This window comes from Pristis pectinata, chromosome 20 (genome assembly GCF_009764475.1).
Source record: "Pristis pectinata isolate sPriPec2 chromosome 20, sPriPec2.1.pri, whole genome shotgun sequence".
NCBI classification, from domain to species: Eukaryota; Metazoa; Chordata; class Chondrichthyes; order Rhinopristiformes; family Pristidae; genus Pristis; species Pristis pectinata.
The window spans coordinates 11,681,253-11,753,341 of NC_067424.1; the positions used below are offsets into that span (position 1 = coordinate 11,681,253).

At 38.9% G+C, this 72,089-nt stretch overlaps 1 protein-coding gene across 1 annotated transcript; it reads right to left on the bottom strand.

The window, feature by feature from the left end:
* Window positions 1–4,421: 4,421 nt before the first annotated feature.
* On the bottom strand, window positions 4,422–31,458 carry LOC127580956 (lamina-associated polypeptide 2, isoforms beta/gamma-like). Its single transcript, XM_052034959.1, has 7 exons — window positions 31,193–31,458; window positions 21,349–21,469; window positions 19,576–19,701; window positions 15,885–15,920; window positions 14,707–14,786; window positions 8,761–8,828; window positions 4,422–8,611 (listed from the first exon to the last, which is right to left on the bottom strand). Exons 1-7 carry the CDS (start codon window positions 31,415–31,417, stop codon window positions 8,284–8,286), a joined length of 984 nt encoding a protein of 327 aa, XP_051890919.1. The 5' UTR covers window positions 31,418–31,458; the 3' UTR covers window positions 4,422–8,283.
* Window positions 31,459–72,089: the final 40,631 nt, after the last annotated feature.

Below are 72,089 nucleotides of genomic sequence, written 5' to 3' on the forward strand. Positions count from 1 at the left end.
GATTGGCAGGCAGTGTTTGGAGAGAAGCAGAAATAACAGGGTTATTATAATGGGAGACTTCAACTTCCCAAATATAGACTGGAACCTGCTTAGTGCCAAAGGTTTAGATGGGACAGAATTTGTTAAGTGTGTCCAGGAGGGATTCCTGACGCAGTATGTTGACAGGCCGACGAGAGGGAATGCCACGTTAGATCTAGTTTTAGGAAATGAACCGGGACAGGTGAAGGATCTATTGGTGGGTGAGCATTTGGGGGACAGTGACCATTGCTCCATAACCTTTAAAATTGTCATGGACAGGGACAGGTGCAGAGAGGACAAGAGGTTTTTCAATTGGGGAAGGGCTAACTACGAGGCTATAAGGAGAGAACTTGGGAGTGTAAATTGGGATGTCCTTTTTGAAGGAAAATGTACCATGGGGATGTGGTCAATATTCAGGGATCTTATGCAGGATGTTAGGGATAAATATGTCCCGGTGAGGCAGAGAAGGAATGGCAGGGTGAAGGAACCGTGGGTGACGAGAGAGGTGGAACGACTTGTTAGGGAGAAGAAGGTAGCATACGTGAGGTATAAGCAGCAAGGTTCAGACAGGGCCCGTGAGGAATATAGGGTAGCGAGGAAGGAACTTAAGAAAGGGGACATGAAAGGGCTTTGGCTAGTAGGGTTAAGGAAAATCCCAAGGCCTTTTTCACGTACGTGAAGGGTAGGAGGATGGCTAGGGTGAAGGTAGGTCCGATTAAGGACAAAGGTGGGAGAATTTGCCAGGAGGCGGCAGAAGTGGGAGAAGTTCTCAATGAGTACTTCTCTTCGGTATTCACCAGGGAGAGGGGTCTTGATGATGCGGAAGGGAGTGCTGGTAGGGGTAATGTTCTCGAGGTTGTTGATATCAAGAGATAGGATGTGTTGAAGTTGTTAAATAATATTAAGACAGATAAATCTCCGGGCCCTGACGGGATTTTCCCCAGGCTGCTTCGAGAGGCTAGGGAGGAGATTGCTGAACCGCTGGTAAGGATCTTTGAGTCCTCGTTGTCTACGGGGGTGGTGCCGGAGGATTGGAGGGTTGCGAATGTGGTCCCCTTGTTCAAAAAAGGTAATAGGGATAGGCCAGGGAATTATAGACCGGTGAGTCTCACGTCTGTGGTGGGTAAGCTGTTAGAAAGGATTCTAAGGGATAGGATTTATGAACACCTTGAGAATCATGGACTGATTAGGGACAGCCAGCATGGCTTTGTGAAGGGAAGATCTTGCCTCACAAGCCTGATAGAGTTCTTTGAGGAGGTGACCAGGAAGATTGATGAGGGCAGTGTGGTGGATGTGGTTTACATGGATTTTAGTAAGGCGTTTGATAAGGTTCCTCATGGTAGGCTTCTTCAGAAGGTCAGAGGCCAAGGGATCCAAGGAAGCTTGGCTGTGTGGATTAGGAATTGGCTTGCATGTAGAAAGCAGAGCGTTGTGGTGGAAGGAGTGCCCTCGGATTGGAAGGCAGTGACTAGTGGTGTCCTGCAGGGATCGGTTTTGGGACCTCTACTTTTTGTGATATTTATAGATGACTTAGATGAGGGGGTGGAGGGCTGGGTTAGTAAGTTTGCGGACGACACTAAGATAGGCGGTGTTGTGGATAGTGTGGAGGGCTGTCGGAGCTTACAGAGGGATATTGATAGGATGCAGATCTGGGCTGACAAGTGGCAGATGGAGTTCAATCCGGAGAAGTGTGAGGTGGTACACTTTGGAAGGACAAACTCCAGGGCAGAGTACAGGGTAAACGGCAAGGTACTTGGCAGTGTGGAGGAGCAGAGGGATCTGGGGGTTCATATTCACAGTTCATTGAAAGTTGCCTCACAGGTGGAAAGCGCAGTTAAGAAGGCCAATGGGATGTTGGCTTTCATAAGTCACGGGATTGAGTTTAAGAGCCGCGAGGTTATGATGCAGCTTTACAAAACTCTAGTTAGGCCACACTTAGAGTACTGTGTTCAGTTCTGGTCGCCTCATTATAGGAAGGATGTGGAGGCATTGGAGAGGGTGCAGAGGAGATTTACCAGGATGCTGCCTGGATTGGAGAGTATTGAATATGAAGAGAGGCTTAAGGTGCTAGGGCTTTATTCACTGGAAAGGAGGAGGATGAGAGGAGACATGATAGAGGTATATAAAATATTGAGAGGAATAGACAGTCAGCGCCTCCTTCCCAGGGCACCAATGCTCAAGACGAGAGGTCATGGCTTTAAGGTTATGGGTGGGAGGTTCAGGGGAGATGTCAGGGGGAGGTTTTTCACCCAGAGAGTGGTTGGTGCATGGAATGCACTGCCTGGGGTGGTGGTGGAGGCAGATACATTGAACAGGTTCAAGAGCTTGTTGGATAGGCATATGGAGGAACGTGAGATAGAGGGATATGCGGGAGGAAGGGGTTAGGTAGTGTGAGGGTGGTCTGATGGATGGCACGACACGGTGGGCCGAAGGGCCTGTTTTGTGCTGTATGGTTCTATGGTTCAATGCTGCGCCGCACCACATTTTCTTATTGGATTAAAAGATATTGCCGCACAATTGGTAGACACAGGCCATTGTTAGATAGATATCTGTTACTCATTAGATATTGATCTGTCAAGCATATTTACATATCCATAATACAATGAATACTGGGTGTGCACAGTTTTGGTTTCTATTGCCCCTTGATTCAGTGGATAGTCAGTGTGACTCTTGGATCACAAGAACCAGAAAGTTCTCCAATTTGACCTCCAGACTCCAGGGAGTAGGATAACTTTTGCTTGTTATGGGTGAGAGTATGATAGCTATTTCCCAACAGCAAAGAGGGGGCAGTGGAAAATAAAGGAAGGCGGCAACATTAGTGATCATAATTCCACTTGAGTCGAAAGTATTTACAAGTGCATCTTGTTGTTGAAGGTAACACTATAGTATAAGTTTGGATTGTGCTATCAAATACTCTGCAGTCAAATTCAATGTAAGCTCATACCTTTCTAAAAAAATACTTGGGCAATAAAATAAAATGCCTCTGCTAGGTGTTTCACGTTTCAATCTGGACAAATGAGAGCCAACTTAGAAAAAGGATAATGCCTCTGCAAAAGTTGAAAAAAAAAATCACCAAGGTACAGTGAATGGATCTGCTGCTTGCATGTCTAATATTTTGTAGAAAAAAATGTACAAAATTTGTAAATCCTTGATATACAGCAGAATATTATGACATTGGAAATCTGAAAATAAAATGGAAAATATTAAAGGGTCAACAGATCAGGCTGCAAAATGGAGAGAAAACAAGTTAATATTCCAGGCACATGACCTTTCACCAGAACTAGAAGAATGTTAGAGACAACATTGAGGGTGGTGGTGCTGGGGCAGAAGTGGGATATGGTTAAGGAAGGATCACCAATTTTTAAACTGATGCACCACAGAAGGCATCCTATCCAGATGTATCATAGCTTGGTATGGCAACTTCTCTGCCAGTGACTGCAAGGAACTGCAGAGTTGTGGACACAGCTTAGCACATCACAGAAACCAGCCTCCCCTCCATGGACTTTGTCTACACTTTGCTACCTTGGTAAAGCAGCCAGCATAATCAAAGACCCCACCCACTTCATACATTCTCTTCCCCCGCCCCCCAAAATCGACAGAAGATACGTGCTTTCAGGCTTTTGTACCACCAGGCTCATGGACAGCTTCTATCCTGCTGTTATTATTGAACAGTTCCCTAGTATGTTAAGATGGACTCTTGACCTCACAATCTACTACGTTATGACCTTGCACCTTATTGTCTACCTGCACTGCACACTCTCTATAACCGTAACACTTTATTCTGTGGTCTGTTATCGTTTTATGTTGTACTGCTTCAACACTGTTGTAATGAATTGATCTATATGAATGGTATGCAAGATATTTTTCACTGTACCTCAGTACATGTGACAATAATAAACCAATTTACCAATGCTGGAAAGTTTAACTGATGAAGGATAAATGACAATACCAAAATTTAGTGGCAAGTGGACAAGAAATAAATAAGTCTCAAGTATACCAAGAGCAAAAAAAAATTGCAAATGTAGGGAATCTGAAATAAAAACAAAAATCTCAAATTGTTCAGGGTCCCAAGAGGTAAAAGGACACATGTACAAGTCTGGCAGATGCATAGGGAAGTGCTCTGGGTTGGTTGTGACTGAAGAATGAAGCAAGGTGGCAGAGAGGGAGAAGTCCCTTCAGAATAAGCAACAAAAAAAGTGGGGAGAAAAAAGAATGTATTTGATTCTGGTAATCATATTGGAGGAGTAATATATGGCAGAGTATATCCTATTGAATATGTAGGCTGGTGGGATGGAAGGCAAAAATCAAAAAGGTGGATCCATGTATTTATGCTCTTGGTTGAGGTCAGTAAACCTACCCCTAAGCTAAGAGATCAGACACCCAGCCAGACACAGAATGAAGATGTAGTTTAAATATACAAAATTTTATTTAAATTTGGATAAGAAACTTTAATAAGGCACATTCAAGACAGAGCTGGTGTAGCATTTAAAAAGTTCCCAAACAGAGTACTTTAGAAAGAAATACCACCATATGAAAACAATGCAGAAAATTTTAAAACGTAACCTGCTAGCCAAACAGATGAAACAAGTTGTTATTTTATAGATCCTAATTGTGGGCTGAAGTGTTCAGTAAAACAGACCCAAACCTGATAACAAATACAGCAACTGAGCTCCCCACAAGATTATCCATGGTAGCTGATCACTAGCCACTCAAAATTATTCCAAAACCAGCAACAATTGTAGAAACTAAAATGAACACAGTAAACTTGTGCTTGGTAACATTTTAAACATGGATGAATGCTGCAAGTATCAACATGATGAATTCAATGTGTCCAAAAGGCACATTATGTAGCGAGTTAAATCACAACAAATAATCCCCCCACCCATTGCTAAGTATCTAAATCCCTATTTTCCAAATCTCTGCTGCTCAAATGTCAGAATGCCACTAATACCCTTGCCAAACCTGCAAATTATTGAAAAAAATGTCGGTTCTTGTTCTCTAACAAGACATAGCCCTTTTCAGGATGCACATGCAATTTTTTTTTGAAGTAAAAAATTCTAAGTAATCAATACATAAAAATTTGGAGATTTTGCAGGTCAGTAATGCCATAGCATTGCAGACAAAAGCAGAGCACAGCAAGTCTGTGCCTCAGTTTTGAGAACCATCAGTATACAGATTGTAATAGGTTCTGCCCCAGTGGTTTAATGAATTAAAACTCATGGATGTGAAGTGTCTTAAGACTATGTGCTTGAACTTTGTAGATCACCATTTAAGGATACAAGCAGAAAATAGACTACGCTTATTCTTACTGAGATTTAGTATCGTTGAGGATCCTTAACATTTCTCTCATTTCCCCAAATAAAACATGTAAAATATTATGACAGCTTATCAGAAATTGAAATTGATCTGGATAATTAAAAAAAATCTTCAAAGAACAGTGTTTGCAGCAGTCAACTAGCACTTTTTCTTTCTAGATCAGGTAAAATCTATCTAAATAAGCCACAGTTAATTTTACAATTAAAATTGAGTAGTATTCAATACATAAAAAATGAGTACAAATACACACAAATCACAAAAGGATGAGAAGTAAAGAATAGTGATTTCAGGATTAACAGAAAAGTTGTCACATTCCTAGGATATAAAACTATATCCAAAGTTCACTGTGCATTAGTTATACCATGCATCAATAACGATGCTTTGGGAAATGAGTAACCATTGTTGGTGATACTCATGTCTCAATTTCAGGGGAATTTGAATTTATTTGAAAAATAAAGAAACCTTCTAACATTGCCCATCTAAAAAAAAGCGATTTCCTAAAAATCTAGAGGCAGGCTTTAGTTAACTTTAAAATCAATTTTTAAATAGAACTTGGAATAATAAATTCAAAATGTCAAGTTCTACTGCCTTACTACGATATGGACATGCAGTTACTAATATATTAAACTTATTTTCAAGCTGGAAAATGATCAACTTAACTTGTGAAACACGGCTGTCCATCTATAATAGCAAACAGTTATTAGGAAGGATAAAAATAGGAATTTTAGAAATTAAACCTGGAAGTTCCATGAGTTCTATATCTTAGCTTACAAACATCAAATACAGAGTCTTCAAAAATAAAAATGTCTTGTTCTTAATTTCACATTTTTCACTTTATTGACCAGCAAAGAGCTAGTATGTTGTATTCATGAGGTCATGAAAATTAAAGTATTCATATAAATGGTAAAAAGTACTTGAATATTTTGGAGAGAGACCATCAGCTTTGGTAAACCTTGCATCTCTATGCTGCATGTGAGCTTGTGTATACCACAATTGGAAACACGAAACAAAATTACCCCTTAAACACAGTGCCCCCAACATTCATGGTACTTGGCAATGTGTAACCATTTGGGGAGCGAAAGCTCAAGACATTTCACTGGCCAACGCCTTATCCCCTTCATGTGTTTCAACTTTGGGAGTTACAGGGTCTTATGCTTTGTGGAATATCATTTCACAGGAGGGGAACTCTTACTGGAAAAAAAAGTGGAGCATCACACTGGGACACTGTCATCTCCACAAGATTGTCTAACTTGTGAGATCTACTCTGCACTTTTGATAAAGCTTCAAATTTCAACTGAAAGCAAAGTGCTACAAATATGTCCATAACATGGAACTTGTCTATTTGCAAGGCAACATGACTATGTATACCAATTCTACTCCTTAAAACAAATGGAGTTCCTAAAACCAGTAAAGGATCGAGGTGGTGAATGCTCCTTATTTTTGCCAATGTCTTGGGCACGTTAACTGAAAGTTTAATGGAAACTGGATGGTGAGACATGGCACAATTGGCAGAATGGTCTTGCATTGTGCTGTGAATTTCCATGATTCAGATACCCAAGCACCTACCACTACATAGTCTTCTTTGGAAAGGGGCATAAATAAAGCTTGGGCAATAATTCTTTTCTCAATGATCTGGTACAGTGCTCAAGTTAATAAAGCTACTGTAGTCACATCTCCTATTTCTTATTTTCACTCACTTATCTCAACATTAAGTAATCCCTGTGCTACAAGCATACAAGTAGTTTGTTGTTATTATTATTAGTCCAAAAGGAATTGACCACTGCTTGAAAATGCTTAACTGGACTGATAGCGTATGGGGTAGGCAAGGGAAGAGAGAGATCTACAGCTCAAGGAGGTAGAAACACAATTAATAACAGACAAGAGAGGTGGAAAACCTTTAAAATAAAAGCACATTCTGAGCAGGATTTTTAAGAAGTGCTACAAGTGGATAAACTGCTTTTACTATGATAAATGGTTGATAAATGAAAGGTATGTAAATAAAATATATACACTTGACTGCAAGGAATTTTCAATTAAACCATGCAATAAATTTAACAGTTATGAAGAAGTTAAGAAAATTAAAATTTGCAATAGTTTTGATGTTTATTTATAAATTGTACTGACTGTCAAGGTCTTTCTAAACAAACCTAGCTTTAATATCCCGGTTAAGAGATTTACATGCATAAATTTAACAAAAAACCTTTGAAAGAGCATGAAGTTTTGATAATTTAACCCCCTACATAAAAAGTAAATCAGCTTGCTTTAAAAGCACATAACAAGCCAGTACTGACATTAAGCTACAAATAGAATTGCTACCCCTATGAGTCATGCCAGCAATGAAACACATGCAAAATTCAAAAAGTTTAAAAAACTCTAGCTTCAAGATTTTCCTGTCCCAAAAAAAACACAAAGTGACCAAGACACCAAGTTAAGAATTTATAAGAGTGGATGCACATTAAATGGTAGATTTGATGTTACAATGACAGAGGAATTGTTAAACAATGAAATGGTTAAAGAATGAAATTAATCTATTTAGAGGAGATTACTGACACTAACTTGACCCTTTACCTGGTTACTTTAATAACCTGTAGTGTCATGTAAATTAGATGATCCAGGCAGACACTATACAACCCATATACCTAATTAATCAATCTGTCTTCTTTCTCAAATTCAGTTTGAACAAACGAGACAAATTGTCCTTTTCCACCCATTACAAATTGAACAGTTTTATCATTGTTTAATAAAGGGGAAATGGGTCAGAGGTGGTGACTGAGAACAGGGGGACCAATATTTGAGGCTTTTTGTACAAATGTACTGGCATATCTGGTTAATGTGGTAAAGCCCTCATTTTGTTTTTTTTAAAGTAGGGAAGCTCAAAAGGGCTTAACTACTTTAAATCACCTAATTCAGAGACTGCTGCCTTTTCCACATAGATCTACTCCACAATCTTCATGCATCATGGTTTGGTGTGGATTGAGCATCCCGATGATCCTGCGACACTTGGTTGCTAGCTTGCTCCAGGAAAGATGCAAAAGGATTCTCCTGATTACTTTCCATTGCTTGATAGACCAGAAAGAGGATTAACACAACAACAATGAACAAGAGGATCCGTAGCCACATTGGCACAAGGCGTTGCACTGGCTTGTTCTCCCTTGCACCCGAGAAGTTGCTTTTCTCCTTATAGGTACTTCTCACTGTAGCCCGTGTCATCAAATCATCAAAATTATACTGAATTGGTCGACCTGCTGCTCCTTTAATTGGTCGGCGCCGTGTTGCACTGTGCACAGAAACAAAAGAATAGCTAGCTTCATTACAGGCATTCTTTCCAGCATTCCACTCACTCACCACCCCTGCCCAATCCTCTTCCCAATATCCATCACTTCACAAGTTAATAGGTATTGGGATAATTAGGCTGACGTCTCTTACCTGATTCCTGCTGGAGTGCTCATTTCATCCTGAAACATCTGAGTCAACACATCCCCTGTTTCCTTTGCCTGAAATTAAAAAATAAAATGATTTAAGTATTGATTTAATACTTGTATTTCACTAGCAGCACTTGGATAAAACAGCCTGGGCTGAAACTGCAAAAATATAATCTTCTATATACTGCAAGTTCTATTCTGATGTTTGCAAACCAGAAATACCACTTTACACCAATAAATGCAAGCAAGAATTCTATTTATAAAACTTTCTCCTCCAAAAGGAGGACAACTTTTTTTTAAAAAAGTCAGCACTGCAGAAAGTTTTATTAAAAACCCACAAATGATTCAATTAAACTCACTCAAAATTTATCAATAAAATTAAAACACATTGACTGCATCATGAATGGGACAAAAGAAAACAATTCTACATAGAAAGAGAAAACATTCCAGATGCCCCAACTTGACCAGATACATATGTAAAATTACAGAACAAAGTGAGTTTATCCTGCTGCACACTTCTCTAGCCAAGTTTCTTTTTCTATCATGAAGGTGTAGCCTAGTGTAGAGCCACAAAAGCACTGATAGACAATTCTATGCCCATTCTTCAGGATCAACTGGGTAGCTGGTATGTACAATCTATTCTATCAGGGGAACATAACAACAGCTTTATACACCAAGCTGACATTTATGGATACTGAATGACAACTAGTATTTGGGACTGAAACTAACGGTTTTGAGCCCTTAATTAACCTGAAGACAGAAGCTAACTAGCATTCCAGCTGTAATCAGTTGGCTTGTATTTGTGTCCTCTGATCATATGGTTCAAAAATAAAAATCACAAAAAGGAGTGCATTTACATTTGGTAACTTTTAACAAATTTTGTAATTAATACACATTTATCTGTGTGCTAAATAGATCTGTGCCTGCACATTTATCTAGATCAGGAGTAATAATTACTAGTAATAGGAGTAACAATCTTTAAAAAGTCATTTCTGGAATCCCTCATTGGAAAGGGTGAACAGTTTAGAAAATTTATTTTCTAGACTTCTTTAGCTGAACCTTTATTGGAATTCTGCAATTGTTCTTTGAAATTAATGGGGGAAATTGGAAGTGCTCACTCTAACATGGGAATAGTTCAAGGGACTTTAACATTTCTCATTATTAAGTCTCTATTCTCCTGATCTAAGAAAACATGAGATTAGAAATTTAGGAGGCATATCAACTACAAAGCACATAAGCAATCTCCCCAATTCAATTCTTGCTCATTTTCCTGAGTGTTTCTGAGCAACAATGAACAAGGATCAGTGAAGGTGTTTGGTCATGAGCTCCACTTATCAAAGTGTGTTTCACACAAAAAAAAAACAACCTAGCACAGAATCCATAAAGAAAACAGATGCAACACAAGGATCGGGCTGGTCATACAGTTGCTTTACAAGAAAGACTTGAAAGAAGAACAGTCTAGCTAATCAAGTTTAGGGAAAGCAAGATACTTAAACACAAGGCAAAAATTTGACTACTGAGGAACCAAAGTGCAACACAGGTCAGTAAATATAGGAGTAGTATATAAGCACAGGAGAATTAATGGAGAAATTAGAGAAAAAAAGGACTGGAGTAAACTCAAGATGACAGAAGAAATAAGATCTTTATTAGTCACATGTACATCAAAACACATAGTGAAATGCATCTTTTTGCGTAGTGTGTTCTGGGTGCAGCCCGCAAGTGTCGCCACGCTTCCGGTGCCAACAATAGCATGCCCACAACTTCCTAACCTGCAGGTTTTTGGAACGTGGGAGGAAACCAATATGGGTGCTTACTTTACAGCATTGCATTACTTCAGCTTGGATTTTAACCCAAATATTTGGACAGTATCACTTAAATAATTTGAAATGAAAACTATTGCAAAAGAGAAAATGCAACACACAATACTTCTATTAACTGGTATAAATAGCCACCCTTATCTCAAATGTAGTCATTTAAAGATTGGTAGTTAAATGAACACTAAATATGCTGTTAATTTTAAAGAGAGCACATTGAAAGAATTCTTTCAAATTTATGTAAAGATGAATAATGCAAAGAGAATGTGGGAAGAGCTTAACATTCACTGTGGTGTGGATTGATGGGGAATGAACTATTTATAAACCGCCAGTTACTTGTCCTGTGGATACTGAATATAGCCAAGAACTTCCTTTGCTTGCCAACACAAGGGCCATAACATGTACTAGTGTCTAGCAGTCATTTCCAGAGTACTAAACCAATATTTTGCATGCAGATCCACTCATTACATTATTCAAAACTATCAAGTGACAATACCACATGTGTACTAGCTATATGCAAACTAAGTTACCATACTGGCTAGAGATAAATTTTAATGGAATGCAAAAATATTATAACACTTCAGAAGTACTAAACCACACTGTGATATCACAGGAGCTGCTCTTTTGACCCTAAATTTTCATACAATTAAAATTTAAAAAATTATGATTCTTTTTAACATATATGGTAGTCTTGTTTACTTCAACTGATTAGGTGCACCATGTGATGAATTCCCCCCCCCCCCCCCCCCGTTAGTTCTCATTTTCAGACTGATGGATAAATGATACCATGAATATCTGGGTAAAAGCAGAAGTTGGTATCTAATTTCTTTCATCATCTCAGTACTGAGAGCTCAATTTATATTAAATAGCCAATACTTTTATTTTTAAGCAAATACATACAGCATTATATCAGATCTAATACCTGGGAAGAGGATGGAAAGACAGAAAAAGGGAAAAAAGGTGCCCTTTCACAAAGAACTTTTGCTCAACAGATGCTGAGGCAGTTGAACATAGAACACTACAGCACAGGACAGGCCCTTTGGCCTACAATGTTATGCCGACATTTTATCCTGCTCCAAGACCTATCTAACCCTTCCCTCCCACATAGCTCCCCACTTCTCTATCATTCATGTGTCTATCTAAAAGTTTCTTAAATGTCCCCAATGTATCTCCCCCACAACCTCTGCAGGCAGTGCGTTCCACACACCCACCACTCTGTGTAAATAAAAAACACCCCTGACATCCCCCTTATACCTTCCTCCAATCACCTTAAAATTATGCCCCCTCGTGTTAGCCATTGTCACCCTGGGAAAAAGTCTGATTGCCCACTTGATCTATGCCTCTTATCTTGTATACCTCTATCAAGTCACCTCTCATCCTCCTCCTCTCCAAAGAGAAAAGCCCTATCTCACTCAACCTATCCTCAGAAGACATGCTCTCCAATCCAGGCAACATCCTGGTAAATCTCCTCTGCATCCTCTCTAAAGCTTCCACATCCTTCCTATAACGAGGTGACCAGGACAGAACACAGTTGAGCCAAAAAAACCCCCAGAAAACCCATGTTTTCTGCCAGCTCCTTGAAAATTAAGTTTGGACCAATTAACGACCTTCTTGGATGTTCTACAATGAAAATTTGTTGTGGTTTTTTTTTTGCATTTCTTTTGCTTCAACCTCTTAGCCCTAGAGGAAATTCTTTCAGTTAATAGGTCTGAATATACAGTGTAAAGATATAGCTCTTAGGTTTTGGTTGAAAATGTTTATTTCATATTCATTTTTGTTCCTAGACATTATTTTTCAAGGGCAATAAGTTTTGCCCTTTATAGTGACTAAAAATACTATGGAATAACCTCACCAAATATCTATTTATGCATTTAATACCGATGAGATACATCTAAAGGTAACACAAAGTTAAAGGTTACTAAGGTAGATTAGCGCACATTTTGAAGGATATGGACAATATGATATTCACCACATAACTATGCAAATTCCATTGGCCAACCCTCTGCATCTAATCAGCACATCTTTTCTTTGGATGCTCATTTGATTTCCCCTGAAATGCACCTTCACTATTTCAACTACATTCTATCTACTCCTTGACCACCCACATGGCCACCGAGTTCACCTTGTCAACTTCACAACCTCTCATTCATTTAACCCAATTAACACCAAAATGCTGACCACCTTAGTTTTTCTTTCAACTTGCTTATGGTGTTTGACATGGCTAATAATAGCATTTTTCAGTCTCATTCTTATTTTCCTTGATACCAGTCATCATCAAGGCGAAAACTTATTGCTCAAATTGCCCTTGAGAAATAAATGTGCCAGAGAATCACCTGTAATATCGATGCTGACTTAGTGGCTGCAGGAAAAATATCTGGATTATAAAATTTTCATCTTGTTCAGAATCAGGTTTATTATCACTGACATATGTCGTGAAATTTGATGTCTTTTATTGTTTTAAGAGCCTTCTCTAGCCTTGCCCCTGACCTTTTCTTTTATCTCCAACCTACAGTCCTTGGGAGGTATACACATTCTTGCAATTCTGGCCAACCATTCCAGATTTAAAATTGTCCTCATTCTGACACAAAGTCCACTAACAAGTTCAAGCAAACAAAGAATGTATTCAAGTACATGCAAGGTAGATGATCTCAGCCACCCCGAGGGATCTCTCAAGGTGAGAGTTTGCAGCACATATTAATAGTTCTTATTTTTTTCCTTTCATTAAGATATTTCACTATAGTTGCTAATGCCAACTGAATTATGCAGGACCAGCAGGTGTTCTCCTGTTATCTTAATGCCAGCCTTGGATTAGTTTCCATGGTGACTCAACTGTCCTGTATAGCCTTCAGTTCCCCTTGTCTCCATCCTCTATAGAGCAATGAAGAATCTATTATTGCTAGCTTCTGAGCCACCACAGCCAAAATTGGGTCATGTATCCCATCATGCCTAACCATAGCTACAACACTTACCCATCTTATTTGTCAAAGCTTTTAGTTATCCATCCTAAGATTATTTTGCGGCCAAATATCTGATAATGCTCATATAAATCCCTTCAATGTTTTGCTTCATTAAAAACTCTAAATTCAAGTTAAGAAACTTAGTTGAACTGATTAGTGACTACCATATATTAATAATCTCTAGTCTGGATCCCTGCCTACCACAATCACCAAGTTCACCTCGGATCCTGTGTTGCTTTCAAATCTCTCTTTTCCTCGAGATAAAGCCCAGGCTAGTTAACCAATTCAGCTCTGGCATCTTCCAAGTAAACCTTTAATACACCTTCTCCTACTCCTGTCTTTATATCCTATACAAGATACAGAAATTAGAATGTTCGAAGGTACTGCGAGGTTCAACCACAGCAATGTTTTTTCATAACTTCTCTACTTTTCAATTGTGCAATCAATTCATGTTTTATTTTTCCATTGTCTTAATAACCTTGCATGCTAATTTTATGGATGTACTTGTAATCCAAATAACATAGCTCCATTTAGACTCTCATTTCCAAAGCTGTATGGGGCCTCAATCTTCTTACCAAAATACAGCTTCTTATGTTTATTTCAAATTTTATTTGCCAAGTGCACATCATTTCTGTATTTATTACTATATTTTTTATTCTTACATAATCTTTCTCAGTATTAACTTGCTGCTTGCTTCTTAAGGTGATTCCAATTTCTCAATCCAAATAATTGAAGTAAATTATGAACAGGAGTGATTCCAGCACAAATTTTTGTCAAACATGACTCCTCAACCATGGTTCGGCTGAGTAACTTTTAACTCTTACCCATTTTTGCTTTGTAAACAACTTGCTATCCATTCTGAAATTTGCCCCTTCACTTCATATGATTTGAATCAAAACATGATTATTGTTCAAAACTGAAAGCTTGTGAAAATGTATGGAACATTTAAAATAATATATGCAAGATAATCAAAGCCAAGGTGTATTTGCAACATGGTGGAAAAAGAATACATACACATTTCAGGGGTTTACTAACAAAAATACTTCCTTTCCCTGCTTCCATTTACATACTTTCTTCATACAAATGGTCAGTTTTAGAAACTTACAGAAACTATACTGAGTAGAAAGGATCCATTGATAAGCTGATCACGTTATATTAGTGAACTATGCACATAATTACCTGAATTTTTCTTGATTTGCTTGTACTACTTGCATCTGCAACAGTGACTTTTGATGTACTGTGTCTTTGATACGAAGAATCTAAAAAGAGGTCCATTGATAAGAATTTATGCTTTAGATCTACTTAAAATCTAAATAAAAGCAGAACATAACTGGGAATTTATTGATATTGCCATCAGCTGCACCATTCTGAATTTCAATCCTACTTTTTTTTAAAGAATCAGTAGCTCATGCCATACCTATGAAATCACTCCCAATATATTGTCTCTGAAATCATAACAGAAGTTAAGGAAAAAAGCTGCATTTTGAAATTAAGGATCTAAGAATAATACTTCAGGACATGAAGTGAAAAAAAAGTGTCCTCTTTTAGGTAACCAGAGAAGTTATCTTACATTTTAAAAAGGTTAAATGACTTCAAATAATGAAAAGTAGATTTCAGAAGAATGGAATATTTACATGCTAATATTCTTAGCCATACATTATGGTCAAGTTGACTGAGAGGATGATGTGAACCAGCCACATACGTTGGCAGCAATTAGGAGGTATTGGATATTAAGTGCAACTTGATAGTAGATTACCTAAATTACTTGAAGCAGTGCCAAAGTTACTCTGATTGCAATATTATTTTTTTGAATATTATAATATCTAGGTAAACAAAATAGTAGATAAAAATTACTGGTATTGATCAAAATTAGGGTTTAAATTTGCACCGTTCCTCAGGGAAAGGAGCCAAAGAAATTATTCTCTTAATTTCAACACCTGGACAAAAGGTTTGTCCCATCTGTAGTTTTCTACACCAAACAGTAATAAACATCAATTATTTGCTGTACTGGGGCTCTCCATACCCTATTCTTTCTTTATGGTCTGTACATAGCCTCAAATCAAAGAGCTGTAGTTCAACATACAGGCACCAGAATAGTGCATTTTTATTCATGCCCCCTCCTCCCCCTTTCCAGGCCGCCCAATTTTCCTTTGGGGATGTGGGTGTTGAAACTTGAAGTATACTGTACAGGGTATTTTCCTGGGATCCCACTCAATTGAGTTTGGTAATTGCCACATTTGTTGTTAAATTAGGGAGTAACCTATTGAAATCAGCAGAATAGCTGGGTTTAAGTTGATAATATTCAGGCAATAAAATACGTTTGGCCTGCCCCAACATAATATCTAGGTACAACTTACCAATTTTGCTGTGTGTGGAGCCCTCAGGAAGAAAATCTGCAATAGAAAATTACAGTTTTGTAAAATATTCAAATTTATTTGAAGGTACTGCAAGGCTGAATTGCAGCAATATTTTTCATAACTTCTCTGCTTTTCAATTGTCCTTTTAGCAATCAAATTCATGTTTTTTTCTATTGTCTTAATAACCTTCTGTCCTAATTTTATTGTTATACTTTTAATCCAGATTCCTTTGCTTCATTTAGACTCTCAATTCCAAAGTTGCATGGGGCGTCCTTATTCTTCTTGCCAAAATACAGCTTCTCACGCTTAATTCAAATTTGCTAAGTGCACATCATTTCTATATTTATACTATATTTTGTATTTTGACATAATTTTTCCCAGTATTAACTATACCAACTTGCTATTTTATTTAAGAATGAAACCTTTTAGCACTCAGACTTGACAATAAATATTTTTGAATTGCTATCAGTAGTTCTGGTAGGTATGAATATTTGATTCATTTAATAAGTTATCAAAAATCTGAATATTTCGGAATTAAAACTCATTGATACAACATATAGTACATCAATATGCTAAATTAACATGCGTAATCTCCATGCAAAAACAGTATACAAAAGCATATTATTTGCCATTTTAAACAGTTAATACAAGGAAAATCCTAAACAAGAGTAGAATTTGAAATGACAAGAACTGCAAAAGCTTAAAAATCCACTTGTGTTTTTATTTTAAATTCTGCATACTTTACATTAGTTTACCCAAGGATAACACCATGCTTTTGTTCTTAATTATATCTGGCAGCAACTGATGAATGCTTTTAATAAATTAATAGGCACTGGCAGTTCTAAAACTTTAGGCTGCACAGAGATTATCTGGTACTGCAGATTTATCTTCTGTTCTTTCTAAGTGATACAAGTTCAATTGTACTTTACACTAATGTTACTCTGCACGAACTTTATCCTACTACGCGAGAGTCCATAATGAATATTTGGGTGACAGGATTTGATAAAATGGAAATACAATACAAACTCAAAAAAAGGATGATTTTTTGTTTCCTCTAGGTTGGAATACAAATAAGGTAAACCTGAATTTTACTCTATGGACTTTGATATAGGCAGGTTAATCCACATAAAAACATCATTTTGTTCATTACACCAATTATAATATACATTTCCAAATAAAGCACTTCTTCATATCATTAATATCCATAAATTGTATTTATATAGCACCTTAAACATAATGCTCCCATAAAATGCCTTGGGATGATTTATCAATCAAGATTTAACTCTAAGAGACAAAAGGAAATACTATGACAAGTGGCAGCAGCTTAGTCAGAGACATAGATTTTAAGGAGAATTGTGAAAATTGTGGGGAAAAAAAAAGTGTTCCAGAAAAGAATGCCAAAAGTTAACTCTTGGCAACTGAAAGCAGAGCTCATAATAGTGGAGTAATTAAATTCAGGAACAATCAAGAGTCCATTATTGGACAACTACAGATATCTTAAAGGTGCTGCAAAGCTGGAGGAGATCTTAAGAGGTAGGGAGGGGTGAAGTCATGGAGGTATCAGAAAACAAGAATGAGGATTTTAAAATTGAAGTTTTGTGCAACTAGCAGCCAACATTGTTTAACAAATGAGTTGGGTGAATCAGATTTAACACAAGAAAGATACTGCAGATGCTGGAATCTGGAGCAACAAACAATCTGGAGACAGGGTTTCAACCTGAAACGTTGACAACTCCTTTCTCCATTATAGATGCTGCTCAACCCAATGAGATTTAACACAAGCTGGGGTATAAGGAGCAGTTTCGAATTGCCTCATGTTTATACCAGGGCGGCATTGGAATAGTCAAGTCTAGAGGTAAATGACTGTATACTAGTTTTGAAAGCAATTAAGTAGTGACAGGGACAATTAGGAAATGTTACACAGCTAGATTAGCAATGGCATGAATTTATGATCCTTAGCTCATACTTAGATTTAATATGACAAAGTAATGCAAAGTGCAATTCAGTTCAAATAGTTGCTAGGGAAAGGGTCCAAGTCACTGGCTAGGAAATGACGGTAGCTTTAGTAGATCCAGACCTTAAGCTAGAGTAAATTTTTGTTCCTCTAGTACTGGATGTCAGCAAGTTGTTTAACAATGTAGAGACAGTAAGGAAAAAAAAGTTTAATGAGAAGAATTAAATATTTTCTACTAAATTACCATAAAATCTATGGAAGATGGATACACCTCTTGGAGATGCCTCTTGGATATGTCACTGATTTATTGACTTTTTATTTTAAAAAATGGAGGCAAAACAATAAATTCCAAAATGTGCAGAGGCTACCTCTAATCTCAAAATTTAAATACATAAAAAGAGTTTAGTGTGAGGTTATCATATGTGCTACAAATTCAAGCCTGTTATAGAAACTGGAGTTCAAGTTTGTCGTCAGTGACTTATGTCAGCAATTTTTTTTTCAAATTACTGGAGTTGACCCGCACTGCACTATATTTACTTGCATGACACTGCAATCCAGAGATGTAGTAATAGTATCACTTTGTAATTTAAACTGGGTACTCTAGCCTTTCACAAATGTGCTTCTTCAATTCCTACAGAAGAGAACCAACAAAGAATGCTGTTTGAAACAAAAACTATTCATTTTATGGAATGTGAATTTTTCCAGCAATTCCAGCATTCCTAAACGTTCTTGGAAAGGTAGCAGTACTACAGTTCCACAAGTCCATATACAATCATTATAGCAGCTTTACATCAGTGTAGTCTGTTTATGCAGAATACTCTGGATTTAAATCACCTTATTCAATCCACATTATACAGTAAATCTGAAGCATTTATTGTCAGTGCTGGCTTATTGGGAGGGCTTTTGTCCAGGCCTAAATGTTGTGGGTTCAAGCCACATTTGAGAATCTAAGTTGACACATCAAGGCATTATAGAGGGAGTGCTACATAGCAAAATATTGCTTGCAGCTTAGCCTCCAAGAAAACAGAACTCATTCAGCATAGTAGCAACGAATTACTAGCTGTCTTTTTTTAAAAATGTAGAATATATATTACTTTAAAAAAATATTAAAAGTAACATAACAATTGTAACTCCAAGGAACAACTTCATGATGAAAGAATTATTAATTTACAGACCTCCACACTGCAATTTAACTGAATTACTTGAAAACTGATACTCAGCTTCAGCAGGACTTAGAGTATAGCTTGCCACGATAGGAAATACAAAAGCAGGTAAGACTTCTTTAAAAATATTGAATACGAGGCAAGAGAAAAGGCTTTAGCTCATTTCCACAGACTTCTGCTCCACTTAACAGCGATACTGAAGGGAGGGTAAAATTAGAAAAAAGTTTACCAATCTTTCCATTTTAGATGCTGCCTGATCTGTTGTGCATTGCCAGCTTTTCTACATTTTTTAATCTGTGTTCCAACCATGAGCCCATACAGGAGATCAAAAATGAAATACAAATAGAAAGTGGCAGAAATACATAGCAAGCCAGCAGAATGGAAGCATCCATGGAAAGAGAGAAACATTTAAAATTTCAATTTAAGGACATTTAATCAAAATTTTTTTTTTACAAAAAGCCAACCATACATCCCTCCAGAGATGCTTCAAGACCTGTTAAGTAAAGCAAACAGGAAATGCAGAAACTACTTATTTCCAGTACTTTGCGCTCATTGAAAGTAAAGATGATTTTACCTTCTTCCTCTTCACTGTCTGAGTATTGGTCAACATCGCCAGTTCCATTTTGCTTGGGTGGGGGCACAGCTGGACCCTGTCCCATCGACTTCAGGAGCTTCTTCTCATAAACCATCCTAGTAGTGGCTACATGGAGTTAGAAAAGACAGATCACAAATAAACAGTGAGGAATGACTGTTTAAGAAAAAAGTTGCTTAAGTATCCTTATCTTAGGAAGGATGTACTTATGTTGGAGAGGGTTCAGAAAAGATTTACAAGGATGATTCCCAGAATGAAAGGGCTTACTTATGGTGAGCATTTGTTGGCTCTTGGACTGTACTCATTGGAGTACAGAAAAATGAGAGGGACCACAAAGAAATATTTAGAATGTTGAAAGGACTGGACAGAGTAGATGTGGTTAAGCTGTTTCTCCTGGTGGGTGAGTCCAGGACTAGAGGGCTCAATCTTAGAATTAGAGGGTACCAGTTTAAAACAGAGATGAGGAAAAATTTCTTTAGCCAGAGGGTCGTGAAATTATGGAATTCTTTGCCACCTACAGCTGTGGAGGTCCAATCATTGGGGGCACTTAAGGAGGAGATCGATAGGTATCTAATTAGTCAAGGTACCAAGGGATATGGGGATAAGGCCGGAAATTGGGGCTAGATAGGAATAGTTTTCATTTAGCTCATGGAGTGGACTTGATGGGCCGAATGGCCTACTTCTGCTCCCTTGTCTTGTGATCTTGTATCTGGAAGAATGGTAGCAGTTTAGTGCAAATTCAAAGAAAGTGACAAACTTTAGGTGGTTTTGGACACCTTTTTAGGTGAAATTTCAATGGTCAATGTGGGAAAAATAGGAAGTTAATTAAAGACCAAAGCAGTGCAGAAAAAAATTAACATAAATAGACATACATAATCAAGTTCAACTGCATGACACAAAAGTGATCTTCATCTGACTCTGCCACTGCCAGTAATACACGAGTTCAAAAGATATAAACCTCTATCATTAAATTTTAGTTCTACTGAATTTTGAAATATCTGTTCAGAAAGAGAGCAATAACAATTTGTATTTACATAGCATTTCCAATAAAGTAAAACATTCTAGGAGGTGAGCCACAAAGATGTAATCAAGCAAAAAACTTGACACAAATTCAAAAGAGATTTTGGAACAAGTCACTAATACTTAATCAAGCAGGTTTTAGGCAGGAGTTCTGAATGAGAAGTGAAGAGAAGAGGCTGGTCCAGGTGGTGGTGGGGGGAAATGCTGTAGCCCAGGATGTACACAGCTAAAGGAATTATCGACAATAGTAAAGTAACAAAACTAGAACGGATAAACAAGAATTTAAAGAACATAGATTGTTGTGAATGTGCGTGGTGTGCAGGCAAGAAGGGAGAAGTACAATAAAATTCCAATAATCTGCAGTCTAGTTTATTGGAAACTTTGATGCTTTTGCATATGGCTTATTTTTTCATGCTCCCTTTAAACTCACTGGGCCCTGTTCCTGTGCTCCCTTCAAATTACCAGGGCCCCATACCACACTATTCCTTTAAACTTGTCTAGTTCAGTGGAAAATTTATTATGTTGCTGTCCAACACCTAAAGTAAATTATAGGTGTGCCTGAGTATTAATAGGAGCAATAGTCAATAGTCTGGAAAATCTGCCCGTCTAGCAACACCAAAATCCTGAGCTTGCTATATCATCATAGCTTTACTATACCATGACTGAACTGTGCACGTGTACGGGGGTGGGGGAGATGTGGGTGTTGAGAGGCTAAACTTCCAATTTTATACTTACCCACAATTGGACCAGGTGTAACTCCACGCTTCACAAGCTGTTCTTTCAACTCTTCGTCGCTCAGCTGTGTGACATTCATATTTGTATAATTATCTGCAGTCTCTGTCAGTTTAGGTGGCTCCTGAGTTAAAAGGGAAAGAAAGAAGACCAATAGAAAGTTTCATATTACTTGCAAAGGGTGATATTTTTAAAGCCTTTAAAAATCACCCAGAACAAAAACTTCTTTCCAACATGAAAGTTGATTTGAGATGAGAGCAATCTTGCATATAAAGAAGTTTTAGTTATGCAAATCAGTAGCACAATCACTTTAGTGATAATGACCACTAATGCAAACAAATTATACAAAAATACATATCATTGCATTTACTTGTCCAATTTGTAGGCAGAATCAGCCCAAAATTGTTAAAATTCACACCAAAAGGTTTGAAATATATATAATCTATTCAAGAAAATTTCATAAAATACATTCAATAACTGTATAGTATGTCAAAAAAGCTTTATTTTCCATTGTTAATTGCTGCTTGAGGCTGTGTTTATCTTTCAGTAAATTGCATCAAATATTAAAAATGTCATGTAGCTGAATTATACAGGATTACATTCTATTTAACAAAATCTACAAAATGGACAATGAAAAAAAAGACCCTCAAGGAGGCAAGAATTTTGCAGTGTTAAAATCAGTGGCTAAAAGACTGAAAATTTCCCAGACAGCTGATGAGAATACTTCAGAACGTATTGCATTCCTTACTGACAAAATAACCCACGAGCAGTATAAGGAAGACGTGGAGGAAAACACAAAATGCATTCAAAATATCAAAATGCAATTTTTGACAAATGTTATAAAATTGGTAAATAAGCCCCTACTAGGAAATAATGAGAAATGAAAGCTGTATTACACCAATATTTAATCAGACACTATTCCAAGATCTCTCATTGAAAGAGATTACCAGATGGACAACGGAAAACATTCAAGCATGTACTCAAGGCTTCCTTGAAGAAATTCAACATTCCCACCATTTCCTGGCCCATGACTGCTAAAATGGAGAAAAGCATTTGGGATGGAATTGAGAACACACAGAAATATACAGAAGCCCCGTCATAAGTGGTGCAAGGAGGGAACTGGCCTTACAAACCACCTAGTTGTCTGCCCCACCTGTGGAAGTGTCTGCAGTTCCCACATTTTCCTCATTAGTCACTTCAGAACTCACAACATTGGAACAGAAATACATCAACCTTCATCCTGAGGGACTGCCTCCCAAAACTCACACACATACTCTATTTTTGTCCACACATACTCTATTTTTGTCCACACATAAAACATTGCTATGTTCTGCAAAACCAGCAGATTTGATGGTACCAAATTGTAACTAAACACTTATGTATAATTACCAATTAAGAGTTGGTTACTAAAATAACTTTGCACCCCATGGTTCTGATAGGTAAAATTGACATTGGCTTAAGTGGAAATGGAACTTCAGTTAATCACCATCCAATTGTTGGCACAGAGAGCAAAAATGTAGGAGTTACTAAAGAACAAAAGCCACAAGTCAAAATGTCAACACTGAATTCTACTCAACTTTAAAATATTTTTTAAAAAATTGTGTTTTCACGAGACCATTCTGATGCAAGGAACAGATTCAGGGAGAAAAATAAAATTAATAAGTGGAAATCAGATTAGGTGCAATTTTAGGGCTGAAAAAGGTGATCAACTTGAAGCATGCATCTTATTTACATATCTGTGACCTGCAGCCTTAAATCTAGTCTCAAGATTTAGTGCATCATATTAAAGATGCCCATTTAAGGCTAACAGCTTCAGTGTCAATGGCTATCTGATAAGGCCTGGGAAAAGAGGCAGTGGGTGAAAAGAACTGAAGTGCTAACCAACTGTTGCTGCAGAACCAGAAAAAAGTACCCTGCCACCTACCTCCACCTGGAAGATTCATGAGAAATAAAAACTATCTTTTTGGGCTGCTGCCTCAAGTAGTCTCTCAAACAAATGTGGATGGAAACTTCTATTGAGCGTAACGTAAAGGAGTTTGCCATTTAGCCCCTAGAGCCTTCCTCCAAGGCTGAAAAATCCTTAAGGTGTGGTGCCTAGAACTATTCAATTTTCCAGCTGTAGTCTAACCAAAGCTTCGTGTAGCTGCAACACATTTTTAACCTTTGGTACTTTCAGCCCTTGAGATAATGGCTAGCATTACAATATTTTTAAGTCCTCATTTATTGCTATCAGTTTCTGCTCATGAAGTACATGCATCTTCAGATTCTTTGGGCTTCCATTGCTCTCAGCATTAACATCTAGATAATGCATTTTTTTTTGGTCCAAAGTGAATCATCTTACACACCAAAATTCATTTGTCAAATCTATTAATATCTCTGTAAAATATACTTCTATTTAAATTCTGGTGAGGTACCACTAACTTGAAAATGTGACATTGTAATCCAAAATCATTTATAAATATGATGAGTTGAGGTCCCAAAAGAAATTCTTGCAGGACATAATGCCAGTTTGAGCACTTGCTCATTATCCATTACTGGCATCACCTGTTCCTTCTTTGCCAGTTTCCTGACCAGATCACTAACATGTGCTCAATTCCACATTGAACTTCCGTTAACTGTTTCTTCAAGAGGCCTTTACCAAATGCATTAAATATTACATAATCAACAACATTCAGACATTCCCGTTCTGCACTTCTATCATCTAAGATATCTTTATTAGTCACATGTACATCAAAAAACACAGTGAAATGCATCTTTTGTGTAGAGTGTTCTGGCGGCAGCCCGCAAGTGTTGCCATGCTTCCGGTGCCAACGTAGCATGCCCACAACTTCCTAACCTGTACGTCTTTGGAATGTGGGAGGAAATCTGAGTACCCAGAGGAAACCCACAAAGACACGGGGAGAACGTACAAGCTCCTTACAGACAGTGGCCGGAATTGAACCCAGGTGGCTGGCACTGTAAAGTGTTATGCTAACCACTACACTACCGTGCTGGCTTCAAAGAAAAAGCCAAACAATTGTTTCTTAGACATGACCTTTTTACAATCACTGCAGGTTTTCTCTGATCAACTAAAAAATTTCACTGTATGCTTAATTATAGACCCTAGCAACTTCCCTGTTAGTTTAACTAGTCTGTGATTCCCCAGTGTTCCTCTCTTACCTTTAAATAGGGAAGGTGTGCATTATCCTATCTGAAGGAACCATTAAATTAAGGGAACTTAGGACATGTACAATGCTCTTGCCACCAAGGGAACCAAGACCATCTGGCACTGGGTGCTTGCTACTCATTAGTGTCATATTATTCAATATGTAAATGTTAAGTTTGCTTGTAGGCATTGGTTCAATAATAGTCTCCCCAAGATGCTGCTTCCCTGTTGCAGAGTAATCATTCAACATCCTTCATTTTGCTATTTTTTTAAAAAAAGCACAGCATCACTGTTAATACAGACCAGTACAGCACAGGAACAGGCCCTTCGGCCTTCTGTATCTGCGTCCACAATGATGCCATCTGCACATGGTCCATATCCCTCTATTCCCTGCCTGGTGATGTGTCTGTCTAAATGCCTCTTAATCATTGCTCTCATATCTGCTTGTACCACCTCCCTTGGCAGCACATTCCAGGCACTTGCCACTCTGCTTAAAAATAAAACTTACCTTGTAAATCTCCTTTAAAGTCCCTCCCCCACCCCCCCCCCCCACCTTAAACCTGTACCCTCTAGTATTTGACATCTCCACTTGAGAAAAACAATTTACCCTATCAAATGTCTCTCAGAATTTTGTACACTTCTATCAGGTCACTCCTCAGTCTCTGATGCTCCAGAGAAAAAAATTCAAGTTTGTCCAACCTCTCCTTATGACTAAATACTCTCTAATCCACTCAACGTCCCGGTGAACCTCTTCTGTACCCTTTCCAAAACCTCCACATCCTTCCTGTAGTGTGGCAACCAGTACTGCACAGAATATTCCAAATCTGGCCTAACAAAAAGTTTTATACAACTAAAATACAACTTCCCAACTACTATACTATATGCCCCAACCAATGAAGGCAAGCATGTCATACTGTTACTTAATAAAGGGTTCATGTTGCTTCCACCACCCTTTTCTAAAAGTAATTATGTTCTGCTTTTATATTACTTGCAAGTTTATTTTCGTTTTCACAGCTTCTACTAATAGTATACGCCCTTTTGCCACTTTGCAATGCTCCCCTGTTGCCACTTATTCTTGGTAACCATGACTATTTATTGTTAATGGGCAAGGTCTCTACATGCCAAAAGAATAAATATATCATCCATTACAACATATTCTCATTTTGAACACATCATGCTGCTGCGTTGTTATTTTATCAGTATCAAATGAATGGAACAGATGAAATATTCTGTTCAGTCACAAAAAAAAACTGCAGTAACTCATGAAATAGGTGTTATTGACATATGCAAGGGGCTCAACATTTGGTCTCAGTGGGTACCAATGGTGTACTAGTAGCATCTGGCCCAACACAGTTGTGGAAGTATTTCAGGCATCCGTGGAGTGAAGATAAATCAAGGAAATTTATATTTTGTCCCATTCCATGGTTAGGGAAATATAAAGCAGAGTCCTGTCCAGTTTCTTTCCCCATACACTCAACTGCACATGAAGTTGAATTTTGAAACAATGTAAAAGTTAAGCACTGCATTAAAAAAATTGCAATGCCTACTTCATTTAATTCAAAGTGAAAATAATGGCAAGGCATGTTACAGAATGTTAGAATCAAGCCCAAAATAAATGCTGGAAGTTTGTTTCTTCTGCTGTATTGCAAAGTGAAATGGGTTTGGATTCAGACTTACATCAACTGCTGTTAAGTAGATGAGCTCAAACAAAGACAAAATTTGCTGTAATTGAGACAGTTTTGCAATGATCATAATATGCCTAATCATGTGATACTTAGCACCAAAGAGCTTGATGCTGATACCAATGTTCAACGGGAGATTATATTCTTTCTCAAAAAGACATACTCTGTCTTAAAGACACAACAAAAAAAATTGTGAGTTGGAATATTTAGTCTAGTTTCATATCCCAAGACTATAGATCAAGATCTCAATGGATACCCAGAATCCTAAACCTTGCTCATAGGCCTAACTCTTAAGAGCAGCTGTGATGTTTGCTATGGTCTTATCCCAAACTAGGAGTAAACAATGACAAACTGGAAAGAGCTGTGCAGAGTTGGGCAGGATGAAAAAGGAAAGCAAGCAAAGATGAGGACAGAATAGAAGAGGTCAGGAGGAACAAAAAACACATACTACTCACAGGGTGACTACAATCAGAAAAAAAAGCACTTGTTTCTGAGTTAATACATTGAGAATAGCTAGGCATTCTGCTATTTCCTCCCATCATAAAACTACACAAAAAGAAATAGAAACATTTCACAGTCCAAATCAAATAATTTGGTTGTATCTTTCACAAAATTAAAAGATAGAAAGATTAACCTATCATGAAACAAACTACAACTTCCTGTTTCAGAATGACATGTTAAATTGAGGCTCCTTTTGTCCTCATGGTGGACTCAAAAGATCAAATAACACAAAGAACTGTAGTAAATGTCAGGGATAAATTTTTTTAAAACTCAGAGTGGTGAGTGCATGGAATGGGCTGCCGGCAACGGTGGTGGAGGCAGATACGATAGGGTCTTTTAAGAGACTTTTGGATAGGTACATGGAGCTTAGAAAAATAGAGGGCTATGGGTAAGCCTAGTAATTTCAAAGGCAGGGACACGTTTGGCACAACTTTGTGGGCCGAAGGGCTTGTATGTGCTGTAGGTTTTCTATGTTTCCATATCTACTAGAATCATAATTATGCAAATACTCAAGAATGTTGCCATTATGAATATTCAGCTACATCACCCAACCAAACCATACTATTTCTATCAATGGAAGTTCCTGTTGTTCCTCCTCCGTCTATTTATTCTATGGCAAAATACTGTTTTACTGGCACTGGGTTTCTCAAGTGACCAGTATTCATTTGGGAATTTGGCAGGAATTGCTGAAAAATTAGTGAACCATATTTGATTGTTGACAATCAAATTGTTACATTTCTATAAACTACATATTTGCATGTCCATCAACAATCGCCATTTAGTAAGTTAGGAATGGTCCATGGTTGCGATACAATCAATTCACTACAGGCTAATGTTCGAACCCAAGATCTTCCTGGAACATAGGACTAGAAAAACTTTGTTCTATCATTAATCTACATTCCTAACCCAATTAAAAACACCAAAGGCCAAAAATAATCAACATTTTCATGGACTCTTTGCAAATGGTGATCTGTGCATTAGATTAAAGTACAGATGGCAATTGCGACCTGTAGCACAACTTCACAGACTACAGGGAGCAGACTGAATTCCCAACCTATGCCAAATTAGTCAACACCCCTAGCCTTAATTATTTCCAGCAGGTGTTACAAGAGAGAAGCCAAATTGTGAAAAACAAAAATGAGATAGAAATAAAAAGATAGAAAGATAGAGAAAAAAATTAAGAAATTACCCATTTTAAGTTTGAACATAAACTAATCTGTTATACATGTACCAAAGATGGATTAAAATATTACATTAAACTCATCCATCTGTACGTAGCCCTTGAAACAAATACAAATAAACCAGGCCATTCAGCCTAGCGCAATTCATCCAGCCAGACAGACAGAATTCCATTTCAGTACTGGATTATTTAAACTTAAATTTTAAAATTTTATTTACAGCGTAGTAACAGGCTCTTCTGGCCCAACGAGTCCGCGCCGCCCATTTTAAACCCAATTAACCTACCCGTACGTCTTTGCAATGTGGGAGGAAACTGGAGCACCCGGAGGAAACCCACGCAGACATGGAAGAATGTACAAACTCCTTACAGACAGCGATGGGAATCGAACCCCGATTGCTGGCACTGTAATAGCGTCGCGCTAACCGCTACGCTACTGTGCGCGATTATTTCTTTATAAAGTTCATGCCTAGAATACTCTGAATGTGTATTTCACATGCTCATTGCTTTGTTGAAAAAAATTCCTCACCCATTTGAATTAGCATCTAGACATGGTCAATCAGGATAAGATTTGCAGATTTTGAGCAGCTGTAATGTTTAAAAGGAAGTGGGCAACAGATGTAATTTAACATTTTGATAATGGTGAAAGTGACAAAAGATGAAGGGAAACCAGAGGGGCTAGATTGCAAAAGTGGAACCAAGCCACTTGGAGATGATCAAGTTTAAAACTCAGAACTGTCAAACTGGATAACAGTGCAAATAGTGTGCTTCAGCTTTAGTGCAAGGCCTGAAATCAATGTTGAGGAAGTGAAATTAATAGCACTAGCTGAAGTCATTTTAAATGAATCTTGTGCCATAGAAGTTACCACTCAAACTCCTGAATGTTAACTTACTCCTCATCCATCTCGATTAGATTTTTCAAGAAATCCGACTAAAATCTAACACACTGCATTTTTAAGGGCAGCTTTTAAATGGGAGGGAGGGTGGGGGTGATGTGGTGAGAGAAAGAAGGTATTTTGATTTCATGCAATGCTACTTTTGACCAAGGGGGCAGACAGAGAATATGCTTGTTCCATTGCCACTTGATACCAAGCTACCAGTGTGATCTTAGTGAGAATATCCAAATTTTACACCATGTAGCTATCTTACATAGAGATCTTGAAACCTTAAAAGATCACATCTAGAACTCACATTTCACTTAAATCTAAATAATAAATTTGATATAATTCAAATTGAAAATGCTGAATGTTTTTTGCTGTTCTCATTTACTTATCCACTAATAACGCATCAATACGAAAGCATCCATTTCCAACATCACCACCTCCTCCAATCCAGACCCACAAAATTTGGATAAATCAAGTAGCAAATGAGAAGCGAGAAACCATATGAAAGTTGATTTTAAGCAGCATGATCAGTGATTAAGGGGAAGAACATTGCAGGCGTTGGGATGTCACATTGCAGCTATGCAAAACATTGGCTGGGCTGTACTTGTGTGCAGTTCTGGCTGCCGTGCTACAGGAAGGATGTGGCTGCATTGGAGGGAGTGCATAGGAGATTCACCGAGAGGTTGCTTGGAATGGGTGGCTTTACTCATAGGGAGAGATTATTCTCACTGGAATGTGGGAAGTTGAGGGATGTCATAGAGAGTCAGAGTTATACAGCGTGGAAAAAGGCCCTTCAGTTTAACTCCTCTATGCCAACCAAGATGTCTAGCCAAGCTAGACCCATTTGCCTGTCTGGCCCATATTCCTCCAAACCTTTTCTATCCATATACCTGTCTAAAATGTCTTTTAAACATTGTAATTGTCCAGCACCAGTGGCCCGGGTTCAATTCCGTCTACTGTCTGTAAGGAGTTTGTATGTTCTCCCCATGCCTGAGAGGGTTTCCTCCGGGTGCTCCGGTTTCCTCCCACATTCCAAAGGTATACGGGTTAGGAAGTTGTGAGCATACTATATTGGCACCAGAAGCGTGACGACACTTGCGGGCTGCCGCCAAAATACTACGTAAAAGATGTATTTCCACTGTGTTTTGATGTACATGTGACTAATAATCTTATCCTCTACAGCTTCCTTTGGCAGCTAGTTCCATAGATAAGCATCACAACCAACATGGGGTGAGTTGAGCCGACAAACCCATTTCTGTGCTGTGCAACTTTATGACTCTATAACACATGGCCTTGGGGTTACCGTTTGTAAACATGCTTCTTGTGGAAAAATTAGCTAGCCCAAGAAAAAACCTAGGTATCTGGGGCAGCACGATTAGCATTAAAATTTTATGGTCAGATCATTGACCCAAAACATGAATTCTATTTCTCTCTCCACAGATCCAGCATTTTCCATTTTTAGTTTTGTTTTTTACTTTTCAATTAAAAGTTGATTATTGGGAATAGGGAGGCCACGTTGAGCTTCAGTAACTACTTGTTAATCAGATCATTGTTAAGCATGACAAATGGAAAACAAAAGTCAGAATACGGCCACATTTCAAATATGGATTTACAACAACAATGGGGGGGGGGGGCGATTAATTATCAATACAAATGAAAATGTGCATTTAAAAACCTGCAGATCTTGGAAATATACAAAAACAGAAAATGCTGGATCACTCCGCAAATCAGGCAGCATCTGTGGAAAGAGAAACTGAGATAACGTTAATTCTGATCCTCTTTTCCACAGGTGCTGCCTGGCCTGCTGAGCGTTTCGAGCATTTTCCATTTTTATTAACCTCAAAATACACAAATCTGACCAAATGAGATTAACCCGCCAGCAAAAAAAAGCCTCAAGATTCGTCATCAGCGTTACGTACGTACAGAAAGCAAAACGAATAATGATACGATTATTTGCGGGAAATTGCCGGTGTAATCATACCAGCAAGCAAAAAAAAAAATCCCCCTCTCTCGAATCTGCTCCGCGTAGTAACGGCCATTTTGTAGCTTTAGTGTCAATGAAGCTTTGTCAGTTCAGGACATAATTTATTACTCGATTAACGCTTTCAAATAAAATGCACTGTTTCCCAACATGTGTTCTCTCATATTATAAAAGCCTGACTTTGACGTTAGCATTTATGAATTTAGGTTGTGCGTAGAATTTGAAAACCGGGGTGGCTGAATAGAAATGAACAGATTATGCCGTTGTTGAACTGTACAAAGGACAGAAAATACACCGGAACCAATACACAAACAATATATATCTCTGGTTCAAGAAACTATACACAACCGATAGGAAATACAACTCCAATCTAGAAAAAAAATCAATCCCGTAACCCAACTGAATACTTAAATACTGACAACTATCGTCACACTCAAATACGGAAACATACAGACACACCAATTTCCCTAAACTCACGGTGCTTTTAACTTCTGAAGAATCCTCCTCGTCGCTGGAAAAATCCGCCCTTAATTCTGATTTATTCTTAGAAGTAATGTGTTTTAAATAGAGCTGAACGTAAACCTCTTTCTTCTGCTCCCTTCGTGGTAAAGGTACGTTATGAGCAATTAATTCACTCTTCAGTCTGCCTTTAGTTAAGTGATTCGGATCAAGATTTTCCCAAGTATCTGACATATTCAGCATAGGAGTCAAATCGTTCTTTTATTATTGAATTAAGGTTAGACACTAACCAAAGAAACAGCATTAAAATCCCTCAGCACGCACGCATGTACGAAATACAAACCGTACTTGAAAACAAGTTCAAGACTGATTGGACGCGATTAAAACGGGAAACCTCATTGGGCAAATTCTTATTAACCCCTTCGATGCCAAGAACATAAAAGTCTCAGATCTCATGAACTTTGCACTTTTGTGTTTTACAAAATAACCAGTCTCCCAAAAAGTTCTCAACAATATGTATGCAAGGGTTCAAAGACCAAGTGTATTCAGGTTACGATACAAGCATCGTCATGATTGTTGTATTATAGTCCGGACGAATTATTTCGCCGCAGCTATGATCCCAACATAGAATTATAGAACACAGCACGGAAACAGGCCCTTCGCCCAACTCGTCCATGCAGACCAAGGTGCTCACCACAGCTAGTCCCATTTGCCCGCGTTTAGCCCATGTCCGTTTAAACGTTTCCTATCGATATCCTTATCCAAATTCACAACCTTCACTGTGCATCAACTCAAATACAAAGAGCAACACAAACCACTCTGCATGGTCTTTCTCAATCTGACTTTGATGCTGTCAGTCTAGAGAAACCGTGGAACATTCTCCTCATATTCGACCGCCTGCAGGAGCGTGTCTCCATCTTAAATTTGTTTCATGATAGAATACAGGTAACGATCCTAAAAGAAGATTCCTTAACAGGTCCAATCTCAGTGCAGACTGATGCCAAGCAAAGCAGCATCATCAACCCAACACTCTACCCAACTCTTCTCACTGTAATGTGACCTCCAAGGTGCTTTCTGCTGGATTGGAGCTAATCTACAAAACAATTAGGAATCTGTTGAATTGACGTTACACTCTTGAACCAAGATCAACCCAACCTCAGGAGTCAGGCTGCAGAACACAGATGGTGCATGAGCACATCAAGAGGTTGAACTCAAATTTGTTGTTGAATTGTTCACCAAAGCATATGGGAGAATTGATCTTGCATTTACCATCCACCTCAGTTATAAACCACAGTATTACTAGCAAAAAAGCTACTTGGGGAAAGTGGGTAATATTTAATAAAAACACTAAAACTACTATCTATTTAAGACTGCAGTATGATGTTTTACATCACATTTAAGTAAATTAAAATCTGAAAAAGTTCTTGTTTAAATATTGTGTAATGATTGATTTAGAATGAGGCAAAGAATCTTTTGGGTATGAAAGATGCTTACCAGCTGCAGCTCTAATGAAACCCCATTGAGGTTTATTGTCCTCCTTCGCCATATTCCAAAAATGAAATTAAAAAACAAACTTCTGGAAAGACTCAGCAGGTCAGACAATATTTATGGAAACAGAAACAATGGCAACATTTTAGGTCGTAGGCTTTCTATCAAAACAGGACCCTTCTTCATCACCAGGATTCTCCCAAACATTTTCCAGTTCTGATGAAGGATCGTTGACCTGCAACACTAAGTCTTCCTCCTTCCACAGACACTGCCCAACCTGAGTATTTACAGCATTTATGCTTTTATTTCAGACTTCCAGCATCTACAGCTTTACGATTTTCTAAAATACAAGCCAATATAAATACACTAAATTCTAATTTTATCCAAAATACACTGTGATACAAAACAGCATAACAGTTGTTAAAGCACATTAAAAAGCAAGGAAGCTACAACCTGGATCTTAGCAATTCAAAACACCCTTTGTAGCTCTATGTATGTTAATAGTTTTCCATCAATAGGTACTGCCCATGCAACCAAACAGAAGACTCTCTCAAAATAAAATACTGCAGATGTTGCTAGAAAGTGTTGTAAATATTCAGCAGGTCTGGCAACATCTATTGAGAGTTAGCAATGTTTCAATGGAACAACCAAAATTCAAACAACATTTAGATTTTTTTAAAAACAAAGAAAGCCAACAACTTTCTTTTCAAAATTAAATCTGCAAATATTGTGGTTTGCAAATGAGCAGAACATCACACGACTGCCCAGGATCCTCAACATGGAGAAAGATTTAAAGTAAGGAGAAGAAGATGCAAGAAAGAAAACTTTCTTTAAATGTAGAAACTGGTAATGACCTGGAACTCTGTTTATATGGTCATGTTAATTATAGCTTTCAAAAATGGAATTTGATAGGTGTGCAAGGGAAAAAAATTGTAGGGAAATGGGCAAGGAGCAGATGAATGCGACTGATTCTATTACTTTATAATGAGCCATTGCAGAATAAATGGGCTCAATGGCTTACAGAACGATAACACTTCATCTTTTAACAAACAGAGTGATTGGGTGTAAAATAAATGATTACCATTTTATCTAAGGGAGGGAGGGGGGGGGAGGAAAGAGGGGGGGGGGAGGAAAGAGGGGGGGGGAGGAAAGAGGGGGGGGGAGGAAAGAGGGGGGGGGGAGGAAAGAGGGGGGGGGGAAGAGGGGGGGGGGAAGAGGGGGGGGGAAGAGGGGGGGGGGAAGAGGGGGGGGGGAAGAGGGGGGGGGGAAGAGGGGGGGGGGAAGAGGGGGGGGGGAAGAGGGGGGGGGAAAGAGGGGGGGGGAAGAGGGGGGGGGAAGAGGGGGGGGGGAAGAGGGGGGGGAAGAGGGGGGGGAAGAGGGGGGGGAAGGGAGGGGGAAGGGAGGGGGGAGGGGAGGGGGGAGGGAGGGGGAGGGGAGGGGGGGGGAGGGGAGGGGGGGAGGGGGGGAGGGGGGGAGGGGGGAGGGGGGAGGGGGGGAGGGGGGGAAGGGGGGGGAGGGGGGGAAGGGGGGGAAGGGGGGGAAGGGGGGGAAGAGGGGGGGAAGAGGGGGGGAGAGAGGGGGGGAGAGGAAAGGAATTATCGACGTTTCGGGTCGAAACCCTACATCAGGACTAGTCAACAATTCTTTTCCCTCCGCAGATGCTGCTCGACTCGCTGGTCTCCTCCAGCAGATTGTTTGTTAAACTGAAGTGAATTTCAATACTTTTGAAATACCAATAAATTTGAAGAACTAACGTGGGTCTTACAACCGAAGAAAACCTATGTTTAAAAAAATATTTAGAATAACGACTAACCTGAAAACGGAAGGACTTATCGCTCCACCAACACTTGGAAACTTTATAAACTTTCGCTTGATTTCACCATCTGCCATTTAAAACCGTCATTGACGGACAACCGGCAATACCACTCCGAAATGAGGGAAGCTTCCTCGGCGTGCCACCTTATCAAAGAATTCTCCCACCGCAACATTTGATTCCTTTCCCTATTCCCACCTGTAATTTTAAAACTACAGTTTTTTTGTCATTACTACGAGCGCCAGTTCAAAATGGTTTAAAAACTACTGAGGGATTTATTTCATAGGCATCCCCATCATTTTAAGTGGCGCCGCCTCAGTTTGAGCGCGATTTGAATGTCGACTTCGTGTTGGTGGGGTTTCACTTCATTTAATTACTTGTTGATTTTTGTCTGTGTCATGGGGATTTTAACCAATATATTCGAAAAGGTGGAAGTAAAAATTGTCGATTGCGAGTTGTGTTGAACGTTGAATTTTTGCTGAAGGCCAGATTCCTTTTAAAGATTTATAAATTTGTGTTTTCTATGGGTGGGCAAGTTGGGTTATTAAATATTCTTACTCATGTCGTGTACTCACTATTCTTGCAAATGTATGTTTGTGCGCTGTTATCATCTTAGAATGAGAGTGCAGAGGTAGGTCATTCTGTCCATGGAGCCTCTTCCTGTTTGGTGTTCTTTATAAATAGCCAATTAGTTACTTTTGAAACGTGTTTTACTTCATTATTTCAAAGCCTCCTTAATAAAAAAAATCCTAAAATATATAAATTCTAGTGTTCATAATGAGTAATGTTACTCTATTAACATTAACGCATCATCAGTTATCATTCATTTACAATTTTAAAATAAATAACATGGGTTTTAACACAAATTTTAACTAATTTATACGTAGGAGGGCTCTGAACTCTGGCCCTTCTGCATAGACCCCCTACTGTTTTTATGTTTAAAAAAACTATTTACTTGGAGCAAAACAAAAAACAAACTGCTGGAGGAACTCTACTCTTTTGGTCCAGATGAAAGGTCTTGATCTGAAATGTTGACTGTCCATTTCCCTATATAGATGCTGCCTGACCTATTGAGTTCCTCCAGTAGTTTGTTTTTTGCTCCAGATTCCAGCATCTGCATCTCTTTTGTCTCAACTTTATTTACTTATTTGCAATGCTTACAACAATTTTAAATTATAATGTGATCCTTGTTCAGGGTGCACTCCAACCCCTGTGGTGCCCACTGGAAGGCCTCCAATCATCCTGAGGATACTGCACATTCCCTCCCCAATGATACCCAGTCATGGGTGTTTCCTCAGAAGAGGGGTAGGCAGCTGGCCTGGATGGACTCCTTGGTGGCCTGCTGCTTGGACCTGCGAATGACAACTCCTGGTTGGGCCTGGAGCAGACCAACAAGGAGCTGCTCTGACCAACCCATCTCCTCCCGCCCTTCCTTCTGCACTCGGTGCCCAAAAATCAGGATTGTGGGACTAAGGTGCAAGCAGAACTTAGAAGAGCAGCCCTTTCATATACTCAAACAGGGGCTGGGGGGTTTTGAGCCGAAATGTTGACAATTTCTTCCCTCCCATAGATGCTGCATGACCTGCTGAGTTCCTCCAGCACATTGTTTGTTGCTCCAGATTCCAGCATCTGCAGCCTCTTGTGTCTCCAGGGGCTGCAGTCTCTCGTGTTCCATGTAAACATGGAAGATAGATTCCATTAGGCTATAGATATTGTCACAAACCAGCAACAAAAGAAACACACTGAGCATGATTCAGTGTTAAAAACTATTTTATTAATTACTACTTATGATAATACGTAAAATAAAGTAAAAATGTTAGTATGTTAGAATTCAAAAAATGTTAAACCTCGAACGTTAACCCCAAAACTAAACTCTTCGCGTGTGTGTGACAAAGTCCAAAACTCCCAGTTCCGGAATGGTTCTTAAAGTTCAGTTCCGCAAGCCATAAGGTGAAACATGAGCAAGGGCTTCTTCAACAACCACCGTTGTCTGAAGATAAGACGTAGACGTAGAGAAACATAGAGAGAGAGTACATATGAAATCCAAATGTTCCACGATGGAACCTAAACGACACTCCAGTGTTTACTCGGTAGTGACTTCCTCACCCCGAAAAGCATCCGAACCGTGGTCATCCACACACAAATACCTGTTTCCTTCTACAGGTCAGCAACAAAGTGAACTCCACCGGATTACTTCCAACTTCCATACATGGATTTCAGTGGCAAACACAGTTATTGTTTCTCATCCATCGATAGAGAAAACAAGCAGGCTGGTGTCTCTCTCCCTTCTCTCTCTCTCTCCTTCTGCCTTCTTCAACCACGTCATTACGTCCTTTATCTTCTATTGACGTAAGCACGCCCCACACACACATACACACACACTCTCTATCTTAAAGGGACTTTCACTGAGTCCGTAACAATATGGTAAGTGGCCCAGGAGTCCATGAACCAACTTAAAAATCTGTTGCATGGGACTGCTTTGTTTCTTTATTACACAAACGACAGCTAATTTGCACATGGAAATATCTTACTGACAACATCCGACTAACTGAACAATGCTTTTATTCTGCGACTAAAAACAGAAAGTACTTTTTGGTAAAACTCAGCCACTTGTACAGCATCTGTGTGTTGCCTTTGATAAAGGACATGATAAAATGTGGTCATTATGTTGTGTTGCCAAAAAGCTGGTTTGAATCTAGATTCACAGAGTTATACAGCACAGAAACAAGCCCCTAGACCCAACTTATCCATGACAACAAAGATGCCTGTCTAAACTAATCCTATTTGCCTGTGTTTGGCCCATATCCCTGTAATACCTAAATGTATTATTAATTCTTTGGAAACACAATTTTATTTAAATGCCATAAAACAACAGCCTGTATACTGTGGCTACACACCTGTCCATTTCCCTCCATAGATGCTGTCTGACCTGCTGACTTCCTCCAGCATCTCGTGTGTTACTCCAGATTCCAGCATCAGCAATCTCTTGTGTCTCCACATGCTATAGCTATGGAACTTGAGGATGGCCACTGTACCTCATTGCTTTCCCTTTGGTCCATGTGGAACAATTCACAGCCATGGAAATTTACTCTTTCCATTTTGTTTGTTTAGTGTATGCAATGTGAATGAGACACTTAAAATTTACTTTGCTGATTGGATCATTTGTTTTCCCATGCATCAAATCTGCTGTGCCTGGACATAAGAAATTGGGCCAGGAGTAGGCCATCTGGCCCGTCGAGCCTGCTCCGCCATTCAGTAAGATCATGGCTGATTTGGCTGTGGACTCAGATCCACCTACCTGCCTTTTCCTGAGTAGGAACTATATAGGAAATACTGACTACTTACTCCATTCCACATCTTCAGGCCTAATCTTAGATTCCACTATAGAGTTATGGAACAGGTCCTTTTGATATTAATTAACCTTCTACAATCCTGTTTACCAGCACTTGTCCCATAGCCTTCTATGCCTTGGTAATTCAAGTGCTTGTCCAGATACTTTTTAACTGTTGTGAGAGTATCCACTTTCACCATCCACTCGGACAGTGTGTTATATCATGTTTTCCTTTATTTGATGTTTCTCTAAGGTAATGAGAAAAAGAAATTCAAGCTAATAACAATGGTACTTTAAAATAAAAAGCTCATTGTTAGGACAGCAATTCTTGCTATGATCTTCTCCATAGATTCTGGAAGTTTCCATAATAAACATTGTTGCAACAAGAGAGCAGTTAGTCAACTGATGTATAAAATTTAAACAAGACCAAGGAATTAATTGTAGATGTCAGAAAGGGGAAGTTGGGAGAACACACCCCAGTCCTCATTGAGGGGTCAGTGGTGGAAAGGATGAGCAGCTTCAAATTCTTGGGTGTCAACATCTCAGAGTATTTATCTTGGGCCCAACACATTGATGCAATCAGGAAGAAGGGACTTCGTTAGGAGTTTGAGGAGATAATAGTATGTCACCAAAGACTTAGAAATTTCTATAGATCTGCAGTGGAGAGCATTCTGACTGGTTGCATCACAGCCTGGTATGGAGGCTCCAATGCACAGGATCGCAAGAGGCTGCAGAGGGTTGTAGACTCAGCCAGTGTCTCAAGACGATGGTATCCATCACTAAGGCCCCTCACCATCTGGGACATGCCCTCTTCTCGTTACTACCATCAGGGAGGAGGTACACATGCAACGACCCTGAAGAACCTGGAGGTACACATGCAACGACCCCCAACACCCGAAGACCCACATGCAACGATTTAGAAACAGCTTCTTCCCTTCCACTATCAGATTTCTGAACGGTCCATGAACACTACCTTGTCATTCCTTTCTTTTTGCACTATTTATTTTTGTAATTTATTGCAATTTTTGTAATTTATTGCAATTTTTATGTCTTTGCACTGTACTGCTGCCACAATATAACAAATTTCACATCATATAAGTCAGTGATAATAAACCTGATTCTGATTCTTAGAAGCACATCGTTAAAGGGCAATGATTTCCACAACTAATATTACTTATACATATGTTACACCCTTTCTTTAATAATGAAGGGCAAGCAGATTAAAAATCCCAAAAAGCAGTCCAATCTCAGTGCTTCATTTCAGAGACTTCCAATGCTTGTGAGGATGAAGATTTCTTCTAGATCTGGTTCTAACTGGTTGTGGCTCCTTCTGATCCCGTTGCTGAGCTATGGTGTTCTCTCTGCAGGATAGCTGATGCACCCTCTGTTATCTCGTAATTGCTTCTGTCAAGCAAACATCTTTCTTTTGATCTTCCTGAGATAGTTTCTTTTCCTCTTATTTGTATTGCCCTCTATCAAGACCTCATATGACCTGCTGACACAGGTCTTTGTCAGATGGTTGCAGTAATGTGCCTGTCTTCTTTTAATGGCCTCCAGTCTTAGATTTTTATGCTTTTGGTGCCCACTCGCCTTTCTTTTGCTGGATTTAGAATTCTAGTTTGTTCACTTGTAAGTCTCTGCATAGTTAATGTTATTCCTTTATTTAAGAAGGGAAGTGAGCCTTACATTAGTGGAAGGGAAATTATTAGAGAAAATCCTAAAGGATAGTATTTATGTACGCTTGGAAAGGAAGGGGGCGATCAGGGATAGTTGGCAGGAGAAATCCTGCCTCACTAATTTGATTGAGATGTTTGAGGAGGTAACTAAGGAGATTGATGAGGGCATGTCAGTAGTCATTGTCTATATGGACTTTAGTAAGGCATTTGACAAGGTCCTGCATGATAGGCTAGTCCAGGACATTAAGATGCATGGGATCCAAGGTGAGTTGACTAATTAGATCCAAAATTGGCTTGGTGGTAAGAGGCAGAGGCTAGTGGTGGAAGGATGCTTTTCTAATTGGAAGTCTGTGACCAGTGATGTACGGCAGGGATTGGTGCTGGGACCATTGTTGTTTGTAATACATATTAATGACCTGGATGCGAATAGAGAAGTAAGTTTACCTCTATGCGATTAGTAAGTTTGCAGATAACATGGGAGGAAGGTTATCTCAGGCTACAGCAAGATATAGATCAAATGGAAAGCTGGGTGGAGCGTTGGGAAGTCAAATAGGGGTAGGATATATACTATAAATGGTAGAGCACTAAGAATATTGATGAACAGAGGCATCTTGGGGTTCAAGTCCGCAGTTCTCTGAAAGTGGCAAAACAGGTAGATAGGGTGGTAAAGAAGGCATATGGCATAGAATATAAAAGTTGGGATATTATGTTACAACTTTACAAAACACTGATTAGACTGCACTTGGAGTGTCATGTGCAGTTTTGGTCACTACTTTATAGTAAGGTACTTTATATCAAGATATTGGTGCAAGGATAGTTTTAGGTAATATGTACATCATGAACATCATGACCTCGCCTTGTTTGGCATTATGGGCTGTTTCTTGGTTACAAACACTTGACTTATGGATGCCCCTGCATATGAACGAGCTCCCATAAGATAAGATTAAGATATCTTTATTAGTCACATGTACATCGAAACACACAGTGAAATGCATCTTTGCGTAGAGTGTTCTGGGGGCAGCCCACAAGTGTTGCCACGCTTCCAGCACCAACATAGCGTGCCCACAACTTCCTAACCTATACGTCTTTGGAATGTGGGAGGAAACCGGAGCACCCGGAGGAAACACACAGACACGGGGAGAATGTACAAACTCCTTCCAGACAGTGGCTGGATTTGAACCTGGGTCGCTGGCACTGTAAACTGTTATGCTAACCGCTACAAAAGTCCGACATATGTACATACCTTTGTTCCTACGAACGGCAGAACTAGTTTCTTCTCTTCCTTCACTTTTAGTAGTTGTTCTTTCTTTTCAGTCTTATAGTTTTTGTTGCCACTCATTACAATACTGTGGAAGGATGGTTACCATATGGAGTGATTTTTGTGTATTTTCTGACTAATGGACAAAATCAACTTGTGGACAGTTGTAAAAATGGAACCCATTTGTTACTCGGGGATTGCCTGTAGTTACATCGGTTTGGACTGATTACCCCAAATCTGTTCTAGCAAGACTCATCTCATCTACCATGAACTTTTTTATGTCCTTCTGATCTGCACTGTTTTTAGAAATGATTTTCCAATCCAGATTGCATGTTATACATAGGGCATTTTTTTCCCTCTGCCATTGGTGTTGCTGTCCACAGTAGAACATCTAAGCAACCTGGGCAGTTCTTTCCTTTTACTGTCTTTTGTCTCGCTCTTCACGAGATGTACTTCCTCTGTTGGCCATCCAACATATCTAACCTGGACTTGAATGTCTCTGCAGCTTGGCATATCTGTGTATATTTTTCTTGCAATAGGAGTTTCTGCCTCATATAATAGTTACCCCGCCAGCTAAGCACCTGGATTTCATAATAATTCAATCTCCAATGAACCAGTCCTTCAAATCTGTGAAATTTCATTTATCTCCTTACCTGTTTAAAGTCACTAAGAATGCATCAAGGAATCCTCCCAGCTTCTAGCTGCATGTAAAGAAATGGTAGGATTCAATTGTTTCATTTCTAAGTGGGTTTCAATGTGTTTGTAATGCAACTAATACATTCTTTAGTTTCTCATTTTGCTTTATGGTTTGGTATAATTCTCTCCTCTTCTAATCAATGAGATACAGTATCATTTTTTGTCTGTCCTAGTTAATTCAATGTCTATCTGTAAACTCTTCCTTCTGTTATTCCCTTCATGAAGGCGTGTTCGACCTAAACCATTAACTGTTTTTCTTTCCACTAATGCTGGCTGACCTGCTGAGTGTTTACAGTATTTTAATATCAGGTTTACAGCATCTGCAGTTTTTGACTTTCAACATAGAAAATATAGCATTTCATGGGTAGTTTATTCAAACAAATTTTAAGGCTGAGGCATAATAAAATCTTGATACTTTGAATAAATCTTGATACTTCAGGATCTTGGCAACAGTGGCCAGGCCAGAATTTATTGCCCAGACCTAATTATCCTTGAGAAGATGGTGGTGAATTTCCTTCTTCAACTGCTTCAGTCCTCCTGTGAAGATGGTCCCATAGTGCTATTGAGTAGGGAATTCCAGGATTTAAATCTGACAACTATGAAGAAATGGCAATATATTTCCAAGACAGGAAGGTGTATGACTTGGAGGAACCTCTTAAAGAAGGTGAGGAAGGAGGCCAGGTTTGGGCAGGTGATTCTAGAACCTCAGGACTTAGCTGTTGAAAGGACCCACTGCTAATAAAAGGACAACTTTTCTTGCTAAAAGTTATTGACCAAAATTGATCAAAGTTTCTCTCCCCATAGACCCTTCTCAAGGTTTCCAGCATTTTCTGTTTCATTTCAGATTTAAGGATGTTCAAGGCCAGATTGCAGATACCTTGGAGGGCTACAGGATTGGAGGAGGTTAAGGCAATGAGGATGGGAGGGTTGAGACTGTAGAGGAATTTGAAAGATGAGAATTAGGAATTGAGGCATTGCTTAACTAGAAGAAGATGCAAGAGTGGTGGATGAGCCAAACTTGGATTTAAGATATGGGCAGCATGAGAGTTTTGAATCTCATAGTTCAGTCCAATGTGGGTTCAACTGAAGATTCCAGCAGAGAATGAGATGTGATAAAGCAATGTAGGTGGATGGTATGGATCGGTAAACCAAATCCAGCCTTGGGATCAAATATGATATCCAAGGTTGAGAGCTGTCTTTTTGTTTAAGATGGCTGTTGCAGGGAGAATTGGGAAGTGAAGTTTTTTTTGTGGCAACTGGAGATCAGGGGTTTGGTGTTACCTGAACAGTAGGGAATTTCAGAGAAGACATCTGACAATTCAGAGATAGGGTGAGGAGTTGACCAAGATGTTGATATAGAACCAAGTGTCATCAGTGCCCTCATGGAAACTGATGATATATATTTGTATGATGTTTGCAGGGATAGCACCTTGATGAAAAATAGAAGGGGGATCATGGAGTATGAGTAAGAAGAAGCCATTGCAGATGATTATCTGGCTACAACAGGATAAATAAGAATGGAACCAGGCAGGTGAAATGAAACCCAGCTGGGCCATGTAAAGTGTTGGCAGGGAACATGCTGCTTAATCTTGACTGTTTTACAAAATCTTTTATTGAATTTAAATATTACGCTTTTGGAATGATGTTTATGGAAAAAAATCAAGATATTGATTTCTAAAATATCCGTAATGATAAGTAAGGCCTATTGCTTCTGCATATTTTTATACGTTCTTCTTGCTTTTTAATAATACAATAAACCAACATTTACAATATGGAGAAGTTGAGCAGAAATGAATAAAAAAGACTTGCCACTAGGGGGTGATAGCATCTAATGAATAGCTGATATTTGCGAAGAAGTTGTGAAAATGAACTATATGTTGTGATAGACACTTTGAGATCAGGACTAATTCAATATCCTGCTGGGGGATTGTATGCACTTAGTGTTAGTTAAAATACCCGGGAAGGGACTCGGTCCATAAATCCAGCATACAATGGCTAACTGGAGAGACAAGAGACTGCAGACATTGGAATCTGGAACTCAAAACAATACGCTGGAGGAACTCAGCAGGTTAAGGAGAACCATGGAGGCAAAGGAATGGTTGATGTTTCGGGTTTAGTAGAAGAGAGTCTAATAGGTCTTGTTTTGCTGTTGGAGATTGGGAGTGAATGTTTTAGTTTGAACCAGAGCTTGAATGATATGGCCAATGTTATATTTATATAGCACCAGGTGTCTCTAAGAAATGTCAAAATAATAGTGGTTAGCAAAGCTCACATGACAACCATTTTGTATACAGACTGATCCCAGTGAGAAGATAAACTTGGTGGTTGGAGGTATGTGAGGGAAAGTTATTGGTGCAAAACTGCAAGAGAACTGTTAGTCTAGGTGTTCCATGGAATGTTAAACTTGCATATGCACCCCTCTCTGAACCCTCTTTCAATGTCTAAATCGTCCAGTTTAATGATCCCATCGAAATGATATGGAGCACAACGAGTAGATTCCGGATATTCCTTATGAAGGTAGCAAAGAATACTTCCCAACAAGAGGAGAGAGAATCTCAATAAGAATTGCCAGCAGCTACTATCCAATCGTGGCATTAAAAATCCCACATTTTCATGACAGATTTTGTTTAACTGTCGGTATTTCTTTATCCTAATAAATGCTTGCTTTGGTGGGAGGACATTTGGCTGACTGCCAATAGCATAAATTGACCCCAAGGTGACAAGTCTGTTTTCATTATCTTGTCTATGATTTGGTGACATTTTCATATAACTAACAGAAGGAGATTTCGTATTTTAGAAATTATGGAAGATATCGGTATTGGTATTGGTTTATTATTGTCACTTGTACCGAAGTACAGTGAAAAGCTTGTCTTACAAACCGATCGTACAGGTCAATTCATTACACAATGCAGTTACATTGAGTTAGTACAGAGTGTATCGATGTAGTACAGGTAAAAACGATAACAGTACAGAGTAAAGTGTCACAGCTACAGAGAAAGTGCAGTGCAATAAGGTGCAATGTCACAACAAGATAGATCGTGAGGTCATAGTCCATCTCATGTATAAGGGAACCATTCAATAGTCTTATCACAGTGGGGTAGAAGCTGTCCTTAAGTCTGGTGGTACATGCCCTCAGGCTCCTGTATCTTCTACCCAATGGAAGAAGAGAGAAGAGAGAATGTCCCGGGTGGGTGGGGTCTTTGATTATGCTGGCTGCTACACCAAGACAATGAGAGGTAAAGACAGAGTCCAGGGAGGGGAGGCTGGTGTCCATGATGCGCTGGGCTGTGTCCACAACCCTCTGCAGCTTCTTGCAGTCCTGGGCGGAGCAGTTGTCGTCCGAAGCCGTGATACATCCCGATAGGATGCTTTCTATGGTGCATCGGTAAAAGTGGGTGAGAGTCAAAGGGAACAAACCAAATTTCTTTAGCCTCTTGAGGAAGTAGAGGCACTGGTGAGCTTTCTTGACCATAGCATCTATGTGATTTGACCAGGACAGGCTGTTGGTGATGTTCACTCCCAGGAACTTGAAGCTCTCAACCCTCTCGACCTCAGCACCATTGATGTAGACAGGTGCATGTATACCGCCCCCTTTCCTGAAATCAATGACCAGCTCTTTTGTTTTGTCAACGTTGAGGGAAAGGTTGTTGTCATGACACCATTCCACTAAGGTCTCTATCTCCTTCCTGTACTCTGACTCATCGCTGTTTGAGATACGGCCTGCAACGGTGGTATTATCTGCAATCTTGTAGATGGAGTTAGAGCAGAATCTGGCCACACAGTCATGAGTGTATAGGGAGTAGAGTAGAGGGCTGAGGATGCAGCCTTGTGGGGCACCAGCATTGAGAATAATTTTGTCGGAGGTATTGCTGCCTATCCTCACTGATTGTGGTCTTTTTGTTAGAAGGTCAAGGATCCAGTTACAGAGGGAGATGTTGAGTCCTAGGTCTTGGAGTTTGGTGACAAGCTTGCTTGGAATTATTGTATTGAAGGCAGAGCTGTAGTCAATAAACAATAGTTTAACGTATGTGCCTTTACTGTCCAGATGCTCCAGAGCTGAGTGTAGGGCCAGGGAGATGGCATCCGCTGTAGACCTGTTTCGCAGATAGGTGAATTGCAATGGGTCCAGGTTGTCTGGTAGGCTGGAGTTGATGCGTGACATGACCAACCTCTCAAAGCACTTCATGATGGTGGATGTCAGAGCCACTGGTCAGTAGTCATTGAATATCAGAGAATGGTGACAATGAGCTATGGTATTTGTATATAAAATAATGGGTATTATCTAGTAGTCACAAGTGGGTAAGTTGAGGTGACAGGTGCTGGCAAGAAGGAATGATAATCAGTTTTATAAGTTTAACTTTTAACTTGGAATTTGATTACATTCCTTTATCATTTGTTGTTTCCTGCCAAACAAGGTGTTTAATTTCTTGGCAGTGACTTCCTGGACATTTAGAACATAGAACATAGAACAGCACAGTACAATACAGGCCCTTCGGCCCACAATGTTGTGCCGACCTTTAAACCTCACCTAAGACTATCTAACCCCTTCCTCCCACATATCCCTCTACTTTAAATTCCTCCATATGTTTATCTAGTAATCTCTTGAATTTGACCAATGAACCTGCCTCCACCATCGCCCCAGGCAGTGCATTCCATGCCCCAACCACTCTCTGGGTAAAAAACCTTCCTCTGATATCTCCCTTGAACTTCCCACCCATTACTTTAAAGCCATGCCCTCTTGTATTGAGCATTGGTGCCCTGGGAAAGAGGTGCTGGCTGTCCACTCTATCTATTCCTCTTAATATTTTGTACACTTCTATCATGTCTTCTCTCATCCTCCTTCTCTCCAAAGAGTAAAGCCCTAGCTCCCTTAGTCTGTCCTCATAATGCATACTCTCTAAACCAGGCAGCATCCTGGTAAATCTCCTCTGCACACTTTCCAAGGGAGTGGTGGTCACTGTCCCCCAAATGCTCACCCACTGAGAGATCTGTCACCTGATCCAGTTCATTACCTAATACTAGATTTAATACGGCATTCCCTCTAGTCGGCCTGTCAACATGCTGTGACAGGAATCCATCCTGGACACACTTAACAAACTCTGCCCCATTTAAACCTTTGGTACTAAGCAGGTGCCAATCAATATTTGGGAAGTTGAAGTCTCCCATGATAACAACCCTGTTATTTTTGTACCTTTCAAAAATCTGCCTTCCGATCTGCTCCTCAGTATCCTTGCTGCTACCAGGGTGCCTATAGAATATTCCCAGTAGAGTAACTGCTCCTTTCTTGTTCCTAACTTCCACCCATACTGACTCTAGAGAGGATCCTGCTACATTATCCACCCTTTCTGCAGCTGTAATAGTATTCCTGATCAGTAACGCCACCCCTCCTCCTCTTCCCCCTCCCTCCCTATCCCTTTTAAAACACTGAAATCTGGGAATATTCATTATCCATTCCTGCTCTGGTGACAGCCAAGTCTCTGCAAGAGCCACAATATCATAGTTCCATGTATTTATCCAAGCTCTCAGTTCATCACCCTTATTCCTGATGCTTCTTGCATTTAAGTAAATGCACTTTAGCCCATCCACCTTACTACTTTTATACCCTATACTCTGCTTCTCCTTCCTCAAAGCCTCTCTGTATGTTAGATCTGGCTTTACTCCATGCACTTCTTCCAATGACCTGTCCCTCCAGTTCCCATCCCCCTTGCAAACTAGTTTAAACCCTCCTGAACCACACTAGCAAACCTGCCTGCAAGGATGTTGGTCCCCCTCAAGTTCAGGTGCAACCCATCCAATCTGTACAGGTCCCACCTTCCCCAGAAGAGATCCCAATGATCCAAAAATCTAAAATCTTGCCCCCTGAACCAACTCCTCAGCCACACATTCATAATGCCATCTCCTCCTATTGTTACCTTCACTATCACATGGCACTGGCAGCAACCCTGAGATTGCTACCCTTGAGGTCCTGTTCTTCAGCCTTGTGCCTAGCTCCCTAAACTCACTTTTCAGGACCTCATCCCTCTTTCTACCTATGTCTTTGGTAACAACAAGTACCATGACTTCTACCACGATATTTGAGCCTGAAAATTAATCTGTATGTAGTATGAACCAGACCGATATTCCAAATCACTTTTGGGGGCTCTTAAAAGTGCTATTTTCTAATTTTCTGATAGAAAAAATATTCTGAAAAGATCTCTCTGCTGCCATTGTGTGTGCATTTGCTATTGAACCCCAAAGCTAGAGAACAAACTTCTTGCAGCTTCTCAGCAGTTAATCAGTACAGAAATCAGCTCTCTGAATTTGTAGCAGGTTGGTTTGGGTAATTTACTTTTCTTAATTAGTTGAACTAACAAGTGTGTTTGAACGTAATTGGTTTTCTGGTGTTTTTAAATGTTTAATTTTTAAATCTTCAAAAATTAATGTTTTTTTAATAGTGTGATAAATATAATTTTGAATATATTTGTGGTCCTTCTGGTCTATAGGAAAGTTAGTACTTCTCCTACACTGGCATAGCTTGGGTTGGAATAATGAAAATAAATTTTTGCCCTATTATTCTACATTAGTGTAAGGGCTGTTGCTCATTCCTTTAAATTAAAAAAAAGTACAAATGGATACCTGGAACCAGCAAGATATGGTGGCCTCCAACAGATAGCAAGCATGAGCAATTACTTTTATGATTTGTTTATAGCATAATGGAATCATAATTAACAGACATTTAATCCATCAGTACATAGATTCATTGGACATGCTGCAATATATACCAAATGTGCACTCAACACTGCATAGATTTATCATTCAACTACATGACATAAATAATAATTACATTCAATAGACAGTTGCAATTTGTATGTCCTGTCCTTCATTTTTGAGAACAAAATACAAAAATATTTGTATGCCAAACACAAACATAAAACAAGTTATTCGTCGTCTTCAGATGGTTACAACAGCGTTACATTTTCATTTCAAATTATCACCAGTGACGATTCTGGTGAAATATAACTTGGTTTCTTTTTTGAAGCCAACTTCTTTGTTACAGTTTTTGAAACTGCGTATCAATCAGTGGGCCGTATTTTTCTCACAACATAATGGTAAGATTAATAGTACCTGCTGTTGTCAAAATTACCTGCACGTTTGTTCTTTGACTGATTGCCAATAGCCAAAAGTTGCACAAAAGCATTTTATTTTTTAATTCGTCATTGAAATGCATTTAATGTTGTAGGTGTGCTTTATTTATGCAGTAGATCTGAACTAAATAAGGCCCCAGACTTTTATTTAATCATTATTTCAAGTACCCTTTAAAAGTTGTTTATTTAATATTAGCAATCAGTCCATCTAGCATTGAAAATATAAGCAGAAGAAGCTCGCTACACATTTTAAGAGTGTATTCATTGTGCATTTCCATTGCTTTTAAAAAAAATATTTCATATTTCCCACATTTGCATCTTTTCTCTTGTTAGCTCAGCCATGTTGAAATATAAGAGGTGATTTAAGTCCTATCCCTGACAGAAACAATGGAGTGGCAAAGTTGAAATCAAGGTAGTGTGGAAGCTCTGAAGGTGTTTTAAAATTACCTTTGAACGGTTTATAGAAGTACAAGTTCTATGCTGTAGGCTTCTTCCCTTTGACTCTGCGCTCAGTCGCCAACATAATCTTTTGATCCATTCCCACCTCCTACTACATATCTATCAGCTTGGTTAGCCTGCAAGCTCTTGATATTGTGCCATCCTGCAGCTTGTATGGGACATGCAGTTCAGTAGTAGCATGTTAATGAGGTCTGAGTATCGAAGTAAACATAGCCTCCCAATGGAGGAATCTGCCAACCAGTTAATAGTTAAAGATCTGTCTTACTGTGGTTCGGTTGGGAGCACACCTGCCTCTGAGTCTGAAGGTTTTCCACGCCAGGGACTTGAGACAAATACAACTAACAGCTCTAACAATGATGAGACTAGAAATTCCTAGTGCAGTATTGACAAAGTGCTGCATTATCAATGATGGTGTCATTTGGATGATCTCCCAAACCAAGGCTGTCTAGCGTTTCTGATAGATGTACAGGATGCCATGACATAATAGCAAAGGAGAGGAATGTTCTGACCCAGTCAGCCAAATCGTAATGCTAAGTTACAGCCTGCAACTTATCCCTACTTGTCTCTTATTGATACAGGTGCTTGAATTAGATTGTAGCCTCTTGAATAACCATTTGATTCTGTGTAATTGACCACATGGCGCATTTCAATTCCAGATACCCATTGATGTTTTAATGTAGTGTGACTCATAGAAAATATACAGTATATTATGCCAGAGCCAGAATCTTCTTGGAAGATGTAATGAATTCCACTTTCACTTCTCTCTTCATAGTCCTGAAGTATTCCTTTTTAATATTGCTATTGAATCTGCCATCAGCCTTTTCAGGTTGTGTATTTCAGATCACAGCAGTATGAAACATAAAAGAAATTCCTCATCTTGCCTCTAGTACTTTTAAGAATATTGATTTATGTGATAATTTGAATTACTAGTGTGTGTAATTTTTTAGATTAGTAAGTAATATGACTAACTGTATGTTGAAAATCTGATGTGTCAGTAATTTAAAATTTTAACTGAAAATTCCTTTGCAGAAGTCTTGCATACAGATTCAGATTGTGATGTGCTGGCCTTTAGATATCAGATATGATTTATATTAATCAAAGCTTGTGACCTACCTATCTTTCATTGTATACCTGTTGTTGAGATTCTTGCATTTAATACTGCAATATCTATTCTGAAAAATTGTTATATTATTCAGATACCTTGCTGAACCCCCAATTACATTTATTTCAGGTGATGCTGAAAAGGATGCTGTAATTATCACAAGCCTAATGTTATTGTTGTCTGTGCATTGTTACATATACTGGTGCTAAGATTCTTCAAGCGCACATTGGGTAACATCACTCTCTGCTGACTAAATGTTGCACTCAGCTAAAGGTCAACTCAAATCCAATGGAATTAAGCATCTTCTTTCTTAAAAATAAATGAAACCCAACAGGAAAATATTAGCTCTTTAAACTAAAAGTATGCGTTATTTATTACTCCATCCTGTTGTTGATCCACCTATGTAAATCAAGACTCCTTTCTTGGAATTTATTTAAAAGACATAGCCATCCAGAATGAAACTCAATGAAGGTCTTTGTGGGGGGGGGGGGGGGCGGGGTGAACTGATTCAGCATAATAACTAGTTTGTCAGTTTTACGGGGCTTCAATGCCGCAGCCATCCTGAGAAGTCTGTTATCATACAGTCATGGTACGGAAAGAGGCCTTTTATGCCTGTGTCAAGTTTTGGTTGGAATATGCAAGATGACCTGATCCCTAGGTCTTTCTCCTTTTAAGTCCACTTCAGGTTTTGTCTAATCACTTGAATGTTGCTATTGTATCTATTTGCGGTATCCTTTTAGACATTGCATTCCATTCACATTTTTATAATGTAATCTCAGGCTATTTTGCTAAATACCTGTATCCTCCAGTGACAACTCAACTATGTGACAATGGTGAGCAATGTAGATGAATGTATTGGCAAATTCATAATTTGTGTAAAATGTTACAAAAACCTAACTTGATTCCATTGAATATGTATGCAAATAACCACTGTTGTAAATATAAAATAATATATGAAATTATAATATTGTCTAAATGAGGGTGAGATGCAAGAAATATTATTTGTAGTCTCTCTGCTTAAATATATATAATTTTATTGGTCTTCCTCATCATAGATTTACATTTCGAACAAGGCTGTAAAACTCAGTACAATCAAAACCTTTCATGCACAGTCCTTCAGGTACACCCCTATAGTATGTTGAATTAGTTAGGCATTACCTTCCCTTGGGCAATATTTTCTTACATAAGCAAAAATTACTCCTGGCACTGGACCTTTTTGTATAGGCCAGTTTTTATCCAGGAAACTAGAAAAGTAGATTACTTGCTCATTTTAGTCAAAAGAGAGAATGCCTGAAGTAAACTACTGATTTCAAATTGTTAAGGCAGTAGAAAGAATTTTAAGAAGAGTAAGAGATAAGATATCTTTATTATTCACATGTACATCGAAACACAGTGAAATGCATCTTTTGCGTAGAGTGTTCTGGGGGCAGCCCACAAGTGTCGCCACACTTCCGATGCCAACATAGCATGCCCACAACTTCCTAACCCATACGTCTTTGGAATGTGGGAGGAAACTGGAGCACCCAGAGGAAACCCACGCAGACACGGGGAGAATGTACAAACTCCTTACAGACAACGGCTGGAATTGAACCCGGGTCGCTGGCGCTGTAATAGCGTCACGCTAACTGCTACACTACTGTGCCTGCCACCAGGTAATATTGGGTGCAATAGGTATACACCCAATGGCAGTGGTGGGGTAGTGAAGTTCATCCAGTGCCTTGGTCAATCAGTTTATCTGGTCATTTGACATATTGTTACATGTGGCAGTTCACTATTCATAACTTGGTATTTCATTGTGTTATACATTGATAGTAATTAACTGGCTCTGAATTACTTTGGGGATATGATGAAAGGAATTGTAAACTCATTATCATAATTGTTTTATTACTCTAGTATATCCACTTACTTTAAAATGTAGGAGGCCTCTTACATAAAATATTAAAATATCTCTCTTTACACATGTACACTATCTACTCTCATTATAAGGCTATTTATTGTTAATATACATATTACGTTAGGGCTTCAAATTGTACTACTTTTCTCCAATATGTCCTTCCCTCATGTCTATTTCCTAAGATAACTTTTCAACTTCTGGTTGTAAATACTTTGTGAGATCAAAAGCTGATTGTCCTCCATTTTTATTGCATGCAGGGAAATGAGAGGTTTGTGGGAAATTGTGCAGCTTGAGTCAAGAATTCTTTGTAGCAGACTGAATTTGTAATTCTCCACTTTGGAAAAGACCAAAAATGCAGGAGGATTTTCTCCCAGCCTGAGGAGGGCACTGTCACCACAGTACGTAAGCTGGCTAGGATCTATAGTGGAGAGATTTATCAAAGGAAATTAACAAAGTGCAGTCTATTGACTATATTTGTGCAGAACTCCTGTAAAATTATACAGATTTTTAAAAGAATAAATCAAGCGGTACTTCTCAATAAGGTAGATTTCTGGAATATTTCTATTATGAAGATGAAACTGCTGTAAGGAATTGTAATAATTAACTTTGAAACTTTGTCACTGTTGATATTTTTAAACTAATATCTAATGGCCTTAGCCCAATACAATTCACTGTTGTAAAGATAGCATTCTATGCATATTGTTGGTGAGAATACAATTCCTAATCATATTACTTCTGCTGCAGGAGTAAAATAATAATTTTAGTGAAATAGTAGTTAATGTAGTGTACAACAAATAGGAATGGTAAACTTTGGTATCTAATAGTGTACTAATAAATACATTTGAGGGCAAGTTGGAGCTGGTAAACCTTATGGTTGCAAGAATTGCATTATCTGCTGTGGCTTCTAGATATCACTGGAATACTTTGTATATATAGTGGAAAATAAATTGGATCAGATTAGCAACATTGATATTTTCTATTTCTTGTTATTTGCATTCACCTTTGTTTTTGAATCACTTCCTACTTCCAATTTCTCTCTATGCCATCTAGCATTTGAAATCGTATTGTACATTTTTTTGTCATTACTATGTAATTACGTGAATTCTCTCACCTGTTAATTAACAAAGTAATACCCAATGTGTTCTATCACATTCATCGTGGATTGACTGAGGGTCAGATTTATTTAGACTAGTGGGAACCACTAGTGTGCTTTCATCAAACAAGTTGTTTTAAAATCAGCCCATCTCTATATCAGTGATATTTCACATGACACCTCCACATGTATGTTGAAGGAGGGCATGTATGCAAGTAGAATATTCAAGGGACTGGGATAAATTTCCACGCAAGACATTGAATAGAATAAAAATACTAGAATCATTTAAGAATTGGAAATGGGAACCAACTTTAGGGTTATTTTTAATATGTTGGATGAGTAATCTTAATGTTGTGATATTGTAAAATAAAGTAAGCCTTTCTCTGTTTTTCCCCTGGTTGGATGAAATGTGCTGTAATTTTAGGCATTCTACTGAACTGCCTCAATGTAAATGCAAATGTACATCCTGCCTTATCCATTTCTCTTTGGTAGATACATGTTCAACTAAATTATGGTAAATTACTAGCTATTGGGACATTTTTTATAGATTAAAATATTTTGAGTGCATATTTTGTAATTGTATCTCCTCCCATCAATTAGATTAGAAATATAATACTAGAGAACATAAACTATTACATATAGGTAAAATAAAATGCCATGGATTAAGAATATTTATATATTTAAATGTATATTTATTCATTTTATGCAATTTTCTTGTATGATTGGACAAGGTCCCATCATAATTGTACGTTTGAATAATCAGTTCTTCATCCTAATATAAACTTCTATTCCTTTTGCAGCAAATTAAGGATCTATTAAAGATATCAGCATGAGGCTGTTGGATGGGTATCTGAAAGGTTATGCAATCCCCCCAATTCAGGGAAATTGAAGGCCTTGATTGAAATTGCATGTAGTATTCCAAATGTGGTTAGGGTAATTGATTATAAAGCCACAACAGTAATAATGTCACATTTGGTGATTGTTATATCTTTTTTTATTATTATTGTAGAAGGCATACATGAAGCTGAAGCTGTAAATTTATTATTCTCCAGTCTGCTGTTGAATGACATTCATACTCTATGATTAACAACTATGATGTTATTACCATTGATTTTTTTTAAAGAAAACACATCTGTAGTTAATTACCAGGAAATCTACATTCATGTCATACTACATATGTATGTGTTATACGTGTATTGTTCATTTGTGTGATTTAACACATCTTCCTTCTCTAATCCCTGAGCTTGGGTGCAATTTCGCTATCTTAGTTAATCCTTCAAGTACTATATAAAGAAGACATACTGTAGCCATTAGTTGCATACTGCATTGATCATAGTGACTGCATGCATCATAATCCATGATTATAGTGACTGCAAAGTTTGTTGTCAGTGATCATAGTGATTACAAATGTAATTGGTGGTCATGGTGACTGCAAGGAACTTGGTGACCTCTAGTGTTAAGCAGCTTTAGTCCTTTTATAAAGGGAAAAAACATAATTTAGTTAAAACTATGATCTAATTGGGGTGTAATGTCAGGTTGACTATAATAATGCATTGTATCACACATGTTTACAAAAATATTCAAAAAGATTGCATGTAGCTAGCTTTGTAGCACTATATTAATATCATATCCAGGACATTACAAGCAGTACAGCTCTTTAATTTATCTTAATCTCAGCAATACCAATTGGTGCACTACAGTTAGCCTTGGTATCCTTGGGCAAAAGGCGAGATTCAAACAGTATTGCCAATTTTGTCTAACAGCTGGGAAGCTAAACAAATAATTTTGGTGCAAAATAGTCATCATTACATACTGAGTTATCAGTTTTTGTAAATAAATCCCTTAAACATTTGAGCTAACTTTTCCTTGGGTATTCCTTATTGCATGAGGTGAAAATAGTATCAGAGTTGGCTTTATTCTACTTGTAATCAATAACTTTGAGCATTAAATGTATGGGAATTAAAAACAGGAAAATGTTGTAAATAGCAAGATCCTCTTTGTTGACTTAGATATGATTCATGGACAATTGGATATGTTACTTAAGGACAATTGGTATCTATACTAACTCCCAGGAGTGGAAGCGGAGAGGAATAGTGGCAAAAAGGGAAGGGTGAAGGTTTTACACACATGAAAGTAATAATCCCAGAAATATGAAATGGGTGGAACAATGAATTTATCTCAAGTGCTTACTGTTATAGGTTGCTTTATTTCTTGGATTACTTTGTTCCCTAAGAGCCTCACATTACAGAATTTACAGCAGAGAAATAGGCCATCTGATCTAACTGATCTTTGCCAATGTTTGTGCTTCACATGAGACTCTTTCCAATCTACCTCTAAGAAAATTATGCTTCAAAAAGTATTATCTTAGAGTTCAAATTCTTTCCTTGCTGAAGGGAACCCACTCACTTAAATTAATTTATGATTCAATTTGAGTAGTTTCTCAGCTCCGCAGGTAACAGAGATGCCCTATGGCCTGTCAAACTCATGAAAAATGAAAGTTATGTGGAGCCAGCACTGCAGTCTGTTCCAATGTAGCAAATGGTATGTGCCGAATCTGACGAATACTGATTAGTGAATCTGTCTACCAGCTTAAAAAAACAGTTCGTCAGCAAAAAATGATTTTCTGTTAGTTTCAAAAATCAGATGTTAGGATGAGGAAACTGGGGGAGAGCTGCAGCATCATTGCTATAAGTTGCCTAGTTCATTTGGAGAGAGAGAGTGCTGCTGATTCAAAACCTAGTGTAATCAAGGGTAAGTGCTGGGAGTGGGATGGAAGGCTTGTGGTGGTGGAATCAGTTTTAATGATATCGTAAGTCCTGCTAGAGATGATGCTTGAACAATAATAAACATCATTTGAACCTCAAGATCACGTCAAAGCCTCAATGCATCATTATAATAATTGACTAGTTTAAAACATTTAATGTGCAGTCTGACAAAGTCTGCATTACATGTCCAAAAAACTTGGCAAAGCTCCCAGGAATAAAGGTTAGTCTTCTGGACACTTCTACAAGCAGCAGAAAAGATGAGATGTTAACAAAAACTTGATTTCATTTTATTTAAGCATTTTCAGTTGCTGCAGGGAGGGAACCTCTTTGCTGCTTTGCCAATTGATCACGATTATGTACTGTTCTCTATCACAGCTCTTCATTTCAGAGGGAACAAGCACACCTATAATTCCTTTACTGGTGGCAATTGAATATTGCTGGTACAGGCATATTGGATTCCTTCAGGGTGTTGACTAACACTCGCAGTGACCAAATGTTCTCTGGATGTTAACTTTGCTGGCAAGGTACAGCATTTCTTTTCCATCGCAAAACAAATTTGGTACAATCAATTGGCTTATTAGGCTATTTCAAAGAGCAGTTAAGAGTCAACCACTTTTGTTTTGTCAGTCATATAAGTCACAACAGGTTTATTTTATCTTAAAAGACATTAATGAATTGGGTGGATTTTTACAACAGTCTGGTACTTTCATGGTTGTCATTATAGATGACACTTATTTAATCCAGATTTTATTTAATTATCAAAGCGTATATTTTCCAGGTTATGATGGGTCCAGATCATTAATCCAGGCCTCTGAGTTACTGGACCAGCAACATAATTTCTCTATTCCATGCCCCCTACCATCTCCTCACTCAAATATTCTAAAAGGATTTTTAAGATGCAAGTGAAAGTTCAGCATAGCCTATATTCTATGCAAAACATTTTGGATATCTTGCATTGTCACTTATAAATACATGGATCGGTAGAATGAGAGAAAATGGTAAAACCATTTTGAATAAGCTTGTGGTGTTTCTTTTGTGGAGCTGTCTATGTAAATCATGTAATCATGATATAACTTGTAGCTTGACCCATTTCCTGAAGGTTGCTAATGCACCCTCCAATTGATCTGCAGGACGAAGGTTTTTCTCTCTAGATGGACATAGACTGCATTTGACAATCTTGTACCCCTGATGATTTGTTTATTCTTTTGGGGTAAGAGCATCACGTTGGATTCCAAGAAATACAGTTGCCCCACTGTGTGCGGTGGGGACAGGCTGAGTATACCATAATCCTTTGTCCATTTTTACACAGATGTTTCCCGTTCCGAGCCATGTTTTTCCTTCTTTTCCTTAGAATTGCAGAGGCCATGGAGTCCACAGAAACAGGCAAATGTGAATTGGGGCATCGCCTATGCGAATCGGTGCATGGTATCAACAAGACATAGATCTGAAAAATAAATAAATATTGCCTTCAGGATTTGAGATATTGAGATTGTATTCTGGAAAATAGTATGGTTAAATTACGAATGAAATCCTGAAAATAACAGCTCATGCCCTGACTTTGCAGGGTGGATGGCATTAGATGAGTGATTGCCCCAGTAGTTTCTCACTCTCTTTAAAATTGATTATCATAATTTTTTACAACATTGATATGTGGTATAGTTTCCATACACAGCATCTCAGTAAGTTATTTAAAAGAATGTTTCTGCCCCTAGCCACCACTGGCCAACATCCCCAGTTGTAATCAAAGCAAGCACGTAGGCATGTTGAATAATCTTGTGCTGGATTAGCAACCCAAGGTCAAAAACTCATCTCTGAACTGTCTCCTGGAACTTGAGTTTCCTGCTGCAAACATGCAGAATTGCTTCAGTAATCTAGGTTCTGAAATTTCTTATTGCACATTTACTGAGCAACAATGGTGGTGGATGTGTAACCTAATGGAGGTAGGTACAAATTTCAACAAGGCAAATTGTGGAAATGAACTTAAAACTTTTGGTAATTTTACGAGCTAGCACTGAAATGATCATAAATCTATTGTATAATCCCACCTAGTTCAATGGTCTGCCATTGACTTCAGAAATCTATGTAGTACAAAGCTCATGAGTGCCCTTCCAAACCATATCAATAAGAATATTGGAAATTGAAGTCATCTTGTTCTGCTATTCCATTACATAATTGTTGATCATAACAAATGCAATGTTAGTGGTGGAAATTAGAAATATTAATTTGACATAAACTCTTGAGTTCATGATGCATCACTAGTAGCTAAAGACCCAGCTATTGATATAGTGTTTTGGAATTACTCCCTGGTTGCCTTCCCCCAAAGTCCTGTTGTCCTTTTATCCCTACACACTTATCCTTTCATAGCATCCTACTTAAAACCCATGTAAACTTTTGGTTACATCTCTGAAGATCAATTTCATCTAGTTGTTGATAATTGCCTATAATCACAATTACATTGTAAGTTCTAAGTAAAAAGAAGTATTTTTTCTATATAAAAATAAAACTTACAATTAGTTCATTTGATACCCTCTGGGCATCTCAAAATACTTTGTTGTCAATTAAGTAGATTTTGAGATGTATTCACTGATGTAATCTAGTAAAAGCAGCAACCAATTTATACACAGGGGAACTTGTACAAATAGAAATGAGGTAGTGACCAGGAAACTTTCATGTGATATTACTTGAGGAAAAAAATATTTTCAGGATAACGGACACAACACATCAGCTCCTTTTCAGAATGGGATCTTTTATGACTATGTTAGTGAGGAGAGAAGGTCTTGGTATAACCTTTCAAATGAAAGATAGCTGCTCCAATAGCATTCACTCAATTGTGAACCAAAGAATTAACCAACACAATGCATTCAAGTCTGTTAGTCTTAAACCCACAAACCTCTCACTCAGAGGTGAGCAAGTTAACAGTAAGCCACAGCTGACACCATTACAGTAGTGTCTGTGGATTTTCTGAGTTCAGAAATAAAACCTGTGGGATAAACAGAGGATGAATAAAACAGCACTGAGAGTAGCTTTCCATAGCTAACAGTTATGCAAGTGATGTAAAGTGCATTAGGAAAAAGACATAACTGGTCCTCAAAAGACTAGTAACACTGTCCAAGGCCCATGTCTAATAAATTTCCTGGTAGTTCCAGCTATGGCCAATAAGAATAGGCCATATACATGACTGACTGATTCTGAAGTTGGTCCTGCACAAAATGTGTTTTTAGCTATGTTAATATCCATAAATATTACCCACATATTTGGGAGTTACTGCAGCTTTTTTCAGACCTTTAGCAATATTTTTATCCCATCATAAATTTAAAATACCATGCTAATAGACAGCTGGAATAGATCTCTAAGATACTCAAGCATCAATCATCCACAGTGACTCTGAACAATGCACACTAATGAATGTTAACAGAAATAGATTTGGGTCTAAAACATGCAGCTTGACTGATGTAAGAGAAATTCATTTGATGCATAATCAGTCTCTGGAGTGTAATTTTCACAACAGGAAGATTGTTCTAAAAGCTTTGTCCCTGTTTGCCTTATCTTTCCTCCTTTCCCTATTTTCCCCATTCTTCTGTTCTTCATGAAGTCCTGTATTCAGCTTGGGCTGAGGCACAAAGCAATTATGGAAAAAAAAGAGATTAAACTTTTTTTTAATGGGTCTTAACGAGTTCAATAGTTCACTTCAAAAAAGTATCATCCACAAGGATACTCGTGTTATAGAAGGCAATTGTAAACTCTGTCAGGAATTGGTCCAAAACCCTCTCGAAGGCTTGCACAGTGTCATCTCCCACTACATCCCAAGACTCACAATACTCCAGGAAATGATGAATTACTCAAGTTCCTACTGTTGTAAAGAAATTTTGTTAAAGTGGAATTATCATACATAATAATGCAATCTCAAATGCACTAGAGATTGACAATGTGGTTCAATATAGAGCCATTGTTGGGTTGTTAAAGCTAGCCTTGGCATGGTTATGGTGGGTGAGGACAAGTTCAGATTTGGTTACGACACATCTTACTGAACACAATCTCATATGTACCGGAGAATGGCAACGTACATTTATATGCATTATTTTGGATGATTATTCCAGCTTAACAAAATTGGAAAGGCCAGTGTACATGAATTTCTTCACAAGAGTAGGAACTTGGGCAGTTCGTTGTTTTTGCAGTGTGGTGACCCTTGGGATGTTGTGGTGATGTCTCTCTGTAAGCTTTCAAGAGGAAACTCAAACATTTCCTGACAGAGGCTGTGATTGCCTTCTATGTCTTCATAGATAATACTTGGTTCAAGTGATCTGTTGAACAAGAGGAGGAGTTCTCCAGAATTTTTTTTGTTCATCAGTCTTGTTTTTATTTAAACTGAGTTCCATCTCCTAGGAAATGCGGCTGATTTAATAAATTGGATGGTCTTCCCTTTTAATCAGTTTTATGTGTTTATATATTGCATTCATCAGAAAGGTAAGAACCAAAACAGTTCACAAGTGGCAGACACATATGGGAAGTGAAAATTGGGGGACTGGTGAGATATTGCAAAGTATAGATGAATAGAAAAAAGAGTTAGAGGGTTTTAGAAGGTGAGGTAGCTAGGCAGAATGGTTTTGGAAGAAGATACCTGAAACATTACCAACCAACTGCTAGCCAAAGTGCAAAACAGCGTTGATGTCATAAAGTGAAGAATTTGATCAAGCATAATTCCAGTATAGGGGAGGCAGGAGACAAATATTTGATTGGAGAAAGCTTTTCAAATCTGCATGCAAATTATTTAGTTAGAAAATATTTGAGGATCTCTAGATTGGTTCGCTAAGGTACAAAAAGTTAACTCATCATCGAGTTATGGGAATAAAGGGAGCGTGGGATAGGAAATAGCTTGGGTCTGGATTTTCTTCTGTTCACTTGTGAAGGAGATGTCTCTTGTAAAGACTGCACTTACTTGCCTATCCCTGATTGTCCTTAAAGGATGTGCCAAGCAAACTTTGTAAACCATGGTGGTTCATGTGGGAAGTGCAGATAGTGTACTCAATTGACAGTTTTCGATTTTGATCTAGTGACTGAAGGAACAATGAATATTTTCCAAGACCTGCAAATGGTGCCGTTCCCATGTGCCTGCTACCTATAAACTTATGAGGTGGTGGAGATCAAAAGTTCGGAAGCCTTGTGGGTTGCTGAAGTTAATTTTGAATTCATATGGTGCAGACTGCAGTCATGGTGACTTGGGCAGAAGGAAAGAATGTTTAAGACGGCAGATGAGTGCCAATATTGCAGGCAGTGAAGTTTGCAAACGAAGTGGCAAGGAGTTCCACTCCTGTTTCCATGACAAGACACTGGGAGGAAAGCAAGTTTGATTGTTTGTTGAGAAATTTATTCTAGTGCTGAGGATTTTGACAAAAGGTGACACTGTTAAAAAGGAGTTTGAGCAATGATTGTGGCCATCAGGGACGGACTCTCAGTCAGAACACAGCAGAAAGGATGAAGGGAATTTAGCTGAGAGGATTGTGGGTAGTTAGAACTGATGCATTAAAGAAGTTTGAAGAAACAGTTACAGACAGATGATTTACAAAGATGATCTAAGGTGAGGCTTTTAAATGGAAGGGAACGGTGGCTAAATATTGGCTTGTGCATTAATTACAATCATTTATTCATTTTTTGGGATACAAGCCAAAATTAACTGCCCATTTGTAATTGCCTTTGAGCAGGTGGTGGAGAGACAACTTTGTGAACCACTGCAATCCTTCAGGTGAAGATATTCACAGTGCTGTTAGGTAGAGGGTTCCAGGATTTAGACCAGTGGTGATGAAAGACCGGTGATATATTTCCAAATCAGGATGGTAGGTGACTTGGAGGCGAATCTGTAGATGAAGATATTCCCATGCACCTGCTGCCTTGTCATTGGTGGCAAAATTTATGAGTTTGAGGGTTGCTGTCGGAGTAGCTTACATGGAAAAGAAAACTACGGTGCATTTTGTACCTTGAGTCAGTGCACTGATGGGAGAGGTTACAAATGTTTATGGAGGTTGAGGAAGTGCCAATCAAGTGGGCAGTTTTATCCTGGATGGCGTCAAGTTTCTTGAGAATTGTTAGAGCTGCGTTAATTCAGGCAAGTGCAACATTTTTCATTGTCGTTCTGACTTGCCCTGTAAATGGCGGAAAAGGTTCAGGGTGTCAGGAAGCGAGTTGCTTGCTGCAGGATGCCCTGCATCTAATCTGATCTTTTGGTCATGGTCTGCATGTGGCTTACCTAGTTGAGTCTCTGGTCAGTGGTGACCCTCAGGATGTTGGCGCTGGGGTCTCAATGACAGTAAATCATTTGAAGGTTAAGATTGGGCAGTTATATTGAAGCTGGTCATTACCTCATACTTTCGTAGTGTGAATGTAACTTGTTACTTAGTAGCTCATGTCCGAATGCCTTACTGCATGTAGGGATATACTGTTTCATTTATTTAGGAGTTATGAATGGCATTGAACACTGTGCAATCATCAGTGAATCTCCTCACTTCTGAGCTTTATGATGGAAGGAAGGTTCATTGATGAAGCAGCTGGAGATGGCAGTGGCCTAGGACCTTGCCATGAGGAACTGCTGTAGTTATGTCCTGGGGCTGACATGACTGGCCTCCAACAACCATGACCATCTATCTTTGTGTGAGGTATGACTTCAACCATTGGAATATTTTCCTCTTGATAATACGACTCATTTATGCCATACTCTGTCTAAATGCTGCCTTGATATCAAAGTCAGTGAATCTCATCTCGTCTCTGAAATTCAGCTCTTTATTCTTCGTTTGGACCAAGGCTGTGATGAGTTCTGGAGGCAGGGTGATCCAGGCGAAATCCAAATTGGACTCAACGAGCAGTTTATTGGCGAGTAGGTGCCATTTGATAGCACTGTTGATGGCACTCTTCATCACTGTGCTGGAGTGGATTTGTTCTGGTATTAGCAAACCAAACATACCTGGGCAATTTTCCACATTACAGAGTAGATTCCAGTGATACTTGGCCAGACATGTAGTTAATCCTGGAATGCAGATCCCTAGTACTACAGCTGGGGTGTTGTCTGATCCCTAAGTTATTACTGCATCCATGCTCCAAGCCACTTGCTGAAGATGGGTTTTGTGATGGGGATCTCAGGAGGAAGAAGAGATGGATCACCTAATTCAACCCTTTTGACTGAGCAAAAATGTTAATATTTCAGTCCTGCCTTTAGCACTAACAGGCTGTGTCCTTCTCATGTTGAGATGAGGATTCTCTTATGGTCATTTCATTCCACTAGCTGCTTAATTGTCCTCCACCATTCATGACTAGAGATATGGCTTCAGAGCTTGGGTCTGATATGTAGGTTATCATAAAGCTTAGCTTTGTCTATCATAGACTTTGCAGTTTTTAATGCATGTAGCCCTGTGTTGCTGTTTCACTGGCCCGTTAACTCACCCAATCTTCAGTGGCTTTTAATAAAATTGGCAATAACTACTGGGATATATTTGGAAATTGGATTAATAAGTTATCAAAGGAATTTTCATTACTCAGTACATTTCTCTATTGTTTATTTTCTAAGAGGGGAATGGGGGGAGTGGAGTAAGCAGCAATATCTTTGGTTTGTACTTTTCTCCTGAAAGTATAGAAGTCAATTGTTTTAAAAGGTGGTACTGCACAAATTGTTCTGAGCGATATGCATAGATAGGTAGGATGATCTATTCAGTTGCAACTTCTGTGCTGACTGCAAAGCTGCATTAAATTGTTCTTTGTTGACAGTAAAAACCCAAATAGTCAAGATAACTAATTTCTGAGCTACATGACTTTCTCCACATTCAACAAACTCAAAAGAAAAATCTAAACAGCTCCACGACTTTTGATGATTTAAGAAACTTTGAATAAGTTACAATATTAAAAAGTAGCAATCTGCTTTGTTGGTTATAGTGAATTGCAGAGTTTTTTTTGAATGATTTGTTTCGTCTTACAACCAGTTTCTTGTAAAATGGTGTTGGTAGTGACATCATAAATGAGGTTTAGATTCTTTACAGTAACAAAAAGCTTTGGAAATGTTGGCATTCCTAACTGTGGTGCATAGTCTTTAAATTGCCACAGCATTTAAATGTGTATCACTAGCAGATAGATTTCATATGAGATGCATGAACTATTACATTCCCTTGAATGTGGAAAGTGAAGATGTGATTCACTGTGAGGTATTTCTCTGGCAAATGATTTCCAAACAAGAGTCATAGCCTTAAAATTAGAGCTAGGTCGTTAACAGGAGTGCTTCTTTAGAGAAAGGGCGGTGAGAATATAGAATTTAGCAGTTCTAACATTTGGATTGTTCCATTTACTGTTTGGTCAGGCTAATAAAGCATAATAATTCAAGAAAGGCAAATTGTTGGACTAAAAGGCAGGACTGACCATGATCTAATTGGGTTGCTGGTGGGCTTGGGGGACTGAATGGTTTACTCCTGTTCCTTCTGTTCAATTTTTATTTCATCAGTTTCTTTGTTTACATTGAAATTAGTTCAGTTCCCTGTGTAAATATGAAACAATAATAATGAAACAATAAATGCTTTGCATATTTATACGTCTCAGATCCATGTCATACAATTGCAATTAGAAGAAACAGAGGCTACAATATGTTTTTTGAAATGGACTATCCAACAAATATGCTCCTTTATGATTAAAGCAGAATATATAGTAGCACTACAAAATAAATCATGTTCCATCCACACCCGTTGATGCAAATAGCTTTTAGCTTCTGACACAGAGCCTTCTGCCAGGATGGCATAGAACTTGATGATAACACATGGCAATAACATTACTGTGATAAGCACTGCTATTTTGGTAATACCAATAGCATTGCTTGTTATTACACTACATAGATTGAATACTCATCAAGCCATGGTTCCCCTTGTAGATCATGTAGGATTTGAGTTTGAAAAGAGATTTTTACATAGCCTGATTGTTTACCTTATGTGATTGTTTCCATAAATGTCTTTTAATGATGGATTGCTTAAAATACATTATGGAATGAAAAGCATCAGTTGTTCCATCAGAAATATCAAGGCAAACTTGATTATTTGAAAATAAAGATTGCAGATGCTGTAAATCTGAAATTAAAACACAATACTCAATAACAAGTATATTGTGCTGGATACTGTTGGGTTGATGACCTACCAGGGGAAAGTCACAGCGGCCAGGTCTCCAGCACAGTCTGGCTCTGTGGCTTAGAAGGGGAGGGGCGAGAAGAGGAATGCGCTAGCGATAGGAGATTCATTGGTTAGTGGAACGGATAGGAGATTCTGTGGACCAGAACAAGACTCCTGGATGGTATCTTGCCAGGGTCAGAGACGTCTCAGATCGAGTCCACAGCATTCTTAAGGGGGAGGGGGAGCAGCCAGAAGTCATGGTACACATTGGTACCAAAGACATAGATAGGAAAAGGGATGAGGTCCTGAGGAGAGATTATAGGGAGTCAGGAAGGAAGCTAAAAAGCAGGACCTCAAGGGTGGTAATCTCTGGACTGCTGCCTGTGCCATGGGCCAGTGAGGGTAAGAAAAGGAAGATATGGCAGACGAGTGCGTGGCTGAAGAGTTGGTGCAGGGGGCAGGGTTTCAGATTTGTGATATCACTGGGATCTCTTCTGGGGAAGGTATGACCTGTACAAAAGGGACAGGTTGCACCTGAACTTGAGAGGGATCAATGTCCTTATGGGCAGGTTTGCTAGAGCTGTTGGGGAGGGTTTAAACTAGGTTGGCAGGGGGATGGGAACCAGATTTTTGGGTCAGATGACAGAGCAATTGGTGGAATGGTAGATGCAATGTGCAGAGAGTCTGTGAGGAAGGATAGGCAGTGGATAGGGCATAAACGTAGTCAGTTGGATGGGTTAAATGTGTTTACTTTAATGCGAGAAGTATTAAGAATAAGGGTGATTAACAGAGCATGGCTCAGCACGTGGAATTATGATGTTGTGGTCATTATAAAGACTTGGCAATCACAAGGGCAGGATTGGCTGCTTGATGTTCTAGGGATTGGATGTTTGAAAAGGGATAGGGAGGAAGGTAAAAGGGGGGGTGGGGGTGGCTTTGCAAATCAGGGATAGTATCACAGCTGCAGAAAGGGAGGACATTGTGGAGAGATCGTCTACGGAGTCAGTGTGGGTGGAAGTCAGAAACAGGAAGGGAGCAATCACTCTTTTGGGAGTATTCTATAGGCCCCCTCACTACCCACTGGGACACTGAGGAGCAGATAAGTTGGAAAGATGCAAAAGTAGCAGGATTGTTGTCATGGATGACTTCAACTTCCCTAATATTGATTGGCACCTTCTTAGTGCAAAAGGTTTAGATGGGGCAGAATTTGTTAGGTGTGTACAGGAAGGATTCCTGACACAGTATGTAGACAGGCCGACCAGAGGAGAAGCCATACTGGATCTAGTACTAGGCAATGAATCTAATCAGGTGACAGATCTCTCAGTGGGTGAGTATTTCGGAGATAGTGACCACAGCTCCTTGACCTTTAGCATAGCCATGGACAAGGATAGTAGCAGACGATATGGGAAAGTTTTTAATTTGAGGAGGGCTAATTACGATGGTAATAGGCAGGAACTTGGGAGTGTAAATTGGGAACAGATGTTCTCCGGGAAATGCACAGCAGAAATGTGGAGGCTGTTTAGGGAACACTTTCATGGGGTTCTGGATAGGTTTGTCCCACTGAGACAGGGAAAAGATGGCAGGGTAAAGGAAGCATGGTTGACAAGAAAGGTGAAACATTTAGTCAAGAGGAAGAACAAAGCATACTTAAGGTTTAGGAAACAAAAATCAAGCAGGACTTGTGAGAATTTTAAGGTAGCCAGAGGAAGGAGCTTAAGAAGGGACTTAGGAGAGCTAGAAGGGGACATGAGAATGCTTTGGCGAGCAGAATTAAGGTTAATGGTAGGATTCTTAGCAGTGTGGAGGAACAGGGGGATCTTGGAGTCCAAGTCCATAGATCCCTCAATGTTGCCATGTAAGTTGATAGGGTGGTTAAGAAGTCGTATGGTGTGCTGGCCTTCATTAATCTGGGGATTGAGTTCAAGAGCTGCAAGGTAATGTTGCAGCTCTATAAAACTCTGGTGGACCATATTTGAGTATTGTGTTCCATTCTGGATGCCTCATTTTAGGAAGGATGTGGAAGCTTTAGAGAGGGTGCTGAGGAGATTTACCAGGATATTGCCTGGATTAGAGAACATGTCTTATGAGGAAAGGTAGAGTGAGCTAGGGCTTTTTTCTTCGGACTGACAGAGGATGAGAGGCGACTTGGTAGAGGTATATAAGATTATGAGGGGCATAGATAGAGTGGACAGCCAGCGGCTTTTCCCCAGGGTGGCAATGGCCAATACCAGAGGACATCAATTTAAGGTCAGAGGAGTAAAGTTTAGTGAGATGTCAGAGGTAGGTTTCTTACACAGAGAGTGGTGGGTGCCTGGAATACACTTCCAGGGGCTGGTGGTGGTGATAGAGGCTGATACAATAGGGACATTTAAAAGATAAGACATCTTTATTAGTCACATAACTAAAAAACTCTTAGATAGGCATATGGATGAAAGAAAAATGGAGGGATATGGGCTGTGTAGGAGGGAAGGGTTAGATTGATCAAGGAGTAGGTGTTTATATAGGTTGGCACAACATCGTGGGCCAAAGGGCCTGTACTGTGCCATACTGTTCTATGTTCTAAAACAGTAAATGTTGGAAATACTTAGCAGGTTGACAGCATCTGTGGAAAGAGAAATGGTTAATGTTTCAGGTCTGGGACCCTTTGTCGAAATTGCAAAAATGCTGTATCATGTTTTGTCATTTCTGCCGGCTCCAATGGGATGCCACCACCAGAAGCATTTCCCTCCACTCCTCTTTCAGCATCTTGAAGGAATTGTTCCCGTCGCAACTCCTTGATCCGCTGTTCTGTCCACTCCAACCACTCCCTGTCTGCAAGAAACACAATGCCTGTCCTTTCTTGTCTTTCCTTCCCATCATCCAGAGACCCAAAACAGTCCTTCCAGGTGAAGCAGCAATTCACTTGCGCTTCTTCCAATCTAGTGTACTTGGGGTTCGCAATGTAGTCTCCGCTTTGATCCCTTTGCAGCACATCTTCATTCAGTCCACAGGAGTGACTCTGAGCTTCCAGTTGTCCGCCACTTAAATTCACTATCCCATTCCACTCTGACCTTCCTATCTGTAGCGTCCTGCATGGTTACACCGCAAGCTTGAGGAACAACATCCCCTCTGTCTGGGCATGTTGCAGTCTCCGGGTTCAATAATGAGTCCTCCAATTTTAGGTAACTCGCCTTTTCTCTCTGTGTCAAAACTGCTTATTTTAGTCTGACATCATTTTTTGCTCAGCTTTTCTTATTCAGATGGGCATGCCCCATATCCTTGCTACTAACAACGCATTACACAGATAAAGAAGCATATGTGGTTGTAACTGCCTATTTTGACTCACTCTATGAGAGAGATTCCCTTTGTTCACCCATCAATTTTCCACCTTCTCGACTACTGAGAACTAACTTATTTTTCCTTTTTTCCCCCAGTTCTTATGAATGGTCCAAGACCCGAAATGGTAACAGTTTTCCTTTCCATAGGTCCTGCCTGACATGATGAGTGTTTCCAGTATTTTCTTCTTTTAATCTTATCAATCTGTTGCACCAAAGAACTCAGTAGATTTGGCCAGAATAATTTGGATCGGCAGGCAAAACTGTAAATGATTTTGTTTTTGGGAGAAGATAGTTTAGGTATAGCTTGGGCACATTCCCACCAAGTGAAAAAATAGGATAACAGCCAATGCTTTGGATGATGAAGGAAACAGAAAGATGAAGCAGAAAAAGGGATGTATGACAGGTGCCATTTGAAAGTATGTGAAATTGAGGTAAAATATAAAAAGATAAGAGATGTATAAAAGAAAGAAAGGCAATGGAATTTGGAATAGATTTGGGTCATCCATTCAAAATGTCTTTGGGCATCATCAGATAGGACAAGGAATGACCAAAAAAGAGATCTAGGCATAAAGAAAGAGGCTATAGCTGAGGTACTAAATAAATACTTTATATCTGTATAGGTTAGAAATTGATAAAAGGAAGTATTAGAAAGGCATACAGTACTTAAGATAGTTAAGACATAGGGATCCGGATGGGTTGTATCTCAGGGAGGTAAGGATCTTGTGTTGTTGCTGATGAAAATCTTCTGGTAGTGGATGGTGTTGGAAGAATGCAAATATAAGATCTTCCTTCAAAGAAGGATAAGAACAAAGAAAAGGCCATTCAGCTCCTCATATCTGCTCATTCAGGTTAACGGCCAATATTTTACCTTCCTACCACCTTCCTGCATGAGCCCAAATTCTTTGATTCACTTAAGATCTAAAATCCTATCAATCTGTCTTGAATATACTAACGACTGTGCCTAAGAGATTCCAACATGAAGGGATTTGGGGAAAGAGTCAAAGCAGTTGGGTATCTGCCTGTGCAAAGTCTGAACTCCAGGAGATTTTAACATAGGGATCATTAGCATTCTCTGATACTGATTCTCTATGGAGAGCTTTTGGATATTATATTCTAAACGAAAATAAAGAAAAACAGCAGATACCTGGAATCTAAAATTAAAATGGAAGATGCTGGAAACATTTAGCAGGTCAGGCAACATATTTGGAAAGGAACATTTTGAAGACCCTTCATCAGAATTGGAAAAAGAGTCTGTTCTAAAATGCCATCAATGATATAAATTTGAAGGGCTTCAATAGAGTGAATAAGAAGGACCTTTTTCCCCTGGCAGAGGGGTCAAAAACCAAGATGTCGAGGTTTTAAGTAATTGGAAGAATTAGAGGAGAGATGAGAGATATTTTTCACCTAGGGGTGGGCATCTCAAATACACAGCCTGAAGGGTGGTAGAGGGGGAAACCCACATCACATTTTGGAGGTACTTGGACGTGCACTTGAGAGATGTAACCTGTAGGGCTACAGATCTAATGGTTGAAGACGCGATTAGGCTCAGAAGTTTCTTTTCGACTGGTTTAGGCATGATTAGCTGAACGTCCTCATTCTGTGAAGCAAATTTTCTGTAATTCTAAGATAAACCCAACAACTATGTGGCAGTCAGTTTGATCTTGGTGGTGGGCAAGCTGCTAGAAACAATATACAGTATTTTGATCCTGATTATAGTCATTTGGACAAGTGCAGTTTTAAAAAAAAGAGGAACATTGTGGATAAATATGCTGAGGGTTAATGGAGAGCAGTTCAATTCATGTGTACGTAGATTTTCAAAAGGTGTTTGAAACAGTTCCATTAATCTTTTCAGCAAAATTATATAAAGGGGTAGAGGCCATTTGAGGGATGAAGGATGGGAAACATAGCTACTGTTCTTTTTTCAGCTGAAGATGAGCAGTGAATGTTTCCCGGGGTCAGTACTGGATCTATTGCTTCTCTACATATACTGTATCTGCTTGGTATGCAGGGCACTATTTCAAAATTTGCAGATGACACAAAACTTGGAAGTTTAGTAAATAGTGAGGAGGATAATAAAAGATTTAAAATGGGATAGAATAGTGGTCCCCTATCTTTTTTGAATAACAGTGCCACTTTTTCACATTTGGTAAGACACATTCTCCAACCCTCTCAAAGAATGCCTGTTGAAATCATGGGGCATTTTGGCTAGGAGTCCAATGGCAAGGTAGTTAGCATGCCATGTATGTTTTTATTTTGTTTATTGAGCATCCCTGGTTGGGACCCATTCGTATAGACAGACAGTATAAGTAGATACTTGGCAGATGCATTAATCTATATCTCTGCAATGCAGTAGGAAGAATTAGGAAAGTCAAAGCAGAGTGGTGAGTATAGATCGATAGGGGCTGCAAGAATACAGATATCTGGTGTATGTCTGCAAAAATCTTTTAAGTTGGTAGGACAGCTTGGAAAAGTACTTTAAAGGCACCTGGAATCTTGTATTTTATTAACAAATGAGGCACAATGTACAAAAACAAGGGAGTCATGTTGGGATATTAATCTAGCTGCAACCAGAATATTGTGGGCAGTTCTGAATATTGTGCTACAGGAAGGATGTAAAGGCTTAAAGCTATGTAGAGAGAATGGAGAAGCTGGGATTTTTCTCCTTAGAGCAGAACAAAAGTGAGAAGTTATTTGATAGGCATATTCAGAGTCGAGATTGAGTAAATAAAGAAAAACTGTTCCAATTGAATACTTTGAGCTGAGACATTAATGCCTTATTGTGCAATATTCAAAGTGTAGTTGAAGGCAAGGTTAAAGGGTTTAGGTTAGAGAAACAAAGGATTGCAGATGCTGGAATCAAGATGAAAAAACAAGATGCGGAGGAACTCAAAAGGCCAGGCAGCATCCATGGACAAAAACAGATAGTCAATATTTCAGAACAGGAACCTTCTTCAGGACTGAAATAGGAAAAGGGGAAGCCCAATGTATAGGGAGGAAAAACAGAGCAGTGATAGGTGGACAAAAGAGGGGAGGCAGGGTGGGCACAAGGTGGTTATAGGTAGATGCCTTTAAGAGATAGCGATGGGCAGATGCGGGGGAGGAGGGGAGAGCAGATCCACCAGGGAATGGATAAATTCCATCTGACACAGCTCTGCCCAATGTTCCAGCTGATCTATGTCCCTCTGTATTCTTAGCCAACCATCCTCACAATCTACATCTCCACCAATCTTCATTCATCAGCAGATTTACTTATCAGACCACTGGGATTCTCATCCAAGTCATTTGGTCCCAGCACCAATCCTTGAAGTACATCACTGGTTCCAGACTTCCAGTCAGAAAAACAACTCTCCACCATTACCCTGAGTCAATTTTGAATCAAGCTCACCAAAACACCTGGATTCCGTGTGCCCTAACTTTTTGGACAAGTCCACTGTGTGGGACCTTGCTAAAGTCTAGGTATATCATGTCACATGCCTTACCTTCATCAATTTTCTTAGTAAGCTCCTCAAAAATTCAGTCAGGTTGTGAGGCAGGATTTCATGTGCACAAACCATGCTGATTCTCCCTAATCAGACCCTGCCTTTCCAAGTGATCATAAATCCTATACCTAAGAATTTTTTCCAGTTGTTTCCCTAGGCTCCCTGGCCTGTAGTTTCCTACCTTATCCCTATACTCCTTCTTGAATATGGAAACAATATTAGCTACCCTCCAGTCATTTGATATCTCACCTGTGGCTAAAGATGATGCAAAAATCTCCATCAGGACCCCAGTCAT

Coding starts and splice junctions, on each gene's coding strand:
- LOC127580956 (XM_052034959.1), bottom strand. CDS start 31,417: ATGCTGAATATGTCAGATACTTGGGAAAATCTTGATCCGAATCACTTA. Junction 15,921..19,575: donor AGACAGTGAAGAGGAAGAAG/GTAAAATCATCT, acceptor TTTCTATTGCAG/ATTTTCTTCCTGAGGGCTCC. Junction 8,612..8,760: donor AGCACTCCAGCAGGAATCAG/GTAAGAGACGTC, acceptor TTCTGTGCACAG/TGCAACACGGCGCCGACCAA.